Source organism: Lissotriton helveticus, chromosome 5_1 (assembly GCF_964261635.1).
Source record: "Lissotriton helveticus chromosome 5_1, aLisHel1.1, whole genome shotgun sequence".
NCBI classification, from domain to species: domain Eukaryota; kingdom Metazoa; phylum Chordata; class Amphibia; order Caudata; family Salamandridae; genus Lissotriton; species Lissotriton helveticus.
The window spans coordinates 1,285,925,916-1,285,998,004 of record NC_136065.1 but is presented as its reverse complement, the minus strand read 5'-3'; positions in this window follow the sequence as shown (position 1 = coordinate 1,285,998,004).

Genomic DNA, 72,089 nt, shown 5'->3' with positions numbered 1-72,089 from the left:
CGAGCCAAGCCCAAGATCTGTATCATGCGCTCACGACACTTCATTGCCAGGAGAGTGTTCTCTATGGTATTCTGGGTGTCGCTGGTGACTGGACTTGCCATATCAGAGCAGAAGGGACAAAAATAGTATACCTGCTATGAGTCCCAAAATGAGAGGCAGGCCGCCGAACACAGAGTGCACCAAGTTTGGAAAAATGCCTAGGACTGCTTCAAAGAGTGCTAACAGTCCCGAAAAAACTGTCTTAAATACATGTACAATACAACTGGTATCAGACATGTTTAAGATACGACCTAACATTTCTGCGAAATGTATGGAGCAGTTTGTGGATAAAAGGGCATGTATCTCTGCAGAGGACCATGCAACTTGCAGATCATACGTCTCTTTGGACGAGGTCAGTGGCACAGTTTTTGTAAAAGAATGGCTTTCATTCTGCTTAAAGTATCAATTCGAATAGAAGAGATGTTCAGTGAAGGCCATAATGGCGACTTCCCGTCTGTCTTAGCTTTAGGAAACAATACCTGCATACAACAAGTTACCCGGGCTGACACAGTTATGAGATAGGCTATTCCTGGCAACATTCCACAACAGCTGTGATCATTCAACATAATATAGCTTCCGTTAGAAAGCTGCCTAAAAATTGGATCTATCACTGCAGCTGGAGAACCTTGCAGGTGGCAGGATAAGTTGGTCGAAGAACCATCACAGGCTCCATGTAATTTAATACCCTGACATAAAAGTGTACCGCTTAGTGCGCTTTTGCAGCTTGTACCACTAAGAAATACTTCTTTTCCCCCACTCCAACATCTGTGTGTGTATGGTAATTCCCAGGTTGACTTTATGTATTCCTTACCTAACTTTTCATACATGCCAACTGGTATATGTTTCAAACAATATTGAAAGTGGAAAATTGTGACAGGTAGAGTGATTATTCCATGTATTAGCCATTCTGTTGCAGGTTTTTCCGAAACAGTTAATGGTAATCTTTCCAGTTTTTCAATGCTCAGCACCGTATAGTCTGCTCCTCTTTGTGCCAGAGTGATTTGTTTATCTGTAAGGTTAAATACAGAAAATAATGTTGTGGTGTTGATTAGATGCCATGGCACATATCCAGAACGAAGATTTTGTAACGTCCAGCCTAAAAGCATTATAGAATGTAATTGCGACTGTCCATGCTGTAGCATGAGCAAGTCCTGTTCCATTATGTCTATGGCAGAGGATACTATGCTGTCCAAAGAATAAATTCTGGATGACAGAGTCGTTAACCCATTGTCAACTACAGAGAGAGCTTTCTCAAAATTAATACGATCAATTTCTCGTATTCGTTCTGCAGTCTCTGCTTGTGTCGCTTTCCAAGCTTCATTATAAATGGTGTATATACCTGCGTATATTAAACCTTTATGACGTCGTTTTGCTGGACCTTGTAAGAAGTCCCTTAAATCAACACCATCTTTAAGTAAAGGTAAGTGTTGTTTAACCTCTGTAAGTGTGGATTTTTGTATCCACTCAAGGCACAGTTAGGCTGTACTGTATGTTGTTACTATCCCTGGATGTTGTCTCTGGACATATCATGGATCTGACCTAGTGAATGTGAACCCCTGTGTCTTGTTCGGGTATCTATCTTGACAGTTATTCAAGACTGTGGGCCAGATTAACCACTTTTTCCAATCAGGTTCAGTTCTGTTTTTAAGTAAAATTGTTTTTACATCGACCCCTCCCTCTGTAGTGTTTTTATTATCAGGTGTAGGTGTAGGTATGGACGGTTTGTTTAAATCATTTATCTTGGCTAGGCCAAGACAGGATGTCTGTTGCACAGTGTCATTCAAAAACATTATTTGTTCAGGGATAATGCAGGCTCAAAATAAAGCTTCTATTCCCTGTACTTGCCAGTCTTTTGAGCTCCAGACAGTTTTTGTTTCTATATTGTCACTCCAGAAGTCGAAACCTAATGAAGACAGGTGGGCATAAAAGGCTGCTGAATAAATCTGCTTTGTATTTGTTAACATACTTTTAATTCCTGTCTTATTAACATTTTTAAAGTAAAATGTTTCTGGATTTGAGATATTAAAACCTGAGTAGTATGGACATTTTTCACAGAATGTTTTTGAGCTACCCTTTGATGGCGTTGGACAAAGTTCCCATTGATTGAAAGTATAAATATTTCTAGGGTTTGCAGATTTGTGCAAATAATGATGATCATAGTGATTATAACAGTACATTTGTTCATAATCTGATGAACCTTCTAAGTATTCATGTTTTGTAAATTTTGCAGACATATCTAAATCTGACATGATAATATTAACAGTCTCAAAGACCCAATCATCAGAAAATGTGCTGGGTGAAACAAAGTCACTCATGGAAACCTTGAATTGATGTAGAATCTTCAACAGCTCTGCAGGACCAAAGATGTCATAATCAGTTCTGTCCCATGCTACACCTCCAGGTATAGGAAGGGCTGTGATGTTCACTGATGTCAAGTCTCTTCGTTCACGATGAGATGATTTGTGTGGCTTCAGGAGCAAGTTGATGTTCTTACTTGCTGTGTCCATTTTGCTATATCTTCCATCTATCAGCATTCCTAAAGTTAATACTAGGATTAGCCAAAATAGGAGAAAAAGTACGCCTAGCACCATCCAAAGTTCAACCCATGGTGAAACCAGATACGTTTTTTCAAGTTGCTGAAAGTTCTTTAAAAGTTTTATTTCCTGGCGTAGTTTCAGGCTCACTGGGATCCTCGGAAACCATATCAAAGTTCATGAAATAGCCAGAGGTATTTCTGTCAATTGTAGGTATTGCATCAGGATTACTTGAAATCACTGGAGCTACTTGATCCCTTGTCATATTAGTATGGTCAGAAGCTATATCATTGTAGACAGGAGTGTCTTGACGAACTGTTATGTGGGTCTCAAGAGGCACAAGTTCCATTGCTTGTTGCTTAGTCCTTCTTTTCGTACTACAGATTCTTCAAAGGTGATGAGTCTCTCAGTTTGAACCTCTTGGATAGTAGCAAGATTTGGTCTTCTGCTACATCTTTGGAGTCCACTGGGTCTACTACTTATTATCGGCCACATGATGTGGTTTTACCAGGTCGATGGACACAAACCTGGTCTCCTTTCTTCCAGCAAGGGGCGGCAGTAACACTGTTCTTGATCCGTGGATTGCTAGCACAGGTACTGGTTTTCTGTAAAAAGGCCCAAATTCCTTCTTATCCGCAATCTTTTCTCTGACTAGATCCCCAAACTTTGGAATCCATACAGGCCTTGCTGGGATGGGTGGTTCTCCTTCAGTGGTCGTTGGCTTCTGCAATGTGTTGCTTAGACTTCTCCTTGTTTCATTTAAGTCCTGCAAAACAGCCAAACGGTCTTTGATATCAAAATGTTTTTGTTCTACCACTAAAGTGTGACGATTGAGATCCTGGACAAGCATACTAGTACCAAAAAGGATTTCATATGGAGTAATTCCACCCAGAGAAATTCTTGGCAGATTATTTAAACTACGTTGGACACTTATTAGATGTTTGACCCACCCGTCACCCGAGCCTAATATCCTAGCTGTTATAGATTGCTTTATGTCTCGTTTTTTTCTTTCCACTACAGAATTTCCCTCAAGATGGAATGGATTCGAATACCGCAATGCAACGCCCAGATTGGCCATGGCCTCTTTGTAAGCTTTGGAGCTAAACGCAGGACCCTGGTCAGAATGTAGCGTGCCGACTGCGTATGTGCCGATAAAGACTCGCAAATCTTTTATAACAGTTCGGGCGTCAGCCGAACGCTGAGGCCACATCCAAATGAATCTTATCTTAATATTTGTGGGACCGCATTTGTCTATAGGGACTTCTGCGTGTAGATAGTCTAATGCTGTCAAACAATGGTGTCTGTACTGGGCTGGCTACGCTGTAGTCAGGTATCTATTCAGAAAAGGGGGTGGTGATGAACAGAGTGTCTGAATTAAGCAGACCACTCTTACCCAGTCCAAAGATCAGGGCTTGATCCATCACCGTTATTTAGCTCACTGCCCCATCCCAGCTCAGAACCTGGCTATATGCAAATTAGTCTGTCCCTGGCCCAGTGCATAATGGGAACAGGGCAGACCAAACTACCAAGCCAATTCTTCACCAGAAAGGATACAAGCTTCCGGGGACCGGTTTCTGGCATTTCAGCCTCGTCGGCCCGACTTGCTTGAATCCTGATGGAGCAGTGAGCAAGGGACTCATGTCTGAGTATACCCTGCCACACCTATAGTGGCCAAAAACGATTCAGAAAAGGGGGTGGTGATGAACAGAGTGTCTGAATTAAGCAGACCACTCTTACCCAGTCCAAAGATCAGGGCTTGATCCATCACCGTTATTTAGCTCACTGCCCCATCCCAGCTCAGAACCTGGCTATATGCAAATTAGTCTGTCCCTGGCCCAGTGCATCATGGGAACAGGGCAGACCAAACTACCAAGCCAATTCTTCACCAGAAAGGATACAAGCTTCCGGGGACCGGTTTCTGGCATTTCAGCCCCGTCGGCCCTGCTTGCTTGAATCCTGATGGAGCAGTGAGCAAGGGACTCATGTCTGAGTATACCCTGCCACACCTATAGTGGCCAAAAACGATTCAGAAAAGGGGGTGGTGATGAACAGAGTGTCTGAATTAAGCAGACCACTCTTACCCAGTCCAAAGATCAGGGCTTGATCCATCACCGTTATTTAGCTCACTGCCCCATCCCAGCTCAGAACCTGGCTATATGCAAATTAGTCTGTCCCTGGCCCAGTGCATCATGGGAACAGGGCAGACCAAACTACCAAGCCAATTCTTCACCAGAAAGGATACAAGCTTCCGGGGACCGGTTTCTGGCATTTCAGCCTCGTCGGCCCGGCTTGCTTGAATCCTGATGGAGCAGTGAGCAAGGGACTCATGTCTGAGTATACCCTGCCACACCTATAGTGGCCAAAAACGATTCAGAAAAGGGGGTGGTGATGAACAGAGTGTCTGAATTAAGCAGACCACTCTTACCCAGTCCAAAGATCAGGGCTTGATCCATCACCGTTATTTAGCTCACTGCCCCATGCCAGCTCAGAACCTGGCTATATGCAAATTAGTCTGTCCCTGGCCCAGTGCATCATGGGAACAGGGCAGACCAAACTACCAAGCCAATTCTTCACCAGAAAGGATACAAGCTTCCGGGGACCGGTTTCTGGCATTTCAGCCTCGTCGGCCCGGCTTGCTTGAATCCTGATGGAGCAGTGAGCAAGGGACTCATGTCTAAGTATACCCTGCCACACCTATAGTGGCCAAAAACGATTCAGAAAAGGGGGTGGTGATGAACAGAGTGTCTGAATTAAGCAGACCACTCTTACCCAGTCCAAAGATCAGGGCTTGATCCATCACCGTTATTTAGCTCACTGCCCCATCCCAGCTCAAAACCTGGCTATATGCAAATTAGTCTGTTCCTGGCCCAGTGCATCATGGGAACAGGGCAGACCAAACTACCAAGCCAATTCTTCACCAGAAAGGATACAAGCTTCTGGGGACCGGTTTCTGGCATTTCAGCCTCGTCGGCCCGGCTTGCTTGAATCCTGATGGAGCAGTGAGCAAGGGACTCAGACAGGCACTCTGTTCATCACCACCCCCTTTTCGTAGTCAGGTATCTGGCGGCGTTCTTTGCTGCGATCTCTGTTGCAGTCATGGCAATTAATTGCAAATGTGTGAATGTGACCATTTATCCCTGGCCACCAGTATGTCTCTTTTAATTCTAGTATAGATTTAGAGATCCCCTGATGTATCAGACCCTCTCCCAAGTGTGCTTTGTGTATCAAAGCGACTCTACGTTTCCTCTTTGGAATCACTCTATCCCCCTCTCCAGGGATTCGAGCAAAAGGAGCAGAGTTTGCGTCCATTATGCATGAGTATTCGAGTGGATAGTTTTGAGGTAATGCTGCACCGCTGCCTTTATTGGAAGTGGTGACAGCCTGCATTACTTCGCTGTCTATATTTGTTTTAGAAAGAGTGATTGCAGCTACGGAAGCCGTTTGCACAGCTGCCTTCGCGGCTTCATCAGCCAGTGAATTCCCTGCAATGTGAACGCCATCACGCTGATGACTCAGTGTATGGATCACGTGAGTCTTTTGTAGTTCTTTCTGTAATTGAATTACTTGTCCCCAAAGCAATTTATGCTGGATTGTGCCACCTTTTGCATCTTTGGAACCGTTTTGAACCCAATTCTGCAAGTATTCATTGTAAGATTGAATACAGTAATACGAATCGCACACTAGTACGGGGAATTCGCGATCGGTATTCTCAAGCGCCATCTTGAAAGACTGTAGTTCAGCACGCTGAGCTGTACAGTCTCCGAGAGATTGTGTTTTTGTGACCATAGGTCAAAATTTACCATCACACCAGCGACCGATAACAATCGCGCACGCAGCATTATAAGCTTGTTTACCCCCAATTGCGGGCTGTGCTGATCCGTCTGTATAAATTATACATCCATACTGTTCCAGAGGCAGAATCTCAGTGGGCAGAGGACATTCTTGTTCGTATTGTAGAAATTCTTGTGTTTTCAAGTAAGGGTCAAGAACGTATTCAACATATGTTGCAGCAAGAGAGTTGACCCATTGAATCCATCTTTGATGTAAAGCCTTTGCATTCTGAATGCTTGCTTTTGTCACTGCCTCTAAGGCAGGTACAGGAGTAACGACCATTATGCGTTTACCCTGTGCGAGAGCTCTCTCTTTTACTACTGCAGTTTGAACCGCTGTCAGATTTGTTTCTGTTGAAGTGAATTTCATTTCAGCTTGTGTGTACAAGTGTGATTGGTAAGCAATTGGTACTTTTTCACCTGCATTAAAAGTTAAGTACGTGAATCCGCATCTTCCTGGGATGATTCGGATTACAAGGTTGCGTACGTTTACGCGTGTCTGTAAATGTGTTGTTGCTAACATGTCCGTTTGCACTGACTGCAACATTTCTGTGTGTTTTTGAGTCCAATTAGTTGTTTTAAAATCAGGTTTGATTAATTCGTAGAGAGGTTTAACCCTTTCTGCGTAATTTAGAATGTAAGTTCTTCCAAAATTCAGGAAACCTAGAATTGATTGTAAGTTTTTCAGCGTTTTTGGAGGTTGGAGCAGCGCACACTTTTCTAAAAAGTTGTCTGCCAGGCTTTTGCCTTCACTTGATAACTCGTATCCTAAGAATAGGACGTTGAGGTGGGCAATTCTTGATTTTTTTAAGTTTAATTTGTACCCTTCAGAGGCGAATCCAAGTATAATGGTATTCACTCTGTTCAAGTCCCTGTCAAGTCATCGTCTGTTAGATAGATGTCATCGACTTAAGATAATGCCTCATCATCATACGTTTGTAATAACTCTGTTACTCTGGCTGAAAATAACCTCGGAGTATTCTTGAATCCCTGGGGGAGACGACAGAAGTGATGCTGTGTCCACATAATTGAGAAAGCGGTCAAGTACCTGCTTTCAGGTGCAATATTTTGACAGAAGAAACCGTTAGAAATATCTAATGTAGTTTTATATTTTTTACGCACGATGTTATTCATTAGTGCTGCACTGTGTGCATTTTGTACTGCAAAGGTTTTGCAACAAGAATTTAAATGCCTGTAGTCCAAAACTAGACAATATGTATTGTCTGGTTTGGAGACAGGAAACAAAGGATTGTTCATTGACGAGGTGCACGTTTCAATCACCCTATGGTATTCAAGTTGATCTAATATCTCCCAGACCTGTTTTTTAGCTGCTTGCTTAGCTGGGTATTGCCTCTGTGCAGTTGGTAGAGTTTTAACTGGATTTTGTGGTGAGGGGAATCCTCATCCCATCCCACATGATTTGTATATAATGCTGGAGCCTGGGCTACAGCCCATATTCTGGCATAGGTGTATTTTAAGTGAATTGGAATATGATTCAAGAAGGCTGGCATAATGATGTCTTGCCATGTGAACACTCCCTGAAACATTTATGTGGCCAGTCTTTTTCAGCTAGAAGCATGTCATAACCCTTGGAGAGCTTCTCCCAAATGAGTGCTCTTATTTTCCTAGTTATGTCCCCCTCCATCCGGAGTGTTACTTCATATAACTTATGGGGTACACTAACCATGGTATCAGCTGTTTCAACTTGCATGTACTCATTCAAGTCCACTGTCTCCAGATGATCCTTCAAGATCTTGCGAGCTATGGTGACTTCTGCTGCGCTGTCCAACATTGTCCGGGCCCACTCCCCGCTCTTGAGTTGTGTCCTCAAGATCCTCGACATGTCTGATTTTTAGATCTGCTACCTTCTTTTTGGTGAATTGTGTTTTCTTATTTTTTGGAACGTGTTGATCGTCTTTGGACTTCACGCGTTCTTCCTTGTGTTCTGACCGTCCTCTTCTTTCCGATTTCTGTGAGGAAGTCTGAGAGGTACAAGAGGAAAGCGTATCAGTATTTTGATATCTATCATGTTTTTTCAAATTATCCCTGTTCCTGAGGTTGTACCTCTTTTCAGAGGGCTCCTTTTGAGGAGACCTTCCTCGGGACTGATAATGCTTCTCATTAGAAGTTTGTTTAGTATTTTCCCACTTCTTTGTAGGAGTTGTGAGAGTGTTTTTAATAAAGACCTTTTCAGGACTTTCTGTTAGTTGGGGTTTGACTGGTTTCCCACCCAAACTATCTCTACCTAGTTCGTCATAGGATTTTTCAATTATTCTGGCCAGTTCATATGGTTGCTCAGTTATATCAATTTCTCTTATTTTTCGGCGGATCGCCACGGATGCTGCCTCACCTTTAATATTAGCTAATATTATAGCTGAGACCTGTTTGAAATCTTTCAGTAATTTAATATTTAGATTCAGAGCAGGCTCTGCCCCGTATTCTTTTTTAATCTGTTTCAGGACGTCTGGTATCACCGCCATAGACGGAACACCATGTGTTTTTATGTAGATTGCAGCAAAGACTGTACCCCAAGTGTCGCAGTCCTCCAGGTGTGGTGCGATCCCCATTGGTGAACAGATTGTTAAATTCCTGAGTTTCTCATGAGGGGTAGTATCGGGAAATACTGCCTCGATTTGAATAATTTTCTGAGCTATCCAGAATGGAATTTGTTCCCTTTTTGTGGGCAATTTACCAGTGACTGATTGTATAGTCTGTTTTGTGATTTTATTTGTGTTCCCCTGGTGAGGGGTTTTCTGTGGAATCCTTATAGGAGGTTGGACTGTTAGAGTCCACATGACATATTGAACCAATTGTCTATGTATTTTATTAAATGTTTTAGTTGAACTAATAGTTCTGCAACTGTCATTTCTTCAATGGCAGGATGCGGTGTATAGCCGGCTAATACCGGCCATGTTGCTCCTGGTCTACCTAGTGGACCGAGCCTGGTAATGTGATTTTAATGTTGTAGGACGCCTTTAAACCAGAGCACATCCTTGAAAGGAGTGTATTCCACTGGAAGTTCCTCTACTTTGTAGAAGTGGAACACATGTGTTACTGGATTTGCTTCAGGGAAGACAATCCATAAATAGAATACCTCTGTCTGCCGATATTCATGTGCCTTTATGACAAAAATTACCCTACCACCTCTCGATGATAGGCCATTTGTTATAAGCTTTATAGTGATGGTTTTCCTTAAATTTTTCGGGATGATTATAGCATCCGGGTCGGTTTCTTGGAAACCTGTAATGTTTAAACCCGGTCGGTCATTATTGCCTGCTGGTTCACCGTTCTCGGTATCGCTATCCGACATTTTGTTGACTGAAAGTTTGCAGAGCAAGTTTCAAGGAAACAAAGATAAGGTGCACAATATTTTGGAACACTGTATCCTTCAATGTTGAACAAACCAAAACTAATACATAGGAATTTCGTCCTACTCAGTTATGGCGGATATTTTATCCTTTTACCCACTCCAGACGTCTATTGGAGTATTTTTACGGGAAAAAGGGGTCTCTGTGAAAAGCACGACTGAGTTACTCTAGTATCTAGCGTTAAATTAGTGCCTTACCAAACGTTGGGCACCATGTAGTGTAGTTCCTATATTCCCAATAGGCTCTGCGCAATGGAATAATATATCCTATAGATTTGACGTAGGACTTATGTCGACTAGGTCTCTATCGAATATATTAGATTTAACTGTGAGTGCCAGCTAGCTCAGAGGTCACTAGAAACTTTCTCGAATACACAAGAAGGGATTTGTTTCTGACAACCGCATAAACATGACAACTTTATTTCAGAGTCGTGGAAACAGTAGATAGATATTTTACTCAGTCAATCGTGCATGCTTCGTGCAGAGGTGCAGAGAAATAGAGAGACGGGCGTTTTCAATAAAAGTATTTATTGAACAGTCTTCTTTCTCATGCAAAAGAAATGAACTGCTACAATTGTAATACTTGCTGTAAAGTATAATGCGTACAACAAGAAGAGTATTATAAAATAATACTGTAAAAGCATGGTATGGTTTCTAAGCCATAAAATACATACATAAATAACAAAGGCTAAAAGTACTCAACTGGTGCTTCTAAAATACGCCTACCCCAATGTACCTAACCTAAGTCTAGTACAAGGGAAGAAGTAAGTATGGTGTAGCATAGGTTTAGTTTCTTTGCCAAGAATCTATCCAAGATTTCTCTTAGGGTCTAAACAGCTCCGTACCTTGGTTTTAGAATGAAGGAGGTCTGGTATCTCTGTTTCGGGACTCGATTTCCCAAAACCCCGCGAGGGGAGCTTGGAAACACTGGAGCTGGATTCTCAGCGAGAGAAAGGACAGCTTCTCTGTCAGTGCATCAGCTGGAGGGTTGGCTTCCTTTGGCACTTGCTGTAGCGAGCTGCATCGGGCAAGTAGATAGTCGAGCTGCTCCGAACCACCGTGTGTTTGCTAGGGCAAGTGTAGGCATATTTATACCTTGAAGGTGCCTAGTTTGACGTAAAGTCGGACATAATAACATCACCAAAGAACCCCAAGGGAATGGTAGTTCTCTGAAAACTAGAACAAATGGAGGAGTATCACCCGAAGTTGAGCTGAAGGTTTTCCAAAGGGAGGGGGGTATTTCTTAGAATAATAAAGAAGAATAGTTATTCTTTTTATAAGAAACCCCTCACTCACCACCTAGTGGTGACATGCTTCATCATCGGGGTCCACCCTGGTGGCCTAGCGTCACCAGGGTGTGCTTCGACACCTGTAGTACAGTGGAGCAGGTTGTTAGTGTGGGTGCAGAAAAAATATAAGTTAAAAATTGTCCTGGTCTAAGCAACTGGACAATGTTAAAAACAAGGAGCGAGATACTGGTAGGGGAATTACGACCTAAGTATCTCTATATGTGTAATGGTGAGTTGGTCAACATGTTTCTACCATATGGGTTGATACCCGGTATTCGTCAGGACCATGTACAAGGAGATGGACGGTGTGAGCCCCCTAAAAGGCACACCCTATCCTAAATCCTAGTTAAACCTCTTGGCAAAATTGCCAATGGTAATATGCTCAAAAAATGTTGAGCAAAAATCCAAGGAAGCAAAAAAACCTGTGGGGAAGAGAAAGTAAGCAAGTGTCAGGCGCAAACATTCTTACTAGCCTGTTACGTCGTGCAGTCTCTCAAACATGTAACCTTAAGAGGAGCATAGATGCTGCATGGCAAGGGACAGGCTTACTTATTGCAGTGCTTTCAAGTGCTTCGGCGGGCAGGGGGCAAGTTCATCTCACGGTACAACATATTCTGTAAACAATATGGTTGAGTACCCGAAGTGAGACTGAATTGTTGTTAACTGCCGTAGAGCGGTATTAGTGGCCGCATCGGTATCATCATACTGCGTGATAAAAAGCCATCAAGGGGTTCGGTAGGAGTGAAAGTACATTTTACTTACAGTTTGCCGCTGAGGAGGTTGGCCTCTAACCTACTTTTACCTTCCGCTGCTCGGCTAGAATTGCCGTGCAGCTGGGGGCTGGTATAAGTGAGACGTTGCTTCCGGGTACCGTCACGTGGTGACGGCATCACTGGCCCGGGAAGTAAGACTATGGAAAGCCAGGGGGGCCGCTAGTCTCCATAGTGATTGCATGCTAGGTATTGGCGCATGCGTAGAGTTAGTCGTGAGACAGTATTCGGGCAAATAAGTAAATACGTATAAGGTCCGATCAAGGAGCGGGTCTAGGATTTGAGAAGTGTCTCACTGGGGGAGACAAACCGCTCAGTGAAATTGTTTATAAAAAAGGGGCTATGCCCTAGGAAACGATTCCAGGAGGAATCAAAACAAGCACTGCTAAAACCAATTGTTGGTCTTGGGGATTTGTAAGGCTCAGAAGAGGCAGACAAGGATATCACGGTGATGTTTATGTACTCTGCAGATGACAGAGGGGCTCACTAAATATTTAAAGACAGATGCCCACGGGATATTGTCATTCAGGCCCATCTTGTGGGTGGAAAGTCTATAAATCCAACGTTGTTCCTTTTCGAAAAGGCGGGATTGTACATTGGGGCCTGGTTGTAATTGTTCGATCACTGTCCACTTCATATCATTAGGGGTGTGGTGTGCCGTCAGGAAATGGTCCGTGAGTCTGGTGATATTTTTCTTACATCGGATGGTGCTTCGATGTTCGCAGATGCGCTGTTTTATCTTGCGTGTGGTCATTCCTATATATGGTTTGCCACATATACATGTGATCAGGTATATAACATTACTGCTGTTGCAATTAGTATGTGTTCTTTGTTCCCAAACTTTGCCTTCTTCCAGATTTAGAGTTTTGGTATTGTCAGTGAGGTGACACACACTGCAGTCCCCACATCTTGAGTGTCCTGTGACGGGTGGAAGACCCCACAACAGGGTGAGAGTGGGATTGTTATTCGTTGTTGTACTCTTTGGTCTGGTATTTACCAAGCTGTCTTTTAAGCTCTGCGCTTTTCTGTATGAGAACAATGGTTTGTCCCATCTGAAATTTCCAGAGTTTATTATGGACCAATGTTTGTTTATGCTTTTGCTCACTTGGTTTGAAATGGCGTTATAGGTTGTGACGCATGTGAGCGGAGCTGTTTCGTTGCTTTTCATGGTGTCCTCTAGTAGTGCTAGTCTTGATTGGGTTCTTGCTCTTTTTTGGCACTTCTGGATGATTTTGGACGGATAGCCGCGGTTTCTTAATTTTTTGGTGAGGTCTTCCGCCTGATTCTTGTAGTCTGCCAACTTGCTACAGTTTCTCCGCAACCGCAGATATTGGCCGTAGGGCAGGTTTTCCCTCAGTGGGCGAGGATGGAAACTCTCATATCTCAGCAGATTGTTTTTAGCTGTTGGTTTGAAGTTAGTTTTTGTTGTCAGGACGTCATTTTCTCTCTGAATTTCTATGTCCAGAAAAACCATTTTGTCTTTATCTGCGCTGTGGGTGAAGTGCAGGTGTGGGTCACAATTATTGAGCCAAGTTATGAAGGCCATTAATGTTTCTTGTGGGCCTTGCCAGATTGTTAGAACATCATCTATATATCTTCGCCAGAATTTGATGTGTTCAAAGTAGGGATTATCTGGTGATAGGATGTATTTTTGCTCAAAATCGAACACATAAAGCCCCGCTACACTCGGGGCAAAAACACTGCCCATAGATGTTCCTCCTATCTGGAGGTACAGAGATCCTTCGAATTCAAAAAAACTTCTTTTGAGGGCAAGGGTTGCACACTCTATGATGAACTTTTTCGGTGTGCGATAATCCCAGGTGGCTTCTTCCAGTGTTTTTTCCAGGACATTGATGGTTGCATCCTGGGGTATATTAGTATAGAGGCTTTCGATGTCAAAGCTCACTATAATGGTGTTTTCCTCCATTCTGATGTTTTCTAAGAGTGTTAGTAGGCTCTTGGTGTCCTTCAAGTATGTGGATGTTCCTTGGACAATAGTTTTTAGAAAGAAGTCGCAGAATCTCGATAGAGGTTCCAATAGTGAACCTATGCCAGATACTGTCGGTCTGCCTGGGGGGGCAATTTGTCTTTGTGCATTTTCGGTACCACATAGAAATATGGAATTTTGGCTTCAGTTTTGCTCAAATAATCCGCCTCTTGTTTCGAGATATGGCCCGTCATTTCTGCTGTTTCCACCAAGGTTATAATTTCAGTGCGTAGGTCTTCAGTCGGGTCCGTTAGGAGTGGTTGGTAGTTTTTGGTATCTCCTAGTAGGCGTCTACATTCCGTGTTATAGTCTGTTTTGTCCATTAGGACCAGGCCTCCGCCTTTGTCCGCTGGCTTGATCACTATAGTATCATCTCTCTTCAAGTCTGATATGACATTACTTTCTGCCCTACTGTTGTTATGGTAGAGTGTTGTGACTGACATGGTTTCAATGTCGTTGAACGCAGCCTGTTCGAAAGTGTTGATTTCCACTGGGATAGTATGTGGAGGCGGTATGAACGTGGATTTAGTTCTTAATCCAGTTTCATTGGTGGTCTCTCCCGAGTTGTCTGCGTTGGTTTTCTCAAAAAAGGCTTTGAGCTTTAGTTTTCTGAAAAACGCAGCCAATTCACATTGTAGTTTGAATTTGTCAAGAGCAGCTGTGGGACGAAGCCAAGCCCTTTGTTAAGGACTTTGGATTCCGTCTCAGTTAGTGTCCTGGATGAAAGGTTGGTCACTAGCTCCTCGCATTGCTGGGGCCTGCTCTGTTGGTCCCGGTTTTGCTCCGGGTATTGCTGCCCACTGTGTCTTCTTCTTCCCAGTGGACGTTGTTCCCTTGTTTGTTGCGCCCTCTCCCGCGCCTGCCTCTGTTGGAAAAAGGAGGGCGGAATTGGTTTGGTGGGAAATGGAACTGTTGGAATGGTGGTTGCCATCCGTACATTGGGAATTGCTGCGGATGTTGGAACGGGTCCTGGAATGGAGGGTGGTTGTATTGTGGCCATTGGTAACATACTCTATAGGTTCCTCGTTGTCTTTGTCTTGGTGTGCCACTGTTGGATCCTCCACTGTTATTAGAGCTGTTGGAGGTGTGACTAGAAGCATCCGAGTCTGGGTCTGGTGCTGTTGTGGCTTTGTAGTCTGGATCCGAATATGGATATGTCTTTACAAATGAGAATTTCTTGAGATCTTTTTGAAATTTGAGTACTTTTTGTTGCGTGAGATTGTCTCTGTACTCGTTTATCTCTTTGTTAAGGTCATCTAACTTTTTCTTGTATCCTGTGATGGTTGCCTTTATTTGACTTTCAGTTACTTGTATCTCGACTTGGATTTTTTCAGACAGTCGCAAAGCTGTTTTGAGTATGAGTATAATCCAATCATGTGTGCAGTGCCATGCGATAAGGGCCCAATCTTTCCTGAACTCTGGATCATCTAAGAAAATGCGAGGGGCGTTGGTGACTAGTAAGCCCTTCGGGGCTATATTATTGGTTACATATTCTTTTAGAATGGTTCCATGTAGTATGGTTCTGATTCGGTTTCGTTTCATCTCTGTCAGTTTGTCCCACTCCGAAGTTTGCGATATCGTATTGCTGATGTTGGCATCTGCAAATACGTTGAGGTTGCTCATGATAGAGTCTATTTCCTCTGTTGAGAAAGATAGGCCTGGGTTTTCCGCCATGTCTGTATCGTATGTTCTCTGTGATGCTACTGCAGGAGGTAGCTGTGCGTGGGCTCTCGCAGCTGTGCGCTGCCAGGGTATTTGAAAAACAAGGGGGAGAGCAAGGGCTAGTGTCCACCCGTGGTGGACGGAGAATACTCCTATTCCCCTGGTCAAGGATATCTAGAACAAATGGAGGAGTATCACCCGAAGTTGAGCTGAAGGTTTTCCAAGGGGAGGGGGGTATTTCTTAGAATAATAAAGAAGAATAGTTATTCTTTTTATAAGAAACCCCTCACTCACCACCTAGTGGTGACATGCTTCATCATCGGGGTCCACCCTGGTGGCCTAGCGTCACCAGGGTGTGCTTCGACACCTGTAGTACAGTGGAGCAGGTTGTTAGTGTGGGTGCAGAAAAAATATATGTTAAAAATTGTCCTGGTTTAACTTGAAAAAGTGATTTTTATTTAAAAGCAACTGGACAATGTTAAAAACAAGGAGCGAGATACTGGTAGGGGAATTACGACCTAAGTATCTCTATATGTGTAATGGTGAGTTGGTCAACATGTTTCTACCATATGGGTTGATACCCGGTATTCGTCAGGACCATGTACAAGGAGATGGACGGTGTGAGCCCCCTAAAAGGCACACCCTATCCTAAATCCTAGTTAAACCTCTTGGCAAAGTTGCCAATGGTAGTATGCTAAAAAAATGTTGAGCAAAAATCCAAGGAAGCAAAAAAACCTGTGGGGAAGAGAAAGTAAGCAAGTGTCAGGCGCAAACATTCTTACTAGCCTGTTACGTCGTGCAGTCTCTCAGTGCTTTCATACTTCATGCCACAGTGATTTAAGGAAAACCTTCGGATGAAAAAAAAAAAGTTCTCTGAAAACTCCATGATTTCTAGGACAAATCAATATTCAAGGAAGGGAATGTCCCTGACGGCTGAAGCCGAGTTTTCCAAGAAATCGTTGTTTCTTTTTGGAACTAGTGGAAGTAGCCATGCCTGTATTTGGACTGGACGGGTTATGTCTAAACATGGGCATTAGCCCAGTCAGAACTCGCACAGTTTATCTGGAACGGGAGGGGCCCTAGGATGAAGCTGCGGCTGGCAATGCTCCCCTCCGAGAAGGGGGGACTGGGGCTGCCTGACTTGATGCTGTACTACCAGGCGGCGCAACTTTGAACCCTGGTGGAATGGAGTGAGTGGGAATCGGAGCGGCACTGGCTTTTCCGGGACCAGGCGGTGGCAGGCCGCCCGCTACAGGAAGTCCCCTTCCTCCGTAGACAGCACCGACCCCCTAACCCATATACATCTTATATCACCAGAGTACCATTGGAGGTGAGGGATCAGACTAGCGTCCGGCACGACCTGACGACTTTTCCGTCTCCATTGACGCCCCTGTTGGACAATCTGGACTTCGGGCCCGGTAGAGATGTGCGGGCGTTCGCTCAGTGGCGCCCGGCAGGTTGTCGGTTCTTATTCCACACATACTCCAGTGAGGGAGTGGCGTCCTTTGAGTGCTTATGTCGGGACCATGGTCTACCAGAAACGGAACGCCTCTGCTATTTACAGGTGCGTCATTGGGCGCTCAACCCCCAGGTTCGAGAGGGGGCTGACCGGAGCTCATCCGGTTCGAGTACTGGCTCATTACACGGACGGCGGACAAGAGACTCATTTCGGACCTCTATCGCATGTTATTGGAGCGATATTCCAGTGTCTATAACGCGAGAAGGTCACGCTGGGAGAGGGAGCTGGGAAGGGGCCAGAGCAATAAGGAGTAGGAGGACATTTGCTCTCGGGCCAGACACTCTGCCTATCACATGGGACTGACAGACACTTTCACTAAGTTGGTGACGTACTGGTATTACACGCCTGAACGATTGCATGAGATGGACCACACCAGGGACGCGTCCTGCTGGCCGGGCTGCGGCGAGACAGGCACACTGACACACCTCCTGTGGGATTGCACGCACATTCAAGGTTACTGGAAGTTAGTCCTCGATGAGATAGATGCTCACTTCGAAACAGAGGTCCCAAGATTCCCGGCGTATGTTCTTCTACGGCTCCCCAATGCTATCACTTTCCCCTTAAAAGCACGCAGAGGTCGGTTGATTGCGATAGCGCTGGGCTCCGTCACCCAGAACATTCTGGCCCTGTGGTGCACCTCCCAGGTCCCTACTCTGCAGGGTTGGCAGTGCCGGCTTTGGTCCGTCTTAGGTATGGAAAAACTATCTCTGGTTAAAGCAGGGGAAGAGGCTAAGTAGGCGGAGCTGTGGCAGCCCTTCTTCTCTTTGTTGGCCACAGAATTCAGGGAAGTGACATGCCCCCGATACCTGCGGTTGCTGCGACCATCACAACCCAATGCTTGATTTAGAGTTGAAAGACTGGATGCGTGATTGGTGTGGGGAACTGGACCTGGAACGAGGGTGGAGGGTGGGTAGGCTGGGGGTGGTAGTGGTTTGGGGGGTTGGGGATGGGGTTGTTCCTTTTTCTGGCTCTTCCGATAATGGTATCTAAAACAGCTGCTTTAACGACTATATCAGGAGTCTTTTTGGCAATATGGACCTCCTAGAAAGTGCTGTTCTGATGTTACTGCTATTGGTATGGGACTCCTTGCTTATGCATTGTATGCTGGATATTTTCTGCACGGTATGAGAGCCTATTTTTCAATAAAAAGATTTAATACTAAACATGGGCATTATTTCTATGCATATATAATGGCAATGTGAATTATACCTACATAAGGGCATGAATCGGTAAATTACGCTTGGATCCTAAAACGCTACACAACGGTGTGAGTTGGATAAAATAAGCGGATTAAGCCACTCAGTGCTTAACTTCAGACTTAGAGGAAATTTGAAAAACATTTCTGAGCAGGTAAAGTTCATTGGGGCAAGGCTTCAGGCGGTGTTTGAGGAAGAGGTGTTGTCATTATTTATTAGTATTCCCTAGTGCAAAATCTGATGCATGCAGAAATAGGCTTCATTCTGATTTCTCATCATGCACCCATTCTTACTGTCATTGATCTAGTTCCCGTCCAATCACATCCTAGAGGAAGCAGATTTAATAATTTGCTCCTTTTAGAGCCGATCTTTCCACCAAATTTAAAGCATTTCGGACTGATTTTTAAAAATAAATAATACATCTCAAGATACATCTTTGTCACATATATTGGATGTTTTTGAAGCATCAGCAATAGGCTTTATTATAGATTATGTGAAACACAAGACACAGCAATATGATAAATGTATTTATTTATTTATTTTATTATAGGATTTATAATGTGCATGTCTGCCCCAGCAACGGGGCATCCCAGTGCAACCAAAGACATGAGACTGTAACAGCTGAATAGGAATTACGCCGGAAGAAGCCAGGTCTTTATGGCTTTGCGAAAGGCAAACATTCATATCTTTTATTAAAAAATCTAAAATATTGCTATTATCACTCTAAATACCAACTATCGCAGCAAGATTCAACTAAAGCAAAATTGAATTTCGATAAGATATCCACAACTAGCTTAATCTTTTTAACTACTGCAAAATGGTAGATATTACAGTGGGCATAATAAGACTGGGAAATTATTGGCAAACTGTTAAAAACCTATAAAAGAACAAAGCAAAATTGATTCCATCAAAACACTGGATGATTAAATTGTTAACAAAGATACAGATATTTTGGTGGAATTTGCAAATGTTTACAAACATTTATATTCCTCTGAACAGTCTCAATCACATTTATCAATTATTGAATATTTAAACGCAATTCCAAAATGTATCTTAGATAATGTTGATTTTTCCCAACTGGAGGCCACAGCTACTCCCAAAGAAATTATGGAGGCAGTTAAGAAATTAAAATGTGATAAAGCATCTGGACCAGATTAATTTACCACTGAATTTTATACCCTCTTTTCTACCCATTTGTACCCCGAACTCCTTAAAATGTATCACTTTTCTGCTACCTTGAAGTAATTTTCAAGAAGTAATTATTTATTTAAGTACAAAAGTTAATTGAGATCTACAATTGTGTAAAAATGATCATTCGATCTCCTTGGTAAATGTAGATTATAAAATATTTCCCAAGAATTTTAGATCTTTGAATTGGAACCATTCCTCCTAAGATAATTGGATAAGAGCAGGTTGGTTTTTATCAAATTAAGCTATTCCTCTGGCAACATGGGATGTCTATTTAACATCTTCAGTAAGGTAACAAAATTGCCTGATGAGTTAGTTGCCATTGAATTAGATGATGAGAAATCATTTGATCATATTGAGTGGTACTTTTTGTTTGAATCTTTAAAGTGCTTTGGATTTATACCTAAAATATCAATCCTCTCATTTAAATATATCACCTAAAGCTGCTACTTTTGTAAATGGATTTTTGACTGAATAGTTTTCATTGCATAGAGGTGTTCAACAGGGTTGTCCCTTGTTCCCACTTTTATTTATCCTAACTTTGGAACCCTTTTTAACCAGAATTCAACATAATGACAAAATTGCAGGTTTTGTCTACAATGATTCCCAATTAAAATGATCAGTATGCAAATGATATATTTTATACCCTCCTAACCCAAATGCATTTATTCGAGCATGGCATGCTGAAGTTCATGCTTTTCAAATCGTTCAGGCTATAAATTAAACTTTGGGACTTACTTTGATGCCCGCTGAAATTAAGGTTGTTCATTCTGTATTGATCTGGATTAAAGAACAAATCCCAATTAAGTCAATTCTGATGTCGGACTGTTTTATGATTGCAAGAAGAGCTATTGAATTGTGGTTTTGACACTAAAACCATCTCCCGCATACGTGTGCACAGGACTTTGGCTCTATGACCTTTAAAGTTCATATTACTTTTTACGTACCATTTTTGTGGGTTGCACCTCTCCTGTGTGGGACATTTTACATCTTAAGATTACACTACTAGATCGTTTCATAGGTGTGGCATTTAATCAAATCACTCCTAACAGGCCATTGTTTGGAGCCATACTTGGAGCCGGCTTCGGACGGTACAGAATGTCCATGCATGAAAGTGCACTTTTGACCATGTATTGAACGCTCATCAACTCTATCATCGACCCTACGCTATCAGATGTGGCCAAAGAAAGAAAAATTTGGAGCATCATCACACTTCCCTGCCTCCCTGGCTGGCACGAAATTAGAACCGGCAAAGAGGCTTACCGACTACTTTGCATTAACACAGCCCTGAGGAAGTTGTGGGTTAATCCGGGACGACGAAACACGTGTTGGCTGGATCAACCAGAAGAAGAAAATTAAGAAAATTAAAAACATAAGAAGCCACTCTGAATTTCGTTATGCATTGTACTAGTTTTGATTTACCTAATGACTCTTATTGTATGTGTGCTCCGGCCTTCGTATAAATATTAGGTAGATCCCCAGGGGTCACGAGTTTGGAGAAGTGGATGATTTCTCCTCCTTTGAACTAAACATTACAAGCAATTTAATATCGGCATTAGTGAGCGCCATAACCACACAGGGTCACTTCATCCAACACAGTGTTCTCTATCTGGGGCTGTATTATCAAAAGTGCCCCAGGGCACTTTGGTACTACAGGAGGGTCAACAGATGTGCCATAGTACAGATTGCACTGGCACATATGTAGCACAGGCACAATCTCAATTGGACATTATCTTATTGGAATATGGGTATGGGCGCATGTAAATGAGAAAATCACTTTGGCTTTGCTCCCATGCCTTATTATAGAGGCAGACGCAGAGGCAAAGTTGCTGTGAAGGCACACACTGACAGGGCATCACAGAGAAATGGCACACAGTCAGTGGACCTCATCAGGGCACCCGCTGGAAGGGGGAAAAGAGGGCCCTTTGGAACCTCCATGCACATCCCCATGCGGGCAGTTGCAGTCACTCAGTGCACTCACCTGCAGGGATTTCTAGCCCCTTTGATATGTAGGTCTCATTGCCTCTTGCACTGGGAAAGTGGGACTGGCTGCTTCAAACAGCCGGCCCGCCTTACACTAATGTAGTGCCCTTGGAAGTTCATGTCTGCTGAGGAACCGCTTCCATTATATTAGGACACACTGAACAGATCTGCTCCTGGTTCATCCAGTTAAAGGAGTACCATGGCACAGACCAGGGAAATGCACCCTCTCTGATAAGGTCACTGGTGGTCCTGGTGCAGACATTAGGCCAAGCATAAGTTTTGCACTAGCAGATCCAGCTGAGGCGCTGCCAGTACAAACCTGGTGGGTTCCCCACCTCTCAATGGGGGCAGGGGAACTGTAGGGTTGCCAGGGTGTGAGAGGCACCGATTTTCAGGTGTTCTCCCGCTTCACCAAAGCATAAAGGACCATCAACGTTTTGTAATTGCCTGTTAATCTTGAAGTGTGATGTAAACACCCATTAGTGGTAACACATTGATCTAATTTCAGTTTGCTTGATGCATGTATTTTAATTTAGATTGGCAGAATTTCGAACTGCCAAATAACTGGATTTCTCATGATAAAGTAGGCAAATGCAGTTTATAACTAACATTCAGTGTCATTTCCCTTACATCTCACATATTGGTATTGAAAAGCTCGATTTCTGCTCATCTTACAGTTTGTGCCTATTGTAAGCATAAAACAGCTTTCATAATGGAATTTTACTGAATCGGTTACAACGAAAAAATCTAAACCAGCTCACAAAAGCTCCGCAAAAATGCCCATATAGTAACTTCATAGACAAAAGTGTGCAAAGGGATATGGTAACTGAGATGCTACATCCCATAATATTGTTTCACTTGAAAAGAAGCAAGTTGAATACTTATTGAGTTAGGGGTTTGACCTAATCTTTAATAAATATGAAACACAGAATAGATCTTCCTCGTCCAGGAGTTCGATATGGGGGAACCTGCCCTAGGCTAACCAGTGACGGCCGGCATGGCTCGCGGGTGGTGCGGCAGGCGCGGGGGAGGCGGGAGTCACACAGGGGGGGCGCTAATATTAAAAAAAGTACCTTGCCGTCGAGTCCCGAGTCGAGCTTGAGTACAGAAATAGGAAGAGGGTCCCTGGGCGATCCTGATTTGACTCTGTCTAGAAGACATTTAAAATAGTCTATGTTTAATAGGGGCCTTGTAGCCAGTTTGTTTATAGGTACATAAGGCACCCAATTCTAATCAAGGTGGGTATTGTCAACTGAGAGCTTGTGTAGATGCTAACTGTGGGGAATTTGTAGTTTGCAATGAAAGGGAACTGTTATGCTGCAAGCTCACAATTTCCGAATATATTTTCTCTACTTTCTGGAGAGAGAAATTAGCCAGATCTTGACATTGCCGATTGTTTAGTGAAGGGGGCCTAGATTGAGTTTCAGAGCCTGAAAGCTCCTTGACTACATTGAATAGTGTTTTGGAGCAGTTAAGAGCGCCAAAAATAGTTGCTGATACATACGCCGCACGAGCAGATCTGCAAAGATTATGATATTCCTTTTTTGCCCTTTTATAAGAGTTTTGGGGTAGATGCATTGTTCCTCCTCCAGCACCTTTCCAGCGCCTTACATTTGGCCTTCTCTATTTTGAGTTTTTCAGTGAACCAGGGCACTGGAGGACGATGATTGTTAACACTTTTTAGGGAAAGAGGGAGACAGGTATCAGTTGCAACCACTGCTACCACTGAGTTCATCTCCAAAGCAGCCTTCTGTCATTTTATTGGACCTTTTTTTAAGTATCCTGTATATCTTTTCATCAAGAATAGCAGACAAGAATCGGGAACAATTGAGAAAGTGCAATATCTATATTTACATCAGAGGGAGTAGGGCGTCAAACAACTACCCAAACACAGACCCCTTCAAGGGTTCTCCTAGGGGTTCATAGAGGCAAGAAAAGGGGGGAAGAATTTCTTCACAAATTAAGACATAGCCATCTTTGAGAAAAGATGCACCCAAATGATCAATTATTCTGAAAAAGGTTATACTAAACAAGTATGATTGTGGAGCCTGGTTCAATTATGTACCTCAGTTAGTGTCTCAACCCATCGTATTGGTTGGCTTATGCACAACCTAGTACACTCACTTTCCAAGTGTGTGCTACAATCTTATCCACTCTATTGCGTATGATGCAAATGGTCTATTACACTACTTTCATGTGTCTCATATATAATTATTTTGAAGTTTCCTGTCACCGTAAAGGTAAAAATATTCAATTTGAAAGAGCATTCCACCCCTCATATGTCCTACATGCGTGCCTCATGCTTTTGCTTATTAGCCGAGAAGCAGCTCAACCAGAAATGGTTTAGTGGTTTTCCATAAATTATCACAATTATGTTTATTTTAAGTTTGGGATATCAGAGAATCTGTGTGGTCACTAGTATTATAGGTTATCTTCTTTTCTAATTTATGACATTTGTTCAACAGGTTTTTTAACCTAATGACTACTGTACCATTAAGGCCATCTTACGAGTCACCTGGAGGAGTATCTCCTGGCAATTCTATGTTGCAGGGTGTTTCCAGCGCCAGAATCAGGGGCAGATCCTCAGTAATGGCAGTGGAGCGTAGCCCCACTGACAGAGCCAGCATCTAAAAAATAAAATGATATTTGATTATCATTTTATTTTTAAGCAGCTGGCTCAGCCAGTGTGTACAAGGAGGGGAAGTGCTGGGATATGGGAGGGGTAGTGGGAGGAGTGCTATGTGCACTCTCCAAGTGCACATGTGTATTTCGGCTGGCCGTCTCAGGCAACTAAAACACACATGCGCACTTTGGTTTCTTCAGCCTGGCTGCATTGAGCAGTCGGGCTGGAGAAACCCCAAAGACTCCCTGGTCTGAGCAGGGCGTCTTTCTAGCACGCTCAGACCAATCCCGATTGGACAGGGACTCTGTGCAGCCCCAGTGCCTGCTGGGACATTAAGAGGAAGCACCCGGCGCAATGCAGCCGTCATCGTAAGATACGCTTTATTTCATTTTTAATGCCTCCTGCGCTCCCCCTCAAGCACATCCCCACCCCACTACCTTTTGTATGTGGCAGCCGTTGCTGTCCAGAATTACCAGGTCCAGCTGTGCTGTGTGGCAAGCTCATCCTAAAACGACCCCTGGAAATTGTGAAAAGCAATTAAGACATCTAAACAGAGGTGTTGTTTCAGTGGGGATTTCCGGGTGCTTGTGGAGATTTATTTATTTGCGAGTTTTTATAGCGCTATGAATAGACTCCCGAAGGAGTATCTCCGCGCTGTTGGCAACCAGTAACGCAACTGACAAAAGAGCATTTTAATTAAAAAGAGAGTACTGTGAGGTTCCGAGTCCAGCAAATAAACAACTAAACTGAGCCAAACAGAAAGGTTTTCAGACATTTTCTGAATTGGAGGTGGTTATGACACTGTCTTAGTGAAAATGGGAGGGAGTTCCAAAGATTAGGACCTACTACAGACAAGGCCCTACCACCTAGTCTGGATTTGGTTATCCTAGGAACATTTAGTAACAGCTGGTCACTGGATCTGAGGGATCGAATAGGGGCATAAGGAACAAACTTGCTGGCTAGATACTCTGGTCCCAATTGATTAAGTCCCTTATGGATAACGCAGCAGGTCTTGAACTTCACACGTTGGCGTATTGGTAGCCAGTGTAGTTTTTGAAGTAATGGTTTGGAGGGGGATCTAGGAGGTACATTTAACACCAGCCTAGCTGCGGTATTTTGCACCACCTGTAGACGGTCTAGAACCTCCTCATTTGCACCTGCCAGAAGACCGTTACAATAATCAAGTCTGCTTATGACCAGAGCTTGAACTAAGGTTTTCCTATGGGAGTCCGGTAGAAAAGGAAAAATCCTGCGGAGCAGACCAATCGCATGGAAACAGGATCCCACAGTGATGTTAACATTATGCTTCATGGTCAGCTCCGGCTCCAATGTGACTCCCAAATTCTTGATTACTGTTTTGGGCTCAGGAACTGGGCCCAAGTCTGAAGGCCACCAGTCGGGGGACCATTGAATCCTAGCTTCCCCGAAGAGCATCACCTCCGTCTTTCCAACGTTACATTGAAGGAGGTTGGAGGACATCCACCTAGCAACTGCCTTCATCCCATCGGAAAAAGATTGTATTATTTCCGGGGAGAGATGTTTAAAAGGGAAGAGCAGCTGCGTGTCGTCAGCGTAGGACACTGGATAGAACCCAAAAGCTCTAGTAACATCTGCCAGGGGAGCCACATAGGTATTAAATAAAGTCGGGCTCAAGCAAGAGCCCTGTGGTACTCCCTTGGTGATGTTAACCTCTTCCGACCTAAACTCACCCATGCTGACAGATTGGGTGCGGTTGGAGAGGAAGCTCTTGATCCAGTCCAGTGCCCTGCCGCCGATTCCACTCCTGGACAGTCGTTCGATCAGAATGGTGTGGGAAATCGTATCGAACGCTGCCGATAAGTCTAGCAGCACCAGGACAACAGAGTAGCCCCTGTCCTGGTACAGCCGCAGATCGTCCGTTACCGACAGCAAGGCCGTTTCTGTGCTGAATTTTGGCCTAAAGCCTGACTGTGATCGGTCAAGGCTACCAGACTGTTCCAAGTAGGTGGATAGGTGCTTGTTGGTGTGTTTTTCAATAATTTTCCCTAAGAATGGTAGGAGGGAGATAGGCCTCAGGTTAGACATGTTGATTCCTTTTCAGGTTAGACATGTTGATTCCTTTTCTATAGGGAACATGCTATCGATAAATGGCAGTACCATACCACATCATGTTTTAGACACACATTTAGTAAAATGTGCTCCATAATGCATGATTGGACCTCTGCTGCACCTCACACCCGGCATTCAACAAAGTGTTTTTGCTCATTGGTACTCCTCCACTTTAAGTTACAGATTCTTCACATCCTCGCAGCGCCTCGCTCTGAGAGTTATTTCAACACCACTAGTTAAACATTTCAACCCGTATCATAGAAATGCACAGTCTTTGCTATCATGATGCACTGATGATCCTGTGAGCCTATCGTCATAAGAAAGACGAGACCAAATTATCAGTATTTGTCCTCCTGGGATACTTGTCCTACCTCTAATGGTGAAAGTTACGATTCTGTACTTTTCACTATATGTGTCTACCGGGGATTCTTCAGACATGTATGACATTGCCTCACAGACTCTCCTTCCTGAGTGTCATGTATCATCACTGACCTGCAACACTTGTCAGTGTACCAAGGAGTCCTTTTTAGGTCGAACCTGGGCGGCACATGTGCTTCTCTGAGAGTCATGCTGTATTCAGGTATAGACTTGAAGTTCCGCCCACTCTCCGCCCATATTTTTCATTGGCTTGTATCATTGTCCACTGTAAACGGTGGCTTTTCATCGGTCAATAGGCTTGTAGTCCCTCCTTAGTAACACCTTGTCCATTTTTGTAACCTCCCATAAGTACACCCCTTATTACGTGTGTTGTTACTCAGTAGGCTTTAATTACAGCTTCCGAGCACTATACTCTCAAATAGTTTTGTCCTGCCTGCAACAGAAGGCATGACACGCTCTCTCCAAATGCTTTAACAAAAAAATAGCACGGGCGCCAAATACATTTACAATGCAATAGGTCTTGCATTTGCGAGAGTTTAAGCTATTGACATTGTAAATGACAAATCATTGTATGTATCTGTTTTAAAACACATATATTTAAAGCGTTGCCATTTACAATGCCAATAGCTCAAACTCTTGTAAAGGCGAGACCTATTGCTTGACAAATGCTTGTTTATAATAGCGCGGGATCCAACATGTGTGTGTCTGAAAAGCTCTGGCAACTTCCCTGTTTATTCTCTTTATTATTGGGAAGGTTCAAGAGGTAATTTAAAATGCCTTGGTGATGCCTAGGGTGCTAGTAACACATGCATCTACTATAGCAGCATGTTTCTGTCTTATATGGGCCCCAGAGTAGGGTCCTGGGCTTTCTTCAGGACCAGGATCCTTCTTGTACTACAGTTAACATTCAATACAATCATTCAGCACGCAGACATACAGTACCCACTTGCATATGTCAGGTTTGCTGGACTCAGCATGGATGATCATGTTTCTGGGATAAACAAACACAATTAGTTTAAAACACATACACGTAATTGTACACAACATAACAGGATATATACTAAAACAACAAACGCATAATTGTGTTGTACCACTGCACTCATCACCTGTGTAGGGAAACAATGCAAAACACCCTGACAGTGAATGTGATTCAAAATGTGGGCATCATACTCATGCCGCTCATTTGGGTCTTACCCTAAACTCAGGGCCGGACTGGTGATTCCGGGCACAGGCAATCCCCCGGTAGGCTGGATGGGGTGGCGGCCAGTTTTTCAGAGGGGGCCGGTTTTGTTGCTCGGGTTGATTTCGTTTAGCAAAATAAATCGGCTCCCCAGTAAGAAAATTAGAAGGCCACCTGCCGCCGGGAGAAAAAACGAAGCACAACTGCCATTGGTGAAGTCAGGGTGCAGGGCTGCCTGACTGTGTGGAGAGACAAGTGAATTAATTTACTAGCAGGACAGTTGCGTGCGCAGGGTCCAGGGCTAGGGTGCGCCTGCGTATCCATGCGAGCCAGCCGGGTGAACTTGGGGAGGGGCGCAGATCATTTGTCCGACTCAGCATGACGCGCGAGTCCATTCATCTGCGCCCCCCCCACAAGTTTGCCCGCCTGTATTGTTCAACTGCACTCATTCAACAGGGCCGGTCTGGGAACTGAAAGCAGTCCTGGCAAATTTTTCCAGATCAGCCCCCATCCGGCACGTTGTGAGCGAGCGTAGCAGGCGAGCACGACCACTACTTTCGCGGTTTGGGGGGTTTTCCCCCCAAGAAAATTTTGGAAAAAGACAGACCAAATGATGCATTTTACAGCACATTTTTCATTACATATTTAATTGTATCAACTTTCAAAGCACAGTAAATATTAAATGATGACCAGGGCACCAGGTTACCCAGTCTTATTTACCCATCCACATTCTTACAAAGAGCACCAAAAATAGACACTAGAGTAGTGAATCAGAGAGAACAAAGTATAAGTGAGTCCAGCCCCCACATTGCGTGTGGCGAGCATGCGCAGTGAGCAACCACTACTAGGTGGAGATTGGGGTGGGTTCTCCCCCCAAGAACATTTTGGATACAGAAAGGCCAAAACAATGTTTTTTTCAAACACATTTTTCATTACATATTAGATTGCATTAACTTTTATTAGAAGAGACAACTGTCCCTTTAAAAGGAGAATCAATCTAATGTAGCCAAATTATTACAATCAAGATTGGTTCAGTTTGTGTCTTAATTGACAGTATCGAGAACTGTATTCACAAATAATGAAAACAAAACAATACATGAAAGGTGAGTGAGCTGGACGTGACAGGGTAATGGGAAATCAGCCCATTTTCTTACCGCAGGCAGGTGACTTAAAAGTGACTTTTAGGTAGGAAAATGTAAATAAGCAAAAGTCACAATCAGAAATATATCTCATACTCCCCATATATAATGAATTACAGTTTAGAGTTAAGATGTAAGTGTCGACGACGTTTCGAACCCCAACAAGGTTATGGGATCACCATCAGGACTGACCAATAGACCAAATGCCTGAGAAGTAGCCCTGTGATGATCAGACGATGAGGTCTGATAGAGCGTGCTAGCTTAGGCCAACAAGGAGTAACAATGATGAGGGATATAGGCGGCCGATAAGTGGGGGTGTACCCTGGCTGGAGCTTATTAGGAATAATGAATGTCTAATGTGGCGATAATGCCCCGCATCAAGTATTGTCCAAGGTTGGGCGTAGCCGGTGTGATATCGGTAGCCAAGTGATGGCCATGTTGGAATTGGAGCCGGAGTCAGGCTCGTGCTATACCCGATAATTCCATGGCTAAGTGTTGCCCAAGAATAGAACCGCTGTTTGTAGTGCTCGACGGATAGTGGCCAACCTCATCATCTGATCATCACAGGTCTACCTTGGCTAACCTTGATTGTAATAATTTGGCTACATTTGGCTACATTAGATTGATTTTCCTTTTAAAGGGACCGTTGTCTCTTATAATAACTACTACCCTTGGTCCCTTTTTGACCCCAAGGGTTTCCTTGTTTCTTTTTCTGTGCATTGACATTTAAAGCATAGTAAGGGATTACCTTATGGAGCACCTGGATACCCAGTCATAAATTATCCGGCACTATAGTGCACTCCACCAATCGGCCAAAATACCCGGCCGGCCACAAAACCGCTTGGCACAACCTCCAGAGCCATTGTGGGACACAGGTTCAGGTAGCATATGGATTTCTAGAGAACTGGCCTAGGATACCTCCTCCCAGGACCAAGAGAGCTCCTGAGCCCCAATCAGCTCTAGTGAGTGCAGACAGCGCCAGCCTGCAGTGAGTGGCCACACTAGTGCAGCCCTGCACTGATGTCTGTTAACTTGCCCTGTGGCCGGTGTCACTTACAGCCAGATTCATCAAGCCAAAATCGGCTCGCAAATGGCCAGATTCTGAGAATCTGGCCCTTTGCGAGCGCTATTTTTGCATTTGGGATTCATCATACCAAATGCAAAAATCGCAATTCTAGAAATCGCTAAATTGCGAATAATTGCATTTAAGGAATCTCAATTTGAGATTCCTTAAATGCAATTCATGAACCATTTTAAAAATGTGAATTCCCAATCTGGGGCCGCTATTTACCGCGAAGTCTAACTACGTGGTAAATAGCGAAAACTTAGAAAAATGCACTTTAGTGCCTTTTTCTAAGTTGTATATTACACACACACACATGTCCTTTGGACATGTGTGTGCGCAACAACAGTGTACATTACCATTTCAGGGGAGCAACCGGGTGTCCTTTGGACACCCTTGCACCTTTGAAATCGCTTCCTTATTTGCGATTCGCTAATTGCTACTCGCAAATAAGGATTGACTCCCCATTCATTCCTATAGTATGTTACATTTCCTCATTGATCAAGAAATCATTAGCACTATTTAAACTAGTTGTTTTGAAATTGTCTCATTTATTCATTTTTCAGGAAATCTTTTGATTTAAACTTGTTGTCTTGACATTGTGAAAGAAAATAATTTTAGACGCTCACACAAGCATGCTTGGAGGCTTGAGCACTATTACTGGTTTAAAAAATATACCAACACAGTAATTGCTGCAGCGTTTCCTATGCTGAGTGGCTAATGTCCTTTCCTAAATATATGTTATTGTCCTTCAACATTGCCTCGCAATAATAGAATATGGATTATGCACAGGGTCACTATCAGAATGCACTTATCAAAAACCAGGTAATGCTCTCAATAAATATTTGCCTAGACATGCTAAATTCTATAGTAATATTCCTTTGTAGATCTTCATAAAATGACCATTATTGACTCAGTGTAATTCTACAACAGTAATAGCAGTAGCATGCCCTGATTTGAATGGCCAATGCCAGTTGCTGTAATGTATTATTCAGGGTACTATATCGTTGCCAAATGTCAGCGGAGTATTGGTTGAACACAGGGACTTTATCATAGTGTACCTACTCTAGGTAAAGATGTGACCTCATTAGATCTTTACCCTCGATCAACTAAGATTTTTAAGTTAAACGGGAAAGGATTCTAGAGAGAAGATATTGGCCTCATGTAGTTATTTGTAACCATGGTATGTCATCATTGCGACCTTCAATGTTGGTGCGTAAAATGTTATTGAGGAGTAGCTGTGATGCACTGGTGTGTGAGTTAGATGTAATCCTTTCTGATACAGACTTTTAGCCTCCTTTTGAATATTCCAGAGATGTCACGAATGAATCCGTAAACTTTTTCGCTGTACCTCGGCGTGCTGATAGGGGGTGCTGTGCAGCTCTGCACCAATGTTGTTCCGCTCTGGAAATGACATGCGAGACATTAGCACCATTCCAGCGTGCTAATGTCAGTTCTTTTATTGTTGCCCCAAAAGATGAGGAACCAGAGTTCCTCGTCTCTCTGAGAGTTACCTCAATTGTTTACAGTTATCTCAATGTGAAGTGTGTTGCCCCCTAAAATGACAGATTTTAAGCACTGTAGGAACTATCCCAACCAATTGTCTGTGATGGAACCACATCAAGTTTGCCTGTGGTCCAGCCATATCTCATAAGGCCTGCAGACACTTTGCGCCAATGAACCCACCAGGGAACGCAAGGTGAAACTCTACATTGTCAAGCATAAGAAAAGTCCTTGTTGGGGACGTTCCAAGTCACAGGCCGTGATCAAGGTTTGATCTTGGCCCCATTCCTGGAGTCGACAGTGTTGTGCTGCGCTGCCCGTTGCAGCGCTTCCGTGTCCGCCCGCAGCCTCTTGCGCATGCCCCTCCTGCCTACTCCCCTGTCAGCAGGCAAGGTGGTACTTGAGGACTACATAAGGAAGCGGTCCACGAGTGAACTCGCTTTGCATTCCTTCACGGACTCCCGCCAGGCCTCCCTTGCATTCCCTGCTTACCTGTATTCTTGATTCCACGTTGGAGTGAGAAGATGTCTTTGGTATTCTTCTCCCGGCGTTCCTCTGTGCACTGCTGTTTCCGGGTTACCGCGTCTTCTTCCTGGGGAATAGTCCAGCCACCGAGCCCCCTTGTCGGCCGGATTCAGTGTTTTGTGTTGGTGCAGCATTTCCTAATGCTGCCATATTTCTGATATCTGCATTGCGAAAACAAAAGAGGTATTTAAAGAATCCTAGTTCTAGGTTGAAGGTAGGACACAAGCTATTCCTAAGTAATTGTTGGCAATCCTGATACTTATCTGATTTTGTGCTCCTTCGCTTGCATATTCTCAGCCCTGAACTTGTTTAATTCACGATTTCTTCAAATCCCTTGCTACAAAATAAGTAAGAGATTGATTTTTAACATTTATCCCTGAACGGAATTACCTAATTTGACCCTGCACCTTTTTGTGCCACATTTTTGTTTTCCTGACTAGGAAAATACGTTTTTTGTTGTTTTCCTAGTTTTCAGGCAATGGTATATATTTTTTTCTTATGGGTCCGTTGAGTTCTACCAATGGTTTACGTTAAGGTTGGCATGTTTCACCCTTATCATTGTTTAATGTGCAAATTCTGAACTCTTCATGAATGATAAGTATATGTTTGCTTTTTAGATACACTGCATGAGTTCGCACTCTCTTCGTTTGATACCTCCTAGATACACCTGCCAGAGCTTTTATCAGGTAGAATACACGCCAGGATGAAATAACTTGTGACGGATGCGTACGGATACGATGAACTTTTAAGCAACGGAGGTGCTGTTCACTAAGGGTTTGAATGTAATAAGTAGACACCCTTTGGCATGGTGGGAGCTGGTACGCGGGCCCATGGCTTCCACCTGTCACTCGATATATATAAAGTCAGATGTCCAGTGAGGTGATTGCTGACCTCAAAGCCCTGACGAATTTGCCAAAAACACATACAGGCAATGAAACATGTTGGCCTACTTTGAATCGGTTTATAACATGCTGTGTTTTTAATATTGAGCAAGCTCATTATTTGGATTTAAAAGGGTCAAACCATAAGTGTGAGTCTTAGCTCAGTTTTACTGTTTTTTGAGACATCGCAGGGTCTTTTTCTTTTTCTCCTTGAAGATATATTTATCACTACTTTCACCTCTTTACACTTTCTTTACTGGGCACAAAATTTGTTTCTATATGAGAAAGGTACCGATGATGATAAAAGTGTGGGCAAGCTGGTGAGAACCTGCCAGTAGCTCCTCTGGTGTTGCGCACGTGAGGTACTTTCTCATTCCTACGCACACTTTTTTTGTGGTACACATACACCTGTTTGTTGAGGGTATGTTTGCGAAGAGTGATCTGACTCATATTTCTTTCTCTTTTTATAAAATAATTAAAATAGTGGGTAAAGAGGACTGGATTAGACTGTGTAATTGATGAAAACAGTTGTTGGGTTGAGGTGGATACCCCCCTACATCAGTCCTACTCAAAATAAATGGATATTGCCCGTTATAGCCAGATGTTTTGTTGTTTAATGGAATACTAGAGTAACCAAACATCATACATCAGTCTCTTAGTTCAGAAAATCCTACTAATGCTTGTTTCTTTTCCATTTAGGAAACCTTGTGACACTACATTGGACGGACCAACCGACTCTACTACTTTTCCCTTTCCTTGTTTTGTTTCCCTTCTTCCCCACCATTTCTCTTTTGCTTTGACTTTGTTGGGTGAAGGAGGTGGGTGAGGGAAGATGGGACCTAGCAGCGGTTCCATCCATTTTGCCTCTTCAAAAACCAGGTGAGTCCCACAGACAGAGCCACTCCAGAGGTCATGCTCCAACTCTTCAGGTCGGTACAAAAGGGGGTGGTGATGGACGGAGCATCTGAATCAATCAAACACTCACACCCAGTCAAAAGATCTGGGTTTAATCCATCACCGTTCTTTAGCCCACTCTGCCACCCCAGTTCAGACATGGCTATATGCAAATCAGTCTGACCCTGTGCCTCATGGGAACAGTCCAGCCCGAACTGCCCAGCCATGCCTTCCCTGGACCGGAAACAAGCTTCCGAGGACCGGTTTCTGGCATTCCAGCCGTCTTCAGCCCGGCTTGCTTGAATCCAGTGGCAAAGTGAGCAAGGGACTCACGTCTGAGCATACCCTGCCACACTTATGGCGGACAAAAGCGGTACAAAAGGGGGTGGTGATGGACGGAGCATCTGAATCAATCAAACACTCACACCCAGTCAAAAGTTCTGGGTTTAATCCATCACCGTTCTTTAGCCCACTCTGCCACCACAGTTCAGCCATGGCTATATGCAAATCAGTCTGACCCTGTGCCTCATGGGAACAGTCCAGCCCGAACTGCCAATCCATGCCTTCCCTGGACCGGAAACAAGCTTCCGAGGACCGGTTTCTGGCATTCCAGTCGTCTTCAGCCCGGCTTGCTTGAATCCAGTGGCAAAGTGAGCAAGGGACTCACGTCTGAGCATACCCTGCCACACTTATGGCGGCCAAAAGCGGTACAAAAGGGGGTGGTGATGGACGGAGCATCTGAATCAATCAAACACTCACACCCAGTCAAAAGATCTGGGTTTAATCCATCACCGTTCTTTAGCCCACTCTGCCACCCCAGTTCAGACATGGCTATATGCAAATCAGTCTGACCCTGTGCCTCATGGGAACAGTCCAGCCCGAACTGCCAAGCCATGCCTTCCCTGGACCGGAAACAAGCTTACGAGGACCGGTTTCTGGCATTCCAGCTGTCTTCAGCCCGGCTTGCTTGAATCCAGTGGCAAAGTGAGCAAGGGACTCACGTCTGACCATACCCTGCCACACTTATGGCGGCCAAAAGCGGTACAAAAGGGGGTGGTGATGGACGGAGCATCTGAATCAATCAAACACTCACACCCAGTCAAAAGATCTGGGTTTAATCCATCACCGTTCTTTAGCCCACTCTGCCACCCCAGTTCAGACATGGCTATATGCAAATCAGTCTGACCCTGTGCCTCATGGGAACAGTCCAGCCCGAACTGCCAAGCCATGCCTTCCCTGGACTGGAAACAAGCTTCCGAGGACCGGTTTCTGGCATTCCAGCCGTCTTCAGCCCGGCTTGCTTGAATCCAGTGGCAAAGTGAGCAAGGGAGTCACGTCTGAGCATACCCTGCCACACTTATGGCGGCCAAAAGCGGTACAAAAAGGGGTGGTGATGGACGGAGCATCTGAATCAATCAAACACTCACACCCAGTCAAAAGATCTGGGTTTAATCCATCACCGTTCTTTAGCCCACTCTGCCACCCCAGTTCAGACATGGCTATATGCAAATCAGTCTGAACCTGTGCCTCATGGGAACAGTCCAGCCCGAACTGCCATCCATGCCTTCCCTGGACCGGAAACAAGCTTCCGAGGACCGGTTTCTGGCATTCCAGCCGTCTTCAGCCCGGCTTGCTTGAATCCAGTGGCAAAGTGAGCAAGGGACTCACGTCTGAGCATACCCTGCCACACTTATGGCGGCCAAAAGAGGTACAAAAGGGGGTGGTGATGGACGGAGCATCTGAATCAATCAAACACTCACACCCAGTCAAAAGATCTGGGTTTAATCCATCACCGTTCTTTAGCCCACTCTGCAACCCCAGTTCAGACATGGCTATATGCAAATCAGTCTGACCCTGTGCCTCATGGGAACAGTCCAGCCCGAACTGCCAAGCCATGCCTTCCCTGGACCGGAAACAAGCTTCCGAGGACCGGTTTCTGGCATTACAGCCGTCTTCAGCCCGGCTTGCTTGAATCCAGTGGCAAAGTGAGCAAGGGACTCACGTCTGAGCATACCCTGCTACACTTATGGCGGCCAAAAGCGGTACAAAAGGGGGTGGTGATGGACGGAGCATCTGAATCAATCAAACACTCACACCCAGTCAAAAGATCTGGGTTTAATCCATCACCGTTCTTTAACCCACTCTGCCACCCCAGTTCAGACATGGCTATATGCAAATCAGTCTGACCCATTGCCTCATGGGAACAGTCCAGCCCGAACTGCCAGGTCAGAGCTGATTTGCATATAGCCAGTGTCTAACCCAGGGTGGTGTGGAGTGCAAAAAAATGATGGATGTAGGCCCAGATCCTTGTACTGGGGTGAATGTATGACATTGTTCTACATTCTGTCCATCACTGTGTTTTTTGCAATTTCACCCCGAGTGTGCTGGGGATGCTCAGACGTGAGTCCCAGGCTCTCCACACCACTGGAGTCAAGCTATCCAGGCTGATGAAGGCTGATAGCCGGAAACCGGTCCTTGGATGCTTGATTCCGGTCTGGGAAAGACATGGCTTGGTAGTTCGGACTGGACTGTTCCCATGAGGCACAGGGTCAGAGCTGATTTGCATATAGCCAGTGTCTAACCCAGGGTGGTGTGGAGTGCAAAAAAATGATGGATTTAGGCCCAGATCCTTGTACTGGGGTGAATGTATGACATTGTTCTACATTCTGTCCATCAACTGTGTTTTTTGCAATTTCACCCCCAGTGTGCTGGGGATGCTCAGACGTGAGTCCCAGGCTCTCCACACCACTGGAGTCAAGCTATCCAGGCTGATGAAGGCTGATAGCCAGAAACCGGTCCTTGGATGCTTGATTCCGGTCTGGGAAAGACATGGCTTGGTAGTTCGGACTGGACTGTTCCCATGAGGCACAGGGTCAGAGCTGATTTGCATATAGCCAGTGTCTAACCCAGGGTGGTGTGGAGTGCAAAAAAATGATGGATTTAGGCCCAGATCCTTGTACTGGGGTGAATGTATGACATTGTTCTACATTCTGTCCATCAACTGTGTTTTTTGCAATTTCACCCCGAGTGTGCTGGGGATGCTCAGACGTGAGTCCCAGGCTCTCCACACCACTGGAGTCAAGCTATCCAGGCTGATGAAGGCTGATAGCCAGAAACCGGTCCTTGGATGCTTGATTCCGGTCTGGGAAAGACATGGCTTGGTAGTTCGGACTGGACTGTTCCCATGAGGCACAGGGTCAGAGCTGATTTGCATATAGCCAGTGTCTAACCCAGGGTGGTGTGGAGTGCAAAAAAATGATGGATTTAGGCCCAGATCCTTGTACTGGGGTGAATGTATGACATTGTTCTACATTCTGTCCATCAACTGTGTTTTTTGCAATTTCACCCTGAGTGTGCTGGGGATGCTCAGACGTGAGTCCCAGGCTCTCCACACCACTGGAGTCAAGCTATCCAGGCTGATGAAGGCTGATAGCCAGAAACCGGTCCTTGGATGCTTGATTCCGGTCTGGGAAAGACATGGCTTGGTAGTTCGGACTGGACTGTTCCCATGAGGCACAGGGTCAGAGCTGATGTGCATATAGCCAGTATCTAACCCAGGGTGGTGTGGAGTGCAAAACAATGATGGATTTAGGCACAGATCCTTGTACTGGGGTGAATGTATGACATTGTTCTACATTCTGTCCATCAACTGTGTTTTTTGCAATTTCACCCCGAGTGTGCTGGGGATGCTCAGACGTGAGTCCCAGGCTCTCCACACCACTGGAGTCAAGCTATCCAGGCTGATGAAGGCTGATAGCCAGAAACCAGTCCTTGGATGCTTGATTCCGGTCTGGGAAAGACATGGCTTGGTAGTTCGGACTGGACTGTTCCCATGAGGCACAGGGTCAGAGCTGATTTGCATATAGCCAGTGTCTAACCCAGGGTGGGGTGGAGTGCAAAAAAATGATGGATTTAGACCCAGATCCTTGTACTGGGGTGAATGTGTGACATTGTTCTACATTCTGTCGATCAACTGTGTTTTTTCCAACTCTTCAGGTCAGCATAAAATAACACAAGATGTCCAAGTGGGACTCCACTCCCTTGCACAAGTTGCATTTCCCAAGCCCGGCGCTGGGACAGAGCCATTGTTCTCGATCTTGCTCTCAAATTCAGGTGACTTTAGAGACAATTCAGCTGGGTCAGGCACTACTGGAGTTTCTGAGGCCTTCCAATACACTGTGCCAGATCAAAGAGTTGTGCGCAGCCATGCTCCTGCTTTTCGTATCCGTACTGACTTCCTCTGGCACGCCTTCGGCCCCAAGAAGCTGAGAGGCTCTCCACCTGAGATACCTCCAGCAAGTTCGTCCTAAGTGCCAGCTGGAACCTCTGAACCTGTTTCACCTCCTGCTCCTCTTCTGACTCTGCTTCCAGTACCACAACCCATGCCACTGCCAGGCACATCAATGCTGATGCTGACTTTGGCACCTGAAGAGGCAAAACCAATTGTTCTTTCCGAAGCCGAGTCAACACCTGTACGACTTTGTTCAATGTTGCATCCGAATCCACCTGAGGCACCACTTTCCCCCAAGCTTCCACCACTTAAACATCAGCTGGGTTGTCCTCCTTGACTGACTGGCTGTTGAAGGCTGGCTCTCCCCAGGCAGTTGCCAATAACCTCCAAATTACTGCAAACCTCCTGTCATCTTTACGGTTCACTATGAACATGCCAAAGTCACACCTGACTCCTTCTCAGATGCTCCCCTTCATTAAAGTCATTCTGGGCACCTCAGTTACGTGCCTTTTCCCCGGGAAAGATAGTCCAGGGCATTCAGGCCATGATTCTGATCTTTCAACCTCGTTCTGGATTACAGTGAGATCGACTCTGAGGCTGCTGGGCATGATGGCCTACTGCATCCTAGTCGAGCACTCCAGGTAGCATATGCTGGCTCTGCAGTTGGATCTGACGTTCCAGTGGGCCCAACATCAAGGGTGTTTGACTTGGCCCTTTCTGCAAGCTCACCCTTCAACTGTTGGCCTTCCTTCCCCTTCTTGTTGCAGATTTTGTTTTGTTGACTTTAGGACTCTGTGCACTTTACCACTGCTGACCAGGGCTAAAGTGTTTGCGCTTTTTTTCTAAAACAAGGTAACATTCACTGGCTTATACCCAATTGGCATATTTAATTTACTTGTAAGTCCCTAGTAAATGGGCACTACATGTGTCATGGGTCTGTAAATGAAATGCTACTAGGGGCCTTGCAACACTGATTGTGCCACCCACTTAAATAGCCCTCTAACCATTCTCAGGCCAGCCACTGCAGAGCTCTGTGTGCATTTTTAAACTGCCATTTCGAGCTAGCAAAATCAACCTTTTGCCAGGCCCAAACCTTCCCATTTTATACATATAAGTCACCCCTAGGGTAGGCCCTGGGCAGCCCAGAGGTCAGGGTGCAGTGTATTTAAAAGGTGGGACATGTGCTTTTAAGTTTTACATGTCCTAGTAGTGAAAAGCTCTTACATTTATTTGTTTCTACTGCAAACTCTATCTCTCCAATAGGATAACATTGGAGTTGCAGTATTACATGTTACAAGTGTAATTTCCAAGTAGGAAGTGATAACCAGTTCATGTTTGTTGTCTCTGGAATCCAAATTTTAAATCCTAACTTATGGTGCAGTCAAATTCTAAATTACTGTTTTGAAAATGACACTTTAACCCCTCCCATGCTGGTGACGAACACCAGCCGCCACGCCCCGCGGTGGGCGTGTGCTGATGACGGCTTGGGTTCGTCACGGCCCCGCCCTATTCGTTTGTTTACAGCACAGGGGGGAAATCGCGGCCGCAGCGAAGGGGTTAAGAAACTTGCAGTTTTTCTGCTTTAGCCATTTTCTGCCTGCAACCAGTCTCTGGTCACATGACTGGGTGTAGGTGGCAGTTGGGATTTGTGCATTTCTCCTAGACAGCCACACACAATGGGGGCTTAGGTGTGACTGGATGGGTCATCATTGGCAGGATGGGAAAGAGTAGCTGTACCCAACCTCACTTATTATTGAATAGGCTGTGTCCTGTCTCCCTACAAAGGGCTGCATACCCCTGTAGTTAGTCTGGAGCCAGGTCAGGGAAGGCAGGGCATCTGTGCTCTTTAAAGGCATGCCTCTAGAAGCTTCTTCCAACTTCAGAGGCAAAACTGTGTATGAAATAAGCACCTCAGACATCAACTCGTCAGTGCTCTTCTGGACCTGGGGATACTTTGCCAGGAAGAAGGACTGCTGTGCTGTTACAAGGACTGCCACTGTGCTGGCCTGATGCTCTGAAGGAACTGCTGCCCTATTGTGCGGACCTGCTGCCCTCTTGCCTGCGTAAGAAGAACTGGGCCTGCAACTTCATCTTGTGCCCAGGACCCCAAAGTGACTCCAAGGATTGATCTGCTGACCTCTTGATCTGACCCTCAGGGACATAAAAGTCTCCACAACAGCTCATGGACCCGTCGTCAGCGAGTTCCTGACCCCCCAGGTGGTGCCTCTCAGGTTCTGGACTCGAGGTGTGGCTCACAAACCTGTGAATTCAAGCTTTTGGGCTCTTCACAGCCGTAAACAGGCTTGTTCACACTGGAACCACACAGCTCACACCAAAAATCGGCACGAGCCACCGTCAGCCCATTTCTTTGCAGAGCAGTATTGAAAGCCTTCGGAGGACCCCCAACACAGAGCTCCAGGCCTCCCATTCGCGAAACCCAGCCTACTCTTATGCACCTCAACCATCACCACCAGCGACGCTCTCCTTGCTCCCTGTGATCCTCTCCAACATGAATGAGACCCAGCACAAATCTCGTGCTCTTATCCGATCCACGATCCTTCGCGGTCATCCTGATCTTTTGACTTTGACCCGGTCCAGCACGATCAGATAACTCTGATTACCGCTTTATGCTTTTAAGTGCTATTTTTCCCTTTATTCTTTAAAAACTCATTGCTCCAGTTCTTCTGTTTGGATTTTTGTCATTTTGGTCTTGTTTTACGTACTAAATTAAACCCTATTTTTCTATCCTGGTGTGAGATCTTCACGAGTGGTGTTTTCACAGTTTTGCTGTTTGAAGTGTTGGACAAATACTTTACACATTCTTCTAAGTTAAGCCTGACTGCTCTGTGTCAAGCTACAAGGTGGTGGAGCACAGGTATATTTTGGGTGTGATTGTGCCTTACCCTGACCAGGTTTGTGGTTGTTGCTTGACCAGGCTCACACCCCAGTCTACCAGTAACACGATTTCTAACAAAGGGAACCTCACCGACCATGTTAAGATTTTAATTGAGACTGCAAATCATTTGTAGTGGTGGCTGTAAGCAGCAGAACCCTCTCCGTTCTCCACCTACAGCTGGCAGTGGTGACAGATGCATCACTTCTAGGCTGATCTTACGGGAGAGGTGGAGATCAGAGGACTCTGGTCACTGGTGGAGGCCCTGCTCCACACCAATCTTCTAGAGCTGAGAGCCATCCACTTGACATTGAAAATTTTCCTTCCACCCATCAAAGGGAAGCTGGTACAGGTGCTCATGGACAACACTATCACGGTGTGGTTTTATGGGTGCTGTGCCATGAGGCTGGGAATGGCTGGACCACGTTGAAATTTTTGCTGGTGAGGAACCACCTGGTAGGCTCATCAGGACGCCGTCTCCCTTAGGGCATTGCACCAGTCATATTTTGGCAGCCTTGTCCCCCCAATTCTCCAACTAGATGGGATTATTATTAAACTAGTGATAATCTATTGTAAAGCCCTTCAGCTGCCGCAGGCTGGTTGCAGCATGTATTGAGTGCCTGAGGTGGATCCTGGGGAAGGCAGTGCAGGCCTGAGGGGATGGGGCTTAACAATATTGATAGATACCCATGTTCTCAAAGCTAGCGCACCTGGGACCAAATGTGCTTGTCAGTTTGGGCTGCAGCCTTTGTCTGGCCACCCCACCTTGCGCACTAGAAGCCTCATAGAGTCTTCCATTAGTGAGCCGGGATGACTCAAAGCTGCAGCCCCCGGGCTCAGCAATGAGCAGTGAAGTCGCCCTTTCAAGCCAATCCTGGTGCTGCTGTAGCAGCAGGAGCAGCACCAGGATTGGCTTCGAGAGATGCTGCGCTATGGTTACTAGGAGCCACTAGTGTGGTGTGCGCGTGACGTTATGCAGCAGGGGGTGAGAGGAGGCTGTCTCTCTCTCCCCTTTTACATGCGGTATAAAGCGATAAATGCGTTGATTACTACAATATTACCGCACAGATTTGAAAAGAGCAGAGCTTCCACAGGTGAGGTAAGTTTAATAATCAGTGAGTTGGTGACTTTGGAAAATACGTAGTATACACGTTTATTGTGTACACATGTTATCAAAATTACCGTTCCCATATCATTTTAAGCACTGTACTTTTGAAACCTTTTTAAAATTGGAAATTTAAAAAAAATTGGAAATACAGTATTTTAATGTTACTGAAATAATTGTTTGCATTTTAGACTGAATTTCAGAAGAACATTTCTGAAATGTATAAAGGTGTGCACATTGACATCTCATAAACATCTGTGCTTGGTTCTTATAGCCCCCTGGGTGATTTTCTTTTTAGAACATATGGCTATATTTGCCTATGGAAAAGTTTTCCACTAAACCCCCTCCCTTTGACCCTATGGTGGCCTTATTGTCCCAGGGACTTCTCCCGTTCTGTGACTGAACAAAGGAACTACTTTCAGATATCAATTTGATTCAGCATATACATTCTCCTACTCATGTAAAAGGTCATACTCTGGACCAAATATGGTCCCATAATCTTTCTCTTTCATCACTCTTCATTATGCCCTGCATCTGGTCTAACCACTTTTTAATTCAGTTCATAATAACTATTAGTGAGCACACTAAACCACCGCCCTTGGTGGGCAGAGAAACCAGGAAATGGAAAGCTATTAATATACCTGCCTTTATAAAAACACTGACATCCACGCTGCCAGCACCCTGTAAGGAGGCAGACCTTATGGAGGAGGGGATCTCACAATGGCTTCTAAAGGCTACTGACGCACACGTGCCTTTAGTAAAATTTACTCATGCACGTAATATGGATGCTCATAAGTGGTTCACCTCGGATCTTAAGAACTTAAAACTTGAGGTGCGCCAGAAAGAAAGAAAGTGGAGAGCAAAATATAAGTCCCAAGACAAGGAGGAATATATTGCGGCTCGCAGAAACTATCTAAAGATTATTGTACAAAGTAAAACTGATTATTTCTCTGGAAACATTTTACACTCCCAAAATAAATCTAAAGACATCTTCAATATAGTGAATGATCTATGTAATAGCGAAAGAACTGCTCTTCCCTTGGCCCCCTCGCAGGAACTTTGTGATTCATTAAAGGATTTTTTCATAGATAAAATTGTCACCATAAAAAAGAATATTCAAAGCCTCCCCTGCGGGGATCCCATTGAAGATATCCACTATAATCCGGCTTCTCTAGATGCATTCCCTTTTATTGATGGAAAGATTTTTCCAGAACTTCTTTCTCGTGTCAAATCGGGCTCGCCCTACGATAGCTGCCCACCCCATATTCTAAAGGAGGTGTGTTCAGCCATCCTATCAGAAATCCTCTCTCTTTTGAATGAATCACTTATACAAGGCAAGGTCCCTGGTAATTTTAAAAATGCCACTGTGATCCCACTATTGGAAAAACCGGGAGCAGACCCCCTGGATCCAGCCAATTATAGGCCTATTTCCCTTTTCCCTTTTTTTTCTAACCTCCTTGAGGCTCATGTATCCAGGTGTATGTCCAATTTCATCGAAAACTCGGAATACCTAGAACCGAACCAAGCGGGTTTTCGACCATCTCACTCAAAAGAAATGGTCATTCTGGCTGTCCAGGATACGTTAAGATCTAATGCAGATAAGGGCGTCCATCAGGCCCTGGTGCTCCTTGATTTGTCGGCCGCGTTCGACACGGTTGACTATAACATTCTGATTAGCCGTGTCGAGCAGGCCGGCCTCAGGGGCCTCGCGCTGAACTGGATTGCCTCTTTCATTACAAATCGCACACAGTCAGTGAGATTAGGGACTTTCACAGCCCCCAGGATGACATCTACCTGTGGTGTACCTCAAGGTTCGTCACTTTCTCCCTTATTATTTAATTTATATCTCCGTCCATTGATTTATTCTTTAAAAAACTATAAAATTACTCTTTATAACTATGCTGATGATCTTCAGTTATTTATTCCCCTAAACACCCCGGATTCAGCTGCCGAATGCCTGGCTGTTATGTCACACATACAGAGATGGATGACCCTAAATCATCTCAAACTTAACCCGGGCAAGACAGAATTGATCTTGCCCGGGGAAAGTGAACTGAGTTGGGGTCGACATTTCTGGCCAGCCGATATGGGAATCCCTCCCACAAAGACCCACTCGGTTAAAAGTCTAGGGATCACTCTTAACGAAGATCTTTCTCTTAAAGGACAGGTAGGAATGGTGGTCTCTTCTAGTTTCTTCCAACTTAGAAAGATCAGGAAAATAGCCCACCTTTTAACACACTCAGCACTCATTCAAGTAATGATAGCCCTTGTACTCTCCCGTCTGGATTTTTCAAACAGTCTCTATTTGGGCCTTCCAACTAGACTATTAAAACGTCTCCAGATGGTCCAAAACCAGGCGGCAAGGCTCATTTGGAAACAACCCAAATGGCAATCAATTAGGGCTGGGCTGAGAAAACTCCATTGGTTGCCAGTGGCCCAGCGAATTGCTTTTAAAGCAGGGTGCATCACTTTCAGGGCGCTATACGTCAATGGCCCTATATTCATTAGGAAGTCTATCACTAATTATAAGCCTCAGCGCAATTTACGCTCTACATATTTAAGCCTTGCAACTGTCCCTTCATTTAAGAAGAAATGCCAGGGTGGCAGCTGTTTCTACTATCTGGCCGCCTCTCTTTGGAACTCTCTTCCGCTACCTATCAGACAGAGTAATGATCTTCTGGCATTTCGAAAGTCTTTAAAAACGTGGCTTTTCCAACAGGCTTACGCTTAGAACTGTGCCTATTGTCTTGAACAAATAGCGCCATGAAACCCAAGAGTGTACGTGCGCTCTAGAAATAGTTATTAACATAACATAACATATTTACTTCAAAGGTTGCCTTTTGTGGTTTCAATAGACTGTTGAAGTTTTATGTAGCACAAACTCGACCCAAAGGCATCAGAGCACTTTACTTTAGCACCAGTTTCATTACAGAGGGACACATTCATTTGTAGGCACGGGGAGATTAAGTGATTTGCCCAGAATCACAGGATGTTTGAGCCTCCAGCCGGACTTGAACCTAGTTCGCCAGCTTCAAATTCGGCCACTATAGCTGTTAACAGGGGCGGCCTTAGGCATGTGCAAACTGTGCACCTGCACAGGGCCTCCAAAACCCTGGGGCGCCACGTCAATATATATCCTTAATATAATAATCCTCTGAGGATGTATACATATTTGCGTGGCGGCCCCTGGCAGGGATTTGGCGGCCTCCGGCTCTGTTCCACTTCCAAACACCCTGACTCCCCCCCCTCTTCTGGGGCCCGCCCAGACCCCCTCTTCCGGGGCCCCCTACCTACGCTCCCTGCCCAGGGCCGCCATGAGCCTAGAGCCGCCCCGGCTGTTAAGCAAGGATGATGTCAATGACGAGACGAATTCCCCATTAATAAAGACTTCAGGAATCTCTACTAGAGGAAATCCATGTTAAATAAAGAGAACATCAAAAGTACCAGGTGTTTTGTCATTTTGCAGTAGTGTTTTTTGCTACATAAGTGTTGCATTTGCAACAATGAGACAGAAATCGCAGGCCTTCAGAAAAAAACAAATTAATTTCCCTGTCCAGAGATCAGAGGTCAGCCCATGGGGGGTGTTGAGTGTGTGAAACTGCCTCTCTTGACTGACTTCCAAGCTCAAATGCTCATTTAAATTTCCAATCCTAATACAATGTATTCATCATGTAAACTTGAAAAGAAGAAAAAGTAATAGGGGCAGGAAAGTGTATTTCAGGCCAACTGGCTGGCAAGTGTCAGCATGTGAAAACGTGGTCAGAGCAGCATTTGGAAAGCTAATATATTATACTGCTTCAAGAAGGCATTATGCACAAAAAGGTACCTTTCACCCCTGCCAGGGCCAAATACTTTTTTTGTCTTTCTAGTACCTGCCAGGGCAGGCCCTTACTCTTGTTGCTGTACGTCATTCATTCTGGCGTTTCCATTTTCTGGATGTTGTTTTACTTTGAAGATAACCGGAACTTTAAGGGCACCACAGACGTTTTCCACACTGAGTGACTCGTCTGTGAAATGCGTTGTTGTATGGATATTCTCTTCAAATGATTGGCGTACATACACTGCGCTGAGTGGCACTAATTTATTAAGAGAGAGCAAAAATTAAGCAGTGGTGGTGTACTGGTGATTTGCCCAGTTTTTTTTTTACAGGATTAGGAATTTGTATTTTGTGCATCAAGTATATAACTAGCGGATGTGCAAACTGCATCATTTCATGTGCATGCACTCGGGCATACAGTTTGTTTCCCTTCTTCCCGGGTGGAAGAGGTGTTGTGCAGGGGCCAGGGTGCCTCAGTGGACCACAGGGTTCACAGTTCGATCCCCGGCTCTGGCAGCAGATTAGCCCAGCACCATGTGACTCTGGGCAATAGTTTGCTTAATCCTCCCAAGGGCCCCCACTTTCGGGACACCTGTGTCGGAGGTAGCTGTGCACTTTACAAATGCTGGCATTTACATTTTTTCTTAATGCCCCTGCGTTCTATTTTTTTGGTTTTTAACCTATGGCTATTGGCTAAGTTTTCCTTTTCAACCCTGAAACACCTACCTTCGACCCAGGAACATATACGTTTACTTTTCTGGCAGTCACTGGGTGTTTAGTTCAGCATTGGTGTTGTGGAAGGCAAAAAAACACAATACAGTAAAACAGTCTTTGTGCAAGAGTGAGGATTATTAGGACTCGGAGGGCTGAGGAGATTTCATTTATTTAGAGAGAATGGTGAATTAGTGTTACTTTAGCGGTTGCTGGATACCTTGTCTCATTTCTTCTTATATTGATCTGTGTGCACGTGAAAGGGACCGACAAACATTAATTAGCAGCTCGGCTCGGCTCCACTAGTACAGTATGGTTTGTATGTTTGTGTTGAACATGTTCATCTATTATGACGACGATTCGAGACGACGTTGAGCTGTGGGGTCTCCTTTTCTCTGTGCGAGAGAATGTGGGATTCAATGGGAGTTCCAGCCTCTCTTAATTGTCCACCCCTCCAGCACTGGTGCTACCCATTCTGTACAGTCAATTCATTATCCATTATTCATGACTTGTAGTTGACATAAGAGTTTAAACAAACAATTAGTGTTGGGGGACAGACCGAGTCCCGTTTCAAGCACCGGCTATAAGTGCACCCCACTGTGTCTTCAGCCCTCTACCACCATAGAAGTAAATATAATGTGTAAGCGTGTAAAGGTTCTGTCATCTTTTATTCTTTTGTGTTTTATTAGCATGCTGCCAGCATACTAATAACAAAGAAAAGCATAAAACTTGTCAGAACCTTTACTCTCTTACACACTGTGTTGTTGTACAACAAAGTGTGCAACACAGATAGTTAGAAGGTCAAGTGACTTAAATCGCCCCTAACCACCCAGTAGTACCTATTGAAGCACCAGGTCACGAGTGTCCTGAATGAGACAAAAAATGCCTTGTAGGGTGCCCTACTGGTTTTTAATATTTATTCTTTTCTGTCTCATTGGGTCACATCTGACAAATCACAATAACTTGTATTTCCTCAGTAGATTTCATTTGTTTAACCCCTTCCACGCGGGGCCTATTAGGGGACCGCACGCGGCGCCGCGGTGCTCTTGACGAGCTCAGCTCGTCATGCTGCACAGTGCAGCTGTGTTCTTGACGAGCTGAGCTCGTCATGACTCCGCCCACTCCCATGGACCGCCCACACAGGAGGGGAATTAGCCCCGCGTGGGCGTTCCACGGCAGTTATGACGAGCTCAGCTCGTCATGAGCACAGCTCCACTGTGCCTCATGATGAGCTGAGTTCGTCATGAGCGTCGAAGGGGTTAAGGTATGTCAATAATTTAGGAAATATGTGAGGTACTCAGCATTGTTATCTCAAACTGTGTTATGAAATTATCTGGTTATACTGAATAAGCTGCTACCTAAAACAATATCGTTTGAAATCTCTTTACTAATGTTATAACTACACATTCACAGATGCTTTATTAACCTTTTTGCTTTCTCAAATTTGCTTGAAAATGAACCATATCTCCACTCTTTTTTCCAAGATTTGCCCGGGAGAAGACCCCCCCCCCCCCCCCCCCAAACCCACTTGATGACAGTCGGGCTCACTCGCTATGCTCATTCGACACAGGGCACTCATCACAGACATTTACGCCTCACCACTTTCACATGTTACCAGCCACTACTGAGACTGATTGAATGCCATGGTGGACGAGCGCAGTCTTCAAAGACTAAAGTATCACAAATGGCAGTTACATGCATAGGTGATGCAAGCAGCAAATGGAGAGAACCACGGCTTGATCTGTTCGCCATCGCAAAGAATGCAGGATGTCGGCGCTTCTGATCGTTGGAGCTTCCAAGGTGTCTTTCTCTCAGGGACCCTTCCGCCTTGAGTGCATTTTGGGACTCCTGTGTGCCTTCGCAATGATACTTCCCTTGCCCTGAGTTCTCAAGAAGATTAGGACAGACCTGGACCAAGTCATCCTAGTGGGTCTGGATTGGGGACGGAGAGTATGGTATCCGGAACTCTTGTGCTTGAGCATATGTCCTCTGTTCATGCTGCCCGTTCAGGAGGACCCACTGTTGCAGCAACAGGACACAGATCTACACTATAGCCTTTGCACTCTCAAACTTCATACTTGGAGATTGAGAAGCAACAGCTTAATACTTTTGACCTTCTTCCAGAGGTGACTTGTGTTATCTCGCCAGCCAGGCACCCCACGACGAAAAATGTATGGACTTGTTATTGAGACAAATTTGTATAATGGTTTGGCACCCGTCAGACAGACACCCTCCAAGCCAGTTATCTGCTTTGTTCATGGTTAAAGATTAGATTTCTGCCGTCTCGGCCTTCCTACATTTTCCGGATCAGCTCCCACTGCTTATGTCACAGGTTGTGATGCAATTCTTGAAAGGGTTACATCATTTTTTTCTCCCTAGCTCTTTCTCATGGCCTAATGGAGCCTTCATCTGGTTCTGACTTATCTGATGTGCACACTGTTTCAGCAGCTTCACAGCTGTTCTTTGCGGCTCATCACTATCAAGACTGTGTTCCTCATTGTCAATCTTTGTGTCACTCCACATTACACTTGCTTCTTCTCAAACTGACTGGTTCTGCAGACTTAGGTCTCCATTTTGTGGAAAGTTGTGATGCCATTCCACATTGGTGAAACCATCACACTGCTGGTGTTCTATACTCCACCTCACCCCTCTAAGGAGGAGGAGAGACTCCATCTCTTGGACGCTCAGAAGAGCACTAAGCTTCTACCCAGATCATACTAAGAAACAACTGGTGGGTGATCTGCTCGTTGTGTGATTCTCTGGAGTGAAAAAGGGCAAGGCAGTGCAGAAGAGAACCATCTCCCGCTGGATAGTGTTGGATTGTGCATTAGGATCTGTTATGAATTGGCCTAAAAGCAGCCTCAGAGGTACTGCGTGATCACTCTACCAGGGCAAAGCTGCTACCACTGCATTAGGACACTGAGTCTCTGTCTTAGACATTTACCAGACAGCTACGTGGGCATAACTTCACATGTTCCAAGCAGTACTGCCTGGACAGTCTGGTTTGCTGTGAGGGGTATTTTCCCTGCTTGGTTATGCAGCACCTTATGGTTTGAGTCTAACCACAGACCCACCACTGGATAGGTATTGCTTTAGTATCTATTCAAAAGGTGAGTAATCTGCAGCTAGAATTCCTTATCCGATGAACCAGTTATTTACTGTTGGTAACACTTTTTCTGGTAGAGATTCGAGATAATTGCAGTTCCCTCACCGACCGACCCTCCTATCCTCCCCGTTCTGTGATTGCACTTGTTACTAAGATCACAAGTCTAGGACTCTGCACACTGCTTTTGATCAGTATCACTCATGGGGCTCTGTGTCTGGGGGTGCAGACAGTCTGAAATACAACTGACATCAGTGCACAAAGGTGGCACCTATATACATTCAGCATGTCATTTTTAGAGCAGAACGATGTTGGCACAGGGCAGCACTGTGACACCTATTGGTGTGCCAAGGTACTGCAGAAAAGTTTCTGGATCCAATCTGATGCCTAGGAATATTCAAAAGGTGAGATCTGTGCGGCTAGATAGAGCCACTACCAGAAAGAACGTTACTGAAGGTAAGTAACTTGTTTTTCAAGATATACCTACTTTAAATCGTTTTCTCAATGTTTCATTTCTAGCTAGTGATTTGTCATTTTGACAGAGATTTGAGCATTTTGCTGCGATGCTCATTGATCCTGATCGGCACACTTCTAGAAGTTATGCTTACATAGCTTCACTCGCACAGGAAAGTGATCAAATAGGTCACATTTCCGCCGATACAATAGGTATGACAGTTAATAATTTATGGGTGGTTAGTTCCAATATCTATCTCTCTGGTGGCAGTGGTAACCTGACATATGGAGCATTTTCCACATGGGTACTGCCTTGTGACTGGAGGTAAATCCAATAAGGTAGAAAGGTCTGATTTAGCAGAAAAAACAATTTTGGTATGTACCAATCTATCTCTGAGGCTTCTTCCTCACTTAAATGAGAACAGAGGGCAAAGTGCTATCTTTGTTTTGTAAAATTAGCCAGTGTATCAAGAGTACCTTCATTACTTGTTTGGCCACTGTTGAGTATGTACTGATACACGCAAGTCTATCTGAAACTGATCTAGAATGTTTCTTCGAGGAGGGATTCCCTATTTTTATTGAGTACCCTGTTACCTGTTTTTATTGCGATCCTTCTAGGGTATAGGCATGCTGCTAGTTTGTCTGTCAAAGCCCCTCCTTCCTCAACAAATGTATTACTATCGGAATAATTTCCGTGTATCTGAAGATATTGTCTGAAGGTGATTGCGGATGAGAGCGGGGTCTTTTTATCTGTTGGTTTCCCAAAAACAGTGGTATTAAACCTTCTGTCTATGATCTCAATCTCTAAATCAACGAACGTAATTTGCCCCTTACTCCAGTTATGAGTGAAACTCAAATAAAGGTCACGCTCATTAATCCATTGTGCACATTCAAGGGCAGCCTCGCTATTACACCTACGGGCAAGCAAACTTTTGTCAATTTACATTCGCAACAATATGATCTGATCTCTATATGGTAACATTTCAGAATATATGTGGTCATATTCAAACAGGTAAATATGGAGGTGGGCCAAACTCAGAGCACAAGTACCCACCATGAATGTACCCTGAATTTGATGATACCGTTTTAGTGATGGCAATCCTGGCACAATCCATTACCAACATTAATGGGGTAATGGAATCCCAATCGGTGTTCCTTAATATTGTTTCAATAACTTCAAGGCTTCATTGTTGGGAAATACCTGTTTTCAATGCCCCTTTGTCCATTCTGAAAAGAAGATCTGATTCAGACAGAGTTAATGGAGCAGTCGCTAACTAAACAGATGGCATCTTTCATTTCCTTCAGATAACAAACACAGGGGGATATGTGCAATGAAGTGGCGGAGCAGGCGTTAGCCTCCTTGGCTTAACGCCGCGCTCCGCCACTTCTGAAACGCAAGGCTTCACTTTATTTACAAGAATGTGGTGCAGCCTTGCATTTCCCCCAGCGATGGCATAACGCAGGCAACCGTGCACCATAGTGCAAGGGTGTCTGCGTGCAGGGGAGGATTGTTTATGTGTAGGAAGGTATCCCTTTCTGCACATAAACATTCCTAAAATGGCATTCTGTCACTTTCATGTGTGCTGCTTCATGCAGCAGACATAAAAGTGACAAAATTGCATTTTCTAAAAATGTTTGTTTATGTACAGGAAGGGACACCTTCCTGTACATAAACAAACCATGGCATTTGGTTTTTTCATGTGTGCTGCACAAGGCAGCACACACGGAAAAGGCAAAAAACAGGAGAAATAATCATTTCTCCTCGTTTTGCAAACTTAAGGCCATGATTTACCTGGTCTTAATGTTGGCGCTGCCTCCTATGTACACCACTCTTGTACATAGGGGGCAGCGTCAAAATGAATGGGTGTTGCGGTGGAACGCCCACCGCAGCACCCACTGCCTACCCATTTCACGCTAACCATAGTGTGAAAGCAGGTTTTATGTACAAGGCAGTGTTAAGCCACTGTAAGTGGCTTAACGCTGCCTTGTACATAAGGCACAACCCCTATCGCCACCACAATGTGGGTAAAAGGGACGTTGTGGTGGCGATATGGGCTTGTACATAGGCCTCACACTTGGGTGACAAGGGGCCTAAGGAAGCAGTCACAAACTATGACAGAGGTTCCAAGAACAAGTTTATACCGGACATAATATGTCTAACAGGAGGTGGAACTCTACCTTTATGCATTTTAGGGCGTGCATAGATGCGTGCTACAGCGGGTTCTTCGACTACACGAAACCTGACCTCCTGAGGTTAACACCTCTTCCATCATACTGGTTAGTGATCTTGAGACATGGCTAGGGTACTCCCTCAAGTCTTCATAACTGTTGGTATCTGCCGGGAGGCGGTTACACTCCAAGTTGTACATTTCATATGATATCACTACAGTATCTCCACCGGTTTTATCACCAGGGACATAATATTCTCAAGTCCTTTGACAGCCATTTACTATTGGTGTGATAAATTATGGAACACTCTCAGATGTTCGCTATCTATAGATGTAATGTCTTTTGAGACAGCCTATTCAAATGCAAGAACTTCTACAGCATTTTCAGTGTGGGATGTTGAATATGAATTTATTTCTTAATCCTGTGTTAGTTTCTGTGTATCTTGCTGTGGAAAAAGCCTTGAATCCCACTTTCTGGAAATATGGAGCTAACTTCAAAGTGAATTTCTTAAAACGTAGAGTTAGCACAAACCCAATTCATTTCTTTAGGACCTGAATTGTAATGTCTGATAGTATGTTTGGGTTTAAATTGATGACTAATTTGTTTTACTGGGACCAGGAAAGTAGTTCTTCGCCTTGCACGTCATCATTATTTGTGTTTCGTCTGACCACATGACTTGTGTATTGTCGTTCTGTTTTGCTCGGTCCCTTTGTCTTCCTCTTCCTCTTCCTCTTCCTAAAAAAGAAGGTTGGTCATATGGAAATGGAAATCTGAGTGGGAAATGTTGGTACGCAATAGGGCAGAAACCAAATAGAAAGTCTGGTTTGGCCACTAGGAGTGAGAATGGATGGTAATTACCTCTTTCATCTTCCTCACTGCTGGTGCTTCTGTCATCTGAGCTATAGGACCATTGTTGTGGGGATTGTCTCCTTCTGTTTCCTTGTTTGGTTGAGTAATACTTATCTCCATATGGGGTAAGTAGTCTCGTGGCTAAATTTCCGAACATCTTTTTGCAATTGATTGATTTTTGATTGGATCAGAAACTAACTGTGTTGAGCCAAAAACGTATTAATTTCTTCCAGCCTCTTTTTTAAAAGTTGTTATCTGGACTAATGTTTCAAGATTAGCCTCACTGGTCTGAATCTTAATCAACATTGCCTCAGAGATACGTTTGCCATATTGATTATCAGCACCCGCCGATCTCCGGTGCATTTCCATGTGATGTATAAACGTACCATTTCACATCATGTTTTAGCCACGTATTTAGTAATATTTACCTAGAAACGCATGATTGGACCTCCACGACTACAACCTCACTCCCCTCATCTGCCTCATTTGGTATTCTTCTTTAAGGTGTAGATTTTTTACAGCCTCAGTGACATCGCTTGCAGCGCCCGGCTCTGAGAGTTATTTCTTTTGTGTTATAGTTCTTTATTGGTCTTTTGCACTATAAATTACAAATAATACAGCATGAACCATACACTTAAAATGGATGAATAAACAAGTGCATTAAAACGTATATAGTACTATGCTTTTATATGATTAATAAATAACAAATTAATTGTAATATATATTAAATGGAAAGGTAGAAGCAAAATATGTACAATATTCACTGTTAAATTGCAATTTTACATAAATCAGATCAGATGTAGCCTAAAGTTCAGATATGGCTATTTATAAATGTGCTTAGAAAATTCCCCTAACTCACTTATGCATATGTAAATTGAATTAATAAGACATAAATAACAGTAGTATAAGAAGAGATTATAATAACTCACACATATTTGTCTTTCTTGAAGATTACCTCGAAATTTCAGTATGGAGATTTAAAACCATTGAACCATTCTTATTATATTATTGCCTTTACTGTGCGTTTATATCTGAAAAGGAATGAGAGGTATAAAAGTGTGTGTGCAGAAAAGAAAGAAAAGAAAAGGGGAAGAGCGAGAAAAAAGAAAAAACAGGTGTTGAAATGAAAAATATATGGCGGTATATCATTAAATGCAAAATATTCTTTAAAATAGAAACTTGATAAATTAAAATGCGGAATGGGAATTGAAGCCAGATCTGGTACAATAATAATCATATATAGAATAAATAAAGTGAAAGAGAGTAGCTCCCAGACCTCTATGGAACTACGTAAATATGTATGAGAGTTTGATGGCTGTGAGAGGAGATCTTAACAATAGAAGATCTCCATTTTCAATCTTGCCCCCATTGGTCGCTTTCTACATGCAAGAAAGGATCCCAGACTTGCAGAAATAAATCTGTCTGGTCTTGAATATGATAAATAACTTGTTCATGGGAGGCAGTATGTATCTTGGCTACCAGCCAGGTCTCTCGTGATGGTGGGTTTGGTGACTTCCATCGTCGTAATATTCATATTTTAGCAATGGCTAGTGCTGTGTGCATAAGACGAAGTTGTGGTTTTGAGAGGCTCGCGTAACCTCGGAAATCATATAAGAGAATGGTGGCGGGTGTAAGTGGGAGATGTATAGGTTGTGCAGTATTTAAAATGTGGCCTATGTAAGACCAATAGGATTAAAACATAGGACAATTACATATAATGTGAGTCATTTCAGCCTGGCATCATGCCTTTAATCTTCTCTTCTCATCACTGGCCATTGTGATTGTTTGCAGTGCAGTCAACAAGCGGGTGTTAATTTCCGGTGAAGTGTAAGATAATTATGCAGATAATCATGCCATTTTAAACTGAAGCTAATTTTTAACTGGGGCTTACAAAGGTTTACTTAGGGGAGAAGGTCAATGGTTGTTAGGTGCATAAGATAAATAAGCAGCAACTATGGCTTGTATATAATATTGAAAAAGCTTCCACTTAAAGTCTTGGTGACACCACAACAATGTTGCTGCTCCTGAGTTTCAAAAAGAGAAGGTAAATCCAGTGAGAAAATGACTCTCTTTAAAAGATTTCCCTCCCCTACAACGCTCACCTGGCATGACGTCATGCCTTAACTTCTCCACTAGTGAGAATGGAGCAGTGTGAGCATGCGCTCATCGATGTGCTTGATGTCACTACAGTACACACAAAAACGGACCGCCTGTGCCAGTGCACAAAACAGAGCCCGATAGAGACCCGTTTCGAGGGCCCCTTTAAAAAACTGCTGGTGCACAGCACCGGTGAGACCCGGCCCACTTAAAGCCCTGGGAAGGAGATAATGAAACAAGTCTAAATAAAGAAATCAGAAAAAGCAAATTTGAACTTGCAGTGCGAAAATGTAACTAACTGGGCTTCGAGCGATAAGATCCCAGCTCCTTTTTGACACTTAGCATAATCTTGAGCAAATCACTCAAACTATTGTATTGTATTGTATTGTATTTGCATTTATATAGCGCTTACTATCCTTGACGAGTCGTCAAAGTGCTTTTTCGGCGAGTAGCACGCTACTCCGGGACCCACAAAAGGATTAATGTTGAATTAGTATAGTGAAACATGCAAGTACATTTTCAGTGGTGGATATTAGTCAGTTACTTGGAGTGAGAAGGATAGGGGAGGGATAAAAAGGGAAGAAAGATTTGCATTCATGTATCACTTGTTACCCCTGATGGGTGTTGAATCACTTTTCTGTCGAGTAGCACGCCACTCTAGAACCCATAAAGGATTACTGTTGAAAATTAGTATAGTAAAAATAAAAAAAATAGGAAGTAATTTGAGTAGTGGATATTTTATTCAGTTATTTGGGTAGTATATTAGTATAGTTTAATATGGAATTTGAGAAGTGAACATGTTAGTCTGTTAATTTCGATTGAAAAGGATAGTGGAGGGATAAAAGAGTGAAAGATTTTTTTTTCTTCTTTTTTGTAGGTCTTAGCAATAGGAGGAGGCTTTTGGATGAGTAAAAAGGAGTTTTTGAGGGGAGGACTCAGGAAAGAGTTTAGAAAGGTTTGTTTTAGTGGATCGGTATAGTAAAAGAGGTGTCAGATGATGCAAGGAGGGGTAGAGTAGGTGAGAGTCTAGAAAGGGTTATTTTGGCAATCAAAGTAGTGGTATGGGGTTTGGGATAAATGAGAGAGTGGATGTAGAGGCTATATTGATAGATAGAGAGATGGCGTAGTGCATTGGAAGGAGTAGCAGAAGAAGTTTGAGATGAGTCAGAAGGTTGGGCTAGAAGATATATTGAGCGAAGTATAGGCTGAGAAATAGGGTAGTGCATTGGATATGCTAAATTAGAAGAAAGTGATAAATGTATAGATCCATAATTACATTGAAAGTATATAAATACATAAAGGAGGTAAGTATATGTAGATTAAAGATATTGATAGAGGCACCGGATGAGAAATAGGGTAGTGCATTGGATATGCTTTTTCAGGAGAAAAGTAACAGACACACAGATCCAAGTACATTGAAGGTACATAGATGCACAATGGAAGTATGTACATGTAGACCAAATATGATTTTTATTTATTTATTATTATAATTTTTTCTCTCAACAACATAATTATTTTACATGTTTATACAAAGTAATACACAAAGATAGGTACATATCTATAGTGAAAATAAAATGCTTCTATACAGAGGAGTATGCTGTAAATTTCTGTTTGCGTATGGTACTTATGTGGGGAAGAGCCAGATCTTGAGTAGTTTTCTGAAGACAAGGTGGTTGTCGGTGGATCTTATGTTGGGGGGTAAAGAGTTCCATAGTTTGGCTGCTTGAACAGAGAAGGATGTGCCACCCATGGTTTTTTTCTTGTATGGTGGGATTTTGAGGCGAAATGCTCCTTTAGAGCAGAGGTTCCTTTGTTGAATGTGTTTGGTGATTTTATTCCTGATGAAGAGCGGTCCCATTTCATGTATTGCTTTGTGGGTGATACAAAGCAGCTTGAACGTGGATCTTCTGGCAATCGGTAACCAATGCAGGGCTTTCAAGGTAGGGGAGATGTGGTCTCACGGTTTGATATGCAAGAGTAGTCTGGCAGCCGAGTTCTGAATCTGTTGTAGTCTTTTCATGGTCGTTAAAGGTGATTCGTGGTAGAGGCTATTGGCGTAATCGAGTTTGGACAAAACAAGGGAGATGGTAGCTTGGACCTTGTGTGGAAATCCCAAATGAGGGCAAATTCATTGCAGCGTTTTTATAGTAGCAAAGCTTGATCTTGCTAGTTTATCCACTTGGGCATTCATCGACAGCTTGGAGTCCATGGTCATTCCGAGGTTTCTTACTTCTTTCGATACTTTAGGCAGTGATCCCAGTTCATCAGGCCATGCGGCAAGCGGGTTGTAATGTTTTCAATCACCACACGTGAGTATTTAAGTTTTTAAAGCATTCAATTAGAGATGGCTCCAGGTCATCCACTGATCCATGGCTCTGAGACAGCTGAAAATTGGTGATTTTCCAATGTCTTTGGGGCATTCCAGTTGAAGGAGTATTTCCGTGTTATCTGCATAGTTATAGCACGTGAGGTGAAATGTATTGATCTGTACTGGTAATGACTTCATGTAGATGTTAAAAAGCATGGGCAAGATGATAGAACCTTGAGGGACCCCTGCTTTTGTGGAGTATGGTTTGGACGAAAAAGGTGGGGTATGGATGACATTAGTTCTGTTTCGAAGGTTGGACGCTATCCAGTCTAAAGCAGTTCCCTCAATGCCGACTTCATAGAGTCTTTGTTTCAGAGAGTCATGGTCAACCGTGTCAAAGGCAGCTGAGAGGTCCAAGAGGAGTAGCGCAGCAACCCCGTCGCGGTCAACTGTATTCTTTAGGTCATCCCAGATGGCAAGGAGGGCAGATTCAGTGCCTCTTCCCGGACGGAATCCTGTTTGGAAGTCTGAAAGTATGTCATTCTCTTTAATGAATTGTGACACCTGGGCAAACGCTGCTCTTTCGTTCAGTTTGCCCAGGAACGGTCAATTTGTAATGGGTCTGTAGTTGTCAGGGTTCAGCGGGTCCAAGTTTGTTTTCTTCAGTAAAGGGCGTATGTATGACTTTTTGAGTTCTTCTGGAAATATTCCAGTAGTTAAGGAATCGTTGATGATTCTTCTTACTGGAGTGCCAGCAGAGGTTGTTAAAAGAATTGTCTTGAAAGTTTCTGGCGGACAGAGGTCAGAAGGGCTGCCGGCAGGCCTGCTTGCTTTGACCAGGTCCATAAATTCATCGTGTGAGATGTGTCAGAAGGAACGGAGAGGCTTGATTAGACATTCTAGGATTGTTGTTTTGTACAAGGGTTAGTGCTGGTGCCTTGTTTCTGTTTTAAGTATGATTCCAATGGGCCTGCTTTTTCCGTGTAATGATTTGCCAGTTTGTCTGTCAAATCTTGAGTAACAGGATGAGTTCATTCTAGGCAATTTGGTTTGCGAAATTCATTGAGTATTTTATAGAATTCTTTATTTGCACATTTAGGGTTTTGAATTCTGTCTGAATAGTACCTTTTCTTAGCTTTTTTGTTAGCAGACTTGTATAATCTGTTAATTTTCTGTAGGTGAAGTTTGTCTTGTTTGCCGTTTGTTTTGAGCCAGGTACGTTGCAGCTTTCTAATTTGTTGTTTTATGTCTTTTATTTCTATGTTTCTCCAAGGCACTTTTTTTCTTTTGTTCTATTGTATGGTTTTGAGTGGTATCAGGATGTCAAAAGCATTCTGTAGCCACTCATATAGATTTTGAACAGAATGTATGCTTTCCAGATTTGTACTGGATGTTAGTTGTGTTTCCAAGTGTTCCAAATTGAGTTTGTTTCACGGCCGAGAGGTGGTTGGATGTAAGGTAGTTTTAGGTGAGTCGCTTAGCGTTGTTTTATGTTGGAAGGCAAGCAAGAGGTGGTCTGACCATGTGACTGGAATTATAGTTTGAAAGGTAGCAAAAATTACATCTAGGATATGTTCAGCGGTGTGTGTCGGATTGTGGACAATCTGATGCAGGTTCAATGCATCTAGGCCGGTGATTATAGTGTTTTGATGGGTCATATTGGGTTTATCAAACCAAATGTTAAGGTCATTCAGAAAGCATAGGTTGGGGTGTATTGTTATCAGGTTTGGAACTGTGTCTAGAAGTGCGCCTGGGAATGTTACCTTGCTAGGTGGAGGTCTGTAAAGGAGCAGGAAGTTACAGGAGGAAGACAGTGTAGGATTGCATCTTGTTAGAAGAGCCTCACAATTCTTTATGGAGATGTTGTCAATTTTAGTGATATGTATTATTTGCCTGAATACAACAGCCAGACCACCTCCTTTTTTGGCTATACGATTTTGGGTGATAATTTGATAGCCTAGACGAATGGCTTCATGCAGGACTGGAGCCATATCTTCTCCCAACCACGATTCAGTTATGAATAGTATGTCTGGTTTTGCATCGGTAAAAAGGTCGTAGATGTGATGCTTGTTTTTAGAGAGGGATCGAGCATTTATTAGTAGACAGTTTAGTGAGTGGCCTTTGGTGATAGTGGGACTTTGTTTGGTAGAAGAGTGATCAGTATTGTGTGGGTTTGTAGCAGGTGTGTTTTTAGTGGCTTGGCATTGGAGTTCTACTTCTTTGCTGAAGATGTCCGGTAAGGAGACGCTGCCAAGTTGCATCTCGTGGCGTCGAGCCCGACGATAACGAATGGTCTTCTTCGATCAGAATGATCGATACGCTTCACAGTCCTTCTCGTTGTGTTCCGGGGATGAGCAGAGGCTGCAGACCTCATGCAAGTCTGTGTGTGGAAACTTTGCACGACACCGGGACATAGCTTGAATGGGTCCACTCCATTGACTGCTGCCGTGGTCAGCACGGGTGGGCCCGACGGCCCGTCTTGAAGTTCCCGATCGAAAGTTTTCACAATTTACACGATGCGCGTCGAATGGGAAACAGAGATCGTAAGACAATACCGTTGAGGGAAGAGGATTGCACGTCGAAGGGTTAAGAAAAGCATACCGAACCGGTGCGCAGCAAGACACGCCCCTTGATTGTGTTTGATGACTTTTTATACTGCCTATCTGAACTTTAATTAGTGTTAACACAACTGTTGTGTTCCTTTCCCTGGTCGATGCACGTGTGACTATCGTATTGCACTAATTTTCCCACATCTCATCTAATTTCGCCTGGAGCTACGCTGGACCACTGCCTGGCTCCAAAGGCTTGCAGTACAATCAGACACAAAAAAAACACGCCGCACTGGAGATAATTGTTTCGAATGTGTACACAATTAATCTCACCACCTTGTGCAGCTCTTCAAACCAGTGGCTGCTGTCATCAACATCCACACTCAAGTTCAGAACTCTTTCAAAATTATTCACCCAGTATCTCTAAGAATGCAGATGAGAACTGCAAACACACAGATGCGCACATTTCCAACCAATACCATTGCAGCAGAAATGGAAAATTTTAAAACTGAGCACCTTTTCTCCCACAACACCCTCTGTGGCATCAAGTCCGCTAGATGCACATATTTTACTTTGTCCCCTCACAGCATTTCTGTTCCACCACTGCAATAGCCATCTTCATCAATGGAAAAATCATGATTTAGTACACAGGAAAGAATCTAGAAACATTTGACATGTTCTTTGTGGCCATAGGGAGTCTTTTTAAGGAATCCCTTCAAGACAGTCCAACTAATTTAGAATTGACCAATAAAAATCTCTGCACACAACAAGAACACAATTAAGAATGAGTTTGCATCTCTGAAACGAAACCAACAGAAATCCAACTTCCTATAATACTGGTTCTCAAATTAATTAAACAAATAGAGGAAAGGCCTTAGATTTACTGAACAGTCATGGTACCACTACAGCCCTTAAAAAAACTGGAAATTCTTCAAACAGAAGGAATGAAATATACAAAATCCATTTTGAATCAAAGTATCATTCGTTCACTCAGAGGTAGATCTTACTAAAATCATCCCAGGGAAATATTTGAAGTAGTTAAACAAATCAACCAAAGATCTTACCAGTTCCCCACTTAATGATATAGGCTAGCCATTGGAAAAGATTGGCTGTCAGTCACTATTTCCCCGTCGGAACGCGATTCGGGGGCGTTTCTGGGTCTTTTTTTAAGTCCCACCCTCTCCTCTTCCCATTGGCTGGAATTTTACCTTCCAGCCAATGGGAAGGGGAGAGCACGAAAAACACGCCCCTGAATCTGCCGGCCCGGGACACCCCCGTGACGTCATTCCCCGGGCCGCGCTGTGATTGGCTGCCGGCCCGGGACCTGACTTTTTTTTTTTTTTCGACAATGGAAAAACCTATTGTTCTTTGGCTGTGTTTGTTCTCCTTCTCCCCGGCTCGCTGTTTCGGCGGACTGCAGGGCAGCGGAGATTGTGTGTGACCGTCCTCGAGTAGAAAGGCGGGAGGAGCTGGTTAGCAAAGCCCGCTGTAATTACTTCATAAGGCACTTGCATACCGAGACTCGCCGCAGGGGCAGCAAAGCGCTGCACAAAACACGAAGATGACAAAACCGTTCATTTGTAACTCGAGTTTGGGTGATAGTTACACTAGCTGTTTCCAGCGCTTAGAAATGGCAGGAGGGAGATGAACTGCTGAATAAAAACAAATGGAATTTCCTGCAGCCTTTTTTTGGTGCCCAGCATACGAAGCGTGCTGTCGCGTGATGAGTTCCTAGAAGCCGTGTAATTTGTTTACATGGTGCGAGCAGGGATACGCAGGCCTACTCTCTTAGGAGCTGTAAGGGAATAGGTTTCCGTGTATAAGTCCGTACCCATCTGCATTTGTAAAAAGGCATCGGTTAAATAAAGTCCGAAAATGCTCCCTCAGGCCTACTTTTCCTAGTTTTATTTTATTATCTGGTGAAGGAACGGCGCATTTAGAGTGAAAATCGTAATTTAGCTGGCTGGCCTGGCGGACCTCTTAGGCACCGAGTTAGTGTGTGAAATAGCTCTTATTGTTTGCTTTTGAAGCCGTCTTGAAGGACCTGCTGGTCACATTCAAAACAAATGGCCCTTTGTAGCTTGGTTTAATACGGATACTGCTTTCTTCTATGTTTATTAAGTGGGGTGTAACCTGCTCATTCAGTTTAGTAACATGGTTCGAGGATCACGTGGTACTGCCACGTGCCCTATTTATGTGGTAATTTTCTGTGCACCAATTCGGCCAGGCTCTACCTTACAAAATGTGTAGCAGGAAAGCGTAGTATTACCACAAAATTTGTAATTGCAGTTAAGATGCAAACTGCATGAAATGGGAACGAAATTGACTAATGGCTGCAAATACAGTAAACCCCAAAAGCATGGTCTGATTTCATATGGTTGTAACACATTAAAGGCACATTTCTTGATGTGGGTCGTAGCCAGATAGAACAGCACATACAATACACAGTGACAAAAGTTTAAAAGTGCGGATAGATTGTATTAAAAAAAAGATATATTATATGCTTAATACCATTTTTTTGTGTGTGGAAAGGTGGGTTATGTGCAAAATGCACAAGAATGGCTGCTGCCTTTATTATTCTTGCTTGCATTGTTCTTTGCACAAGCGCGCTATCATTAGCTCGGTTTGACACATGGTTACTACTGAAAAATTGTACATTAATCTTTCACACCAGTTTGAGGACCGAATGGAACATCAACAGCTGGCTAATCCGTCCTCGTGTGGAGCCATTATTCGACTTTAAAGGCACCCTGGTAGCAATTCCTGCTCTACTAGCCCTGCTGTAGTTTTCACTTATTTGCCTTTTTGTCACTGATTACAACAACGTGTGGCTGGATTCTTTAGACAAACCATGTTTCTGTAGTTTCCCAGTTTAGAAGAATATTATATGAGCTATTTCTTTATCCAGTGTTATTTTTGGTAGGCCGCCTTACTAATATGGGAATGGCGGTCTTTAAGTTGCACTTACTTATGGTTTTGCGAATATTTAAATAGACTCGCACGATTCATGGTTGACAGAGTATTGTTAGGAATGGGGGTGTTAATGAATACTTTATCCACTATTTGACGGACCACTTCAGGGGGCATTGTTCTGTGAGCTAAGCAGGAGGTTGGTAGGTCCCAGAGTCAAGATCTTCTGGTACTGAGCGTTTCATAGATGGGTAAGGTGTCATTTCCGGTTGGCGGTGGTGGGATTTGACTTTTTGATGCTCTGGAGTCTATCCGGAGTGGTTGCTGGTACCACCAACTTTGAGTTCTGGGGTGGGTAATGCCGCTTGTGTATATTGTGGGGGCTGTCGGGTTGTTTTTTTCCTCTAGTTTTATTTTTTTGTCTTTCTTGCAGTCCTACTATTTGTTTTTATGCCTGTTATGAAGTAAAAACGATGCAGTTGAAACAGTGGTAAATCAGTTGCCACCCACTAATTGTTCTTGATTTTCTAAGTTGTCCACGTTTTATTGTTGCTGTTGCATAATAGCTCCGTGAGATAATGACTTTGAGCTGCAAATTGCGATTTGGGAACGCTAACTCAGCCTTCCATGGTTGTCAAACGTGGTACAATTACATTGGGCAGTCCCTTGTGATGTGACAATGATGGCAGTCTTAAAGCAGTGATGGTCACAAGCTATGAAAGCAGTTCTTTATTAAAAAAAGGTTCTGTTCTGGACTTGAGGAGACTGTTCTAAGAGGTGGGGTAGAAGCAGTATTTTGCCACAGTTAGAAGTGGTGATGTAAATACACCGGTTAGAGCACAGCTCACCAAGCATAAATTGCATTGAGTCTTTACACGAAGACTGTGCAGTGTGGTGGAATATGAGACCTGTATGACGGATCCTGGAGGGGCGGAGACTTGTCTTTAAAGAATGCATACCTGTAGGGGAACAGCTAAAGCAGTCTCTTTGTGCACCTGACAGGAAAGGAATTTGCCAGCCTAAAAAAGCATTCTTTGTTTTCAGTGCTAGTTAAGCGGAGAAAAAAATCATGCTTGGGGTTATAAGGTAGGAACGTCTTTTACCTATTGATCTTGCAGAAATTTGCTTTCGATGATTCTCCTATTGACCACTGCTTGCTGACAGTATGCAGTCCTCTTGGCCCTTTGAAGTAGAATGGAGTACATTGGACGTCGTACTACGCTCTACCTTGCATATGGGGCATAACACACAGAATCTGTAGTTAACACATCAAATTAAGCACGTATTTCGTTTAAAAAATATGAAATTCCTAATTTTTACGGTCTTTTACGTGGATTGGGCGTTTTAATAGTCACACAACTCGTATTTCCGATCCCTACAAGTATCGGAATTTAGCCCTGTACTTAAAGTAGGGGCCTTAAATTTGTTCCCCCACCTCCCTCCTACATGAAACCTGCTGGAATTTGGCCTCCTTGTGTCAGGTGCCGAATTACCGCATCAGGTTACTGCAGGAGAGGGACTGAGCCTGTTTTGTAGAAGGGGCTATTAGGTGTAGTGCATCACTGGTGTGCTGATTCTTTCCATGGCCTTTTAGCAGGCATTTCACATACATTTGAGAGAGCGCAAATCAAGAAAAATATAGAAGTGCACCATATTTACAAGCACGTTGTATTAGTTTAGTAAACATTTTATAAGAGTGTCGAATCTATAGAGTGAAAATACATAAGAGTGTTTAATTAAAATAGAATACTTATATCAAGTGTGAAAAGTTAATGTAGATGTTTGTAGTGATGTTAGAATGATGTTGAAATCCCATGTTATGTGGCGGTGGTAGGGAAAATGTAATTCTGCTAAATGTAGAAATGTGTAGGCCACATGGCAGTTCACATAGAGTACAAGATGCTGTTGCACTCTTACACGATGGTGGATTTTGATGTTATTGTAATTCAAAGTATTATCGATCATAGAACTGAAAAATATGTTTTATAGAAGTGTTTCATATAATCATTGTGTGTAATAAGTTAGAATACTGTTTAAACTAAGAAATTAAATGTTTTACAGAGTGCACAGGCCCATTCATGTAATTCTAATAGGCCTGAATAGACAAAGTCATTTCTTTTGATCTGCATGTGCTCGTTAGAGAAAGGTGTTGTTAGGCACAAACTGTGGAGCCTGTTCGAATGGTTTACGACTTAAAGATATGGTGGAGGCCGGAATTTGGGGCCCACAGTACAAGTGTCTGTTTGCAGGTGCGAGGAGGTTTTAATCAAGAGAGTGATGAATAGACTTTTGTTCAAGAGAGCCAGGCACAGGCCTGGAGGAGTCTTCAGGAATTTCCTGGGGGTACCGTCTTGCCGGAGAGGAGCATGGGAAGCAAGGTCAACGCTAACGATGGGCCCAGAGGAGTACCAGCATGGAACATACCAGAACCAACACCATGTGAGGGGCGTCTCTAAGGGGTGTCTCCAAAGGGCGTTCCTATTGTAAATGTGATTTTGTATTAGGGACAGTACCCCTGGGTGGAGTTAAGGCAGATGATCTGAGGAACCTAAGAGAGCGGATGGGTAGGCAGATAGGGAACTGCGAGACATCGTTTTTGAAACAAAGACTAAGGGAAGTGTGTGATCTTCTTTGGAAGTCACCACTGCTGACACCTTTTTAGGTTAAGATCTTGCTAAGTAGGGATGTCACTTAGTCTAGTGTAGGGACAGTCTAATCTGATTTCTTTCCTTTCTGTAAATGACTCATAAGCTACAGCTTGTGTCTATTCTTGCAACTTTGATGATTTTTGAATTGGTTTTGGTAATATTCTTCTGCCGACTAAGAGCATTTAGAAAATTCATGTTTGTATTGATACCCGTATATCTTTTGAACCTTATATTGAGATGTTTGTATCTCCAGTTAAGTTTGGCTTTGTAATAAACTTTTAAACTTTTTAAGCTTAAGTGGTTCTTTGGAGTGGAGTAAGTTATTAACTGATTGACCTAGTAGTGGATTGCCTTTTACTCTATGACAGGTACCAACGGTTCAGTCGACCGGAGTTGGGATCTAGATCTATAACAATAGACCAGAAATCCCGCGTTAACAGTTGGTAGCAGAGGATGGTTACCTTCTTGAGGAAGGTGATCTAGACTAGGTTAAGTTTACCCCAAGGTCCCTAGAGATCGAGAGGTGGCCCGCCGAAGAGGGTGCTGACGGCGCGAGAGAAAAGCAGCAGAATCGGACGAGAGTGAGTATAACAAGGGTCATGCGTGGACAGATTGCGGTGTTTTGTGTTGTATCTGTATTGTAATGTCATGCGGAGTTGAATGCCTGTAGTGTGAATGAGAGAGGGTTGTGAGCGCGCGCAACCTGGCAAAATCTTAAGTTCGGGGAAGAGCTTAAGTGGTTCGGGTGTATCGAACACCCAGAGTAGTTGTCGACCAGAGAAAAGGGGGTCATGAGGTACCATTGATCGCCCGCAGGACCGAGATAGGGGGAATGCAAGAGTGAGTGTGTGGGTAACGGACGCAGGTCGAAAGTTACCGTGTGCAAGTAACCTATCAGAGAAGGCGATTGTCTGGACGTACACGGAAAGACATTTCGTCAGTTAAGGTGACAATTACAGTTAGACTGTGGACGTACAGTCAAGGAAAGTGATCGCTTGGTCGGAAGTAATCATTTTTCAGAGTATGAATGGGACGCATGCATGACCGGGAGACGAGCGTAGAAAGGAGGGGAACTGCTGCGAAAGGGGGACGAGTGACGTCAGTGAGAGCCGCGCTGTGATAGGGCGGTCGGTGTGAAGCCGCGCTGGGACGAGTGACGTCAGCGAGAGCCGCGCTGAGACAGGCCGGTTGGTGTGAAGCCGCGCTGTGATAGGGCGGTTGGTGTGACGTCAGCAAAGAGCCGCGCAGTGATAGGCCAGTTAGCGAAAACCGCGCTGAGATTGGTGGATTGTCATCAGGAAGTAAACGAACGCGGAGAAAATAGAAATTCGGAGATTTTGAACATGAAGTGTTTTAAATGTTTGAGAGGGATTTTTAAGAGAAAAAGAACAGAATCTTATTGCGGGGAAGAGGCACCGCCGGAGGGTACACCAGCTCACTATATGGCAACGAATGTTGGGTTGCATACTATACTGTGGCTTGGGACTTGGAGTAAGGTTACAGAGGGGAATGAGGAACTGACTTTTCCGAAATACGGAACGTTTAGATTAGAAGTGTTACATCAGTTGAAAGCAGTTATGTCCTCATTGAGACCTTTGCCTAGACCAACACAGTTTGAGGCGCTTAATGCATGGATTAGGGCGGCGCACGACAGGAGTCAGAACAGATGCCAAGAAAGGGTACGGCGATCAGTAAGGGCAGTGCAAGATGCCACATGGGATGCGGAAGCCAAGAAGTGGAGGGTACAGGTGATTGAGGTGGATAAGTTGTACCCCATGAGAGAGGTTACAGGTGCAAAGAAACCCATAGAAGAGGATGATGAGAGCGAGTCGGAGGACGGCCTAATAAATAGGTTGTTGATAGATAAACCACCTCCGGACAATAGGGAGATAGAGGGTACTGAGCTCTCACGGAAAGGTAGAGTTGACATAGAAGAGAACAGGCCACTCCCCATAACGGATTGGGTATCTACCAAAGGTGAGGAGATACCTCAACATAGTCCTATACAGAGAGTAGTCGGAAGGGTTGTGGTGCAGAAGATGCCAGCAACAGAGAGGGTTGAGTCTTATGGATTGCCAGATGCTCTTCAAGTACCCGTTACCATAGGTCCTGTAGTGTCGGTTTACCACCCAGAGAAAGGGAGAGAGGAGGAACAGGTACGGCTAGAGAGAGAGAGAGTTGAGATGGAAAGAAGGAATAACACGACAAATGCCTGGAGGCAATTGCCGGGACCGATAACGTGGAGCACCCCATTAGAGTCAGCAGTGGGTCCCGTAACAGAACAGGGGGGTCAAAGAGGACCGATGGACCTGAGGGGACCACGGCCGAAATCCTATAAAGAGTTGAGGGCTGACTTGAGGGAATGGGATGGGTCCACAGAAGTACAGAGCAACAGGTCAAGAGCAGAAGCTGGATGGGGAAGTCAAGGAAAAGGGACATTATCTCACTGCGGGGCTAGCGAAAGCAGTCAGGAGTGGGACGGTAAAAGTCAGGAGAGTAGAGGAGTTACATGTCATATTGACGGAGGAAATGGACAGGAGCAAAGAGGCAGAAATATAGAGTGTGGGGAGACATCTCGTTTCGTTCAAAGTGAGGGAGACCAAAGGACCCGAGAATACAGGGAAAGGTTTAGGTGCACTCACCACGCACCTAATGATAACGTACAGCACTGGAATCGTGGGAACACGGGGAACAGTGAAGGATCTTGCCAGGTGTCGAGTGATCAGAGACCACCGGCAAATGGTGAGGAAATGGGGAATAAAGGAATGTCTTACCATGCACCTAGAGAAACCATGTAGAATGAGAAATATGGGATAATGGGAAATAGAGGAGTGTTTCACCATACACCCAGAGAGGATGGAACTGCATGGGACCTGGAGAGATGGGAGCATGGGAGGACTCCCCATAACTCGCCTGAGCCTAGACGTAGGACTCAGAGCTGTGATGGGAGAGATGTAAATAGACTCTCTAGAGATGGCATATTGAAAGCTGTAATAAAAGCCAAAAGACTCGATGTGACCAGCTTAAGATCTGATCTGGACGATATAATAGATGGTACATTGTCTTTAGAAAGGATCGACATGTACGAACAAGATGAGCTGCTGTTTATAGCAAAGGACATCACTCGAAAGGCCAGAGCAACACATGAGAAACTGTCTGAACTGGCAGACAAGTATATGGTAGATCTGTCCAGAACAAAGCCATTACAGGGTAACCATAGGTTACATTATTCAGATCAGGACCTAGAGGAGAGGAGGACAACTGGATTAAAAACACACATAAGGGAACTGATCACAGGAATAAGAGCTTGGAGAGATCTGGACAAATGGGAAGAGAGGTGGTCCAAAAAAGGAACAGTTAGACGGAGTGCGAATGTGATGTCTCCGGAGGGAAGACTAATGCAGATGGAGGCATTCCCTTTGCGATAAATAGCGAATGGGAATTATGTACACGTACCCTGGAGTAGGGGAGATTTGGCCGCCTTTACAAACTCATTTCCGAAGTTAAGGGAAAATCCTGTAGAGTGGTACAAGCAAGTAGAGAGGTTTGTCAAGATTTCAAAAGTATTGTGGATTGATTTGAACACCTTGTTTGACATTGTGGTCCCAGGAGACTTGTGGATAGCATGCAAGGTTAGTGTCGAGTGGCCCACTGCAGAACCAGCAAGGGATACTCGTACTAATGGACCGTCAGAAACAGTAATGTTAAAATACGATAGAGTAATGACATGGCTGAAGGAGAAGGTGCCACCACAAGACATAGATTGGGTAAAAATAGACCGAACAAGACAGGAACCAAAGGAGACAGTCCATGAGTATTATGAGCGATTGCTGAAAGCATTCAAACAATACAGTGGACTAGATGTAATGGACCCCAAGGATATAGGACAGTTTGTATCAAAGTTTGTTTTGGGGTTGAGACCTGATATTTGTCTGATGATTCAGCAGCATTTGATTTGTTGGCAAAACAAACCCTTGGATGAGATTTTGAGATATGCAAGATATTGCAGTGACGAAATAGAGTCCAAAGCAAAGAAATTAAAGGAGAAACTGATGATGGTGCAGATGCAGTCAGCTGGAAAGGGAGGACAGCAGCAACAGGGAACAGGGACAATGGGACGGAAATCAAACAATCAGAATAAGGACAACGAGGAAAATCCGAGACCTAGAATAGACTTTGCTACATTGAAAAAAACGACAAAGTGTCAACAGTGTCACCAGGTGGGACATTGGAGACGCGAGTGTCCCTATAACCCTGAAAACGGAGAACTGGAAGTTCTAGAGGAGGAAGTTCAGGAAGTTCCAGTCCAAAGGGTGACAGTGACAAAGGGTAAGGTGGCCAAAGGGGGGACTTCGGCTCCACGAGCTCAGTTCCCGCAGCCACCAAAGATTACGACAGGGGGAAAGGTCTATAGACAAATGCCTTTTTTCACAGGTAAAGAAGAGTGTTACTACGTTGATCCATTGACGGGATGACGTGTAAGTAGAGAGGAGGACTGTACCCTCGGGCAGTTCTAGAAGTGGATCAAAGAGGACTGTTTGTTGAGGCTGAAGTGGCAGGGTGTCCTACAACATTCTTGGTGGATACTGGAGCTACTCGATCAACTTTGAGATCGGCAGTGGTTCCAGATCTACCAATATCGGGGGAAACGATTCAGGTGGCAGGAGTTGCAAATAAGAGAATGAATAGCCCTTTGACGGAACCAGTATCAGTGAAAATAGGAAACTACACGGATGAACATCAGTTTGTAGTATGTGATTCTAGTCCTGTGTGTCTGTTAGGAAGGGACTTATTGTGCAAACTGAACTGCACAATATACTGCACACCTCAGGGAGTAGAGGTACAGACTACAGACGATGATGCTACCTTCAAAGTTGTAAATTCGAGAACATGCATAGAACTGTATCCTAACCTGACAGTGTAGGAGCTCCCATGGGATTTACGAGATGCAGTGTCATCAGAGGTATGGGATTTTACTGGAGAAGAGATAGGACTGATCAAAGGAGTAGAACCAGTGAAGATTATGGTTAAACCAAATGCTGAATATCCAAGAACGCCCCAATACAAACTGACCCCGGAGACGATTGCAGGAATAAAACCTGTAATCGACTCTATGATAAAACAGGGAATACTGAAGGAAATCGTGGGAAGTCCATGCAACTCCCCGATTATGGGTTTGCAGAAACCTAGTGGGAAATTTAGAATAGTGCAAGATCTTCGAAAGATTAACAACATAGTTGTTTCCTGTTGTCCAGTGGTACCGAATCCATCAGTGATATTGTTTCAGATACCATTCCAAGCTGAGTGGTTCACAGTGATAGACCTTTGTCAGGCTTTCTTCTCAATCCCATTGGATGAGGAGAGCCAGTACCTTTTTGCTTTTAAGCTGGAAAATCGCGTTTTAACATGGTGTCGTATCCCACAAGGGTATACAGAAAGCCCATCAATTTTCAACCAGCTGTTGAAGAAAAATCTTGAAAGTCTGGTACTGCCGCAGAACTCGGTTCTGGTCCAGTACATAGACGACCTACTTGTTGCGTCAGAAACGGAAGAGGCTTGCAAGACGGATACCATTGCCTTGCTGAACCATTTAGCTGAAAATGGGCATAAGGTATCTCCGAACAAATTGCAGTACTGTCTGACAGAAGTACAGTACTTGGGTCACAGGATAGAAAAAGGAAAGCGCAAAGTGTCACCAGATAGGATAGAGGCGATAATGAAGATGAACGCGCCTACGACACAAAGAGAGGTTAGAATGTTCCTAGGAATGGTTGGTTATTGTCGACAGTGGATAGCTAACTTTTCACTGAAAGCAAAACCTTTACAAAAACTTACGCACAAGGAGGTGAGTGATCCGGTACCATGGGACAAGGACTGTTTGATGGCGTTTCTCCAGCTGAGAGAGGACTTGTGTCGCGCTCCGGCTTTGGGGATGCCTGACTATGAAAAACCATTTTCACTTTTCTGCTGCGAAAGGGAAGGTTGTGCTTTGTCAGTTTTGGTACAGATTCATGGAAATGCCCGTAGACCAGTTGCATACTTTTCGGCTACCCTAGATCCAGTGGCCGCAGCGTTGCCCGGATGTCTCAAATCCGTTGCTGCAACGGGTGTCAGCATTGAACAGTGTGAAAATATTGTCATGGGACACCAGTTAGTGGTGTATGTACCGCATTCTGTAGAACTGTTAATGACCAGGACCAAGACACAGCACTTGACCAGTAGTAGGCTCACGCGCTACGAGCAAGTTATACTTGCTGCGGAGAACGTGACCCTTAAGAGGTGCTCTGTTTTGAATCCTGCTACATTGATGCCACTTCCAAATGATATTGAAGGCGAGGAATGTGAAGATCACGACTGCCTTGAAGTGACTGAACTATGCACGAAGCCAAGACCAGATATTGTGGATGAGCCGTTGATCGACCCTGATGAAATTTTCTTTGTTGATGGCTCATGTTTAAGAGACGATACTGGTCGGTTGAGAGCAGCTTATGCAGTTTGCACCATTACTGGAGTTGTGGAAGCCGCTTGCCTGGAAGGAGTACACTCCGCTCAGGTAGCAGAAATCATTGCATTGACGCGTGCCTGTATAGCAGGTAGCAAAATTAGAG